The sequence below is a fragment of the Danio rerio genome, chromosome 22 (assembly GCF_049306965.1).
Source record: "Danio rerio strain Tuebingen ecotype United States chromosome 22, GRCz12tu, whole genome shotgun sequence".
In the NCBI taxonomy this organism is placed as follows: Eukaryota; Metazoa; Chordata; class Actinopteri; order Cypriniformes; family Danionidae; genus Danio; species Danio rerio.
In genome coordinates, this window is record NC_133197.1 from 6,355,215 (window position 1) to 6,419,133 (window position 63,919).

A 63,919-nucleotide genomic window follows, 5' to 3' on the forward strand; every position below is an offset into this window, starting at 1 on the left:
AAAACAATTAAAATATGCAAACTTCATCCATAGGAAAAAAAAAATTATAATAAATAATCTGATCCTCATGTAGTTCCAAAAAACATAAAAATTACATGATTTATACATTTATTTAGGTAAGCCTTTATACTATACTGTTAATCCCACTTTTACTTACTTTAATTGAAGTTTTCCAAACAAATTCATTAAGTCTCTGCAAACATGTATGTACGTGCTGTTTAAGATATATTTTTTTTTAAATAACGCATTTTTACTAGTCATTTAGCAAAATACTAATATTCAGTTGAAAGTGCAATTGAAAAGCTGAACTATAGGTTAAACTAGGCAAATTAGACTAATTATAGAAACGTAAACAAAGTTATAAGAATTATTATGACAATTTCTTTGCTCTGTGTGAATATTTTTGCCTTTAAATGCATTTCATCCATATCTTATGCTTAGCTTTTAATGATTTCTGTGGTATTGGTTGACTCCTGATACTCAATGTTAAAACATAAAAGAAACCAAAGAAAACACATGGCTGCAGTGAAATTCAGCTTAACATCAATGCAATGTCCCACTCTCCCCTTAATACTGACCATTCGCATATCAAAACTGAACAGTAAATATATATAAATATATAAAATTATATAATAAATATAAATAGCAACATAAAGCATCAGAGTAGATGGGGCAGTAATGGTTGATCAGTAATTTACCATTTATTATCACAGTAAATATCTGTAATGGGTACATAGAGTAAATTACTGTGATTTATTCTTTGCACTACAGAATTTCATACAAATCCTGCTTCTTTTACAGTAAAATACTGTTTCCTTTCATTACAGCTAAACACTGGCTATTTTACAGTTATTTACTGCATAATCTACAGTAAGGGTTAACAGTGTAGTTTTGCACATTTGCATCAGACACTTTCTTACAATCAGCAAAAAACAAAAAACAAAAAAACATTGTGGGTTTATGAAGTGTGCTTCATACAGGTGGGTAGGCTTAACAAACCACCTAAAGGAAATCTTTTCTCTATAAAACATTTTCCCCTCCTTGTTCTAACACTTAATTCTCTGAGAAAAACAGTTCCTTTGTATAATCATAGCACTTCTTGCATGAGTTGCCTCCTCTTGTTGAATCACTGAATGCCTACTTAACTGTAAGTTACTTTGGACAAAAGCGTCTGCTAAATGACCAAATGTAAATGCTGTATAATATTATATTAGTATCTGCATTTGTGCCATTTAAAAAGCCCAATTTTACTGGAGTAGGCCAAATGCAAATAAACGATTAGCTGGACAACACACAATCCCGCTATATAGAATAAACAAAACACAGAATGCTTTTAAATATTTTGCTTTCCTTTTCAAATCAATACAAAACACACTTTTATAGGTTTGAAAACTGTCATCCTGTGACTTCTATGTGGCAGCAGCAGCAAGTCTCAAGTTAATTTGTTTTTTACATTTTGGGTTTATAAAAGACAACGGCCAGAGATGTCAAGTTTGCCATGACAATTAAATGATATAAAACATATTGGATTCTATTGTAATGATCTAGGCACAAAGTCTGAAGCACAGGGTGCAAAAGCATTAAGAGCATTTCTGTCTGAATCCTCTTTTACTATTTTAAGCATGGAAAAATATGCTCTGTGCCCTGGTGCATGGTCTAACAGGGTTGAGCTTATTCTCTTAATGAGTTATGGGAGCGTATTAACAATAAACCAATAAGAGTCTTATCTTCCATTCCCTTTAAGAGTGAGTTGCGTCACTCCGTGGCACATTTTTTATTTACATGACAGACTTTGTAAGTGTGAAAACTGAATGAGTCACTGGCAAGAAAATAGTTAAACAGCATCTGCAGCGAGAATAAAGAATGAGCCTCCTTCAATTGACCTTTACTTTCACTTTCACTCTTTCACGGAGTAAGGTAACGGTGGAAACTCACTCCGCTGAAGACATCCATTAGCCTATACATAATTAATTTAGTTTGTTAAGCGGAAAGATTTGTTTCAAAACTAATTCTAAATTCAGTTTTCGGTTTCAGTTTCTAATTTCCAGCAAACAAGTAAATGAACAATAATAATGAAGTGTGGTCAAAAAACTGACTTATATCCAAACACACGTCCTATTCCCCATTTGGTCTAAAACCTGACAGGTGGACAAATCCAAGCTAGTTTTTATTCAAACGAATATAAATATGGATATAATAAATAATACCACTAATAATAAAAACATTATACAAAAGCAAGTTGTCATGAATAAACTGGAATAAATGGATTTGTTATATAAACAACGTGGCTTAAAATGGGAAAATTAGGGTTGCGATGGTCTGAAAACAGCAACACATTGCTGCAAACAGGTCTTGTGCCTTATTGGGCTAGGGATAGAGCCTTATATGTGTGAGTGAGTTAGCAGGATCAATCTGTCGCACAAGTGCTACACGTACAATTATGATGTTATGTTATTTAGGCTATGCTGCAATTTAAGTTATTGACTTTAATTTATCTCATGTAATTTATCTCATGGACTAAAGTTGCTAGTCGTAGCAATCTGAGATCAATTCCCTCTAGAAGTCCATCTTATTCTCCTTTCTCTGATCCACATACTATATAAATTTATAAAAAGATAAAAGAGTAATCTGAAAACAAAGTAATGACTATTAAATAGGTTTGCAAGATACTGGAATACCGTACTAATCAATACTGATCATAAAAAAGTCCTTTTCTCGCCAAAATTTCAGTATCAATTGGTATCGAGTTCCAGTATCATAATAATATCGTTAATAGTAACCAGGTGCATAACTTCCACTGGGGACAAGGGGGTCAAGCCACTTTTAAAAATCATTGCCACAGAGAGAGTGTGTGTGTGTGTGTGTGTGTGTGTGTGCTTTGATGTGATCAATAACTCAGTCAAAGTTTTAATAAGCAGCAGTTATTGCAGTTTAAAATATCCTTTCAGACAAAGGAATTCAGCACACACAGTTCATAATTTAAGTTTTTTTGGTTAAATTTTAGGATAGTTTAAAAATAAATTTGTTTAATCGGCCTGTTTTTTTTCCCCATATCAAACATACCTGAACCAAATAATTAGGACCTGAACACCACGTGATAATTACAGGCAGGTGTGTTTGATATGGGTTGCAACTGAAATCTGCAGGAAGGTGGCTCTCCAGCAACAGGGTTGGCCACCCCTCCCATAGTCCATAAAAACAGGTGAATGCACTAAATGGGATTTAAATGAACAAAGTTTTCCGCCATTACTTTCCAAACCAAAGTTACATTCTTGATAGTAATTACTACTCTTGATAGTAATAATAATTCATGGTGTAAGTAGTGGACTATTATAGATTGGTAATCAATTAGAAAGTCTAATGCAAAGTGATGCTGACTTGTAGGATGACATCCAGATTCCTAATCCTATGATTCATCCTCAAGATTTGGAAAGCTTCAAAGGATCTTTGATCTCATCTGGTTCAGGTTCTTCTTCAGTGCAGCCTAAAAGGATACACACACACACACACACACACACACACACACACACACACACACACACACACACACACACACACACACACACACACACACACACACACACACACACACACACACACACACACACACACACACACACACACACACACAATTAAAATCAAAAGAAAATAACTTTTGTATGACTGATAATACATTTAAATTAGAAGAACCCATTTAGGAAATATAAGACAAGAGGAGATTTTAAATACAATTCATGTGCTATTTAGACCTAAATCTGAAGTCATTGTATTTACCTGGGTTTTGTTTTATGAAACAGTGGCTTTTAATTGAATGAACTACAAATAAGAACCTCCGTGAAGTTGGCACCCCATAAAAACAAATAATCCCCAAAACTATGCCATTCGTTTGTGCTACGTTTGTGCTGATTCGTGCCGCAAAAACGAACGTTTGTGCTGGTTTGGGGTCTGAGATATTAAGCATTATTTTTTTTACCGTGTGACGTCACTCTCCACCCCATGTTGCGCAATTGACTTCAAAACAGCACAGGTCGTTTGTGCTCGGTTTGTGCTGGTTTGTGCCGTTAAAACGAACACGGTATCCGTTTTCCTCTTTTAGATATAAGCAAAATATTTCGGGAGCCGTGACGTCACTCTCCACCCCATTTCCTCCAAATCGCACAAAACTGGTATCATTCGTTTGTGCTGGGTTTGTGCCGTTAAAATAAACACTTTATCTATTTTCGTTGTTTAGATATAATCGAAATATTTCGGGAGCCGTGACGTCATTCTCCACCCTATGTTGTCTAAATCACACCAAACTGGTCTCATTCGTTTGTGCTCGGTTTGTGCTGGTTTGTGCCGTTAAAATAAACACTTTATCTACTTGTATTGTTTAGATATTGCCTTGTCAAAACATTTCGGGAGCCGTGACGTCACTCTCCACCCCAGGTTGTCTAAATTGCACAAAACAGGTGTCATTTGTTAGTGCTCCATTTGTGCTGGTTTGTGCCGTTAAAATTTACTCTTTATCTATGTTTATTGATTAGATATTGCCTAATTAAAACATTTCGGGAGCTGCGACGTCACTCAGCGCCAAATTATTTCCTCTAAATTTCACAAAACAGGTGTCATATGTTAGTGCTGGATTTGTGCTGGTTTGTGCCATAACAATTAACACTTTATCTATGTTTATTGATTAGATATTGACTAATTAAAACATTTCGGAAACCGCGACGTCACTCAGCGCCCCATTATTTCCTCTAAATTGCACAAAACAGGTGTCATATGTTAGTGCTGGATTTGTGCTGGTTTGTGCCATAACAATTAACACTTTATCTATGTTTATTGATTAGATATTGCCTAATTAAAACATTTCGGGAGCCGCGACGTCACTCAGCGCCCCATTATTTGCTCTAAAATGCACAAAACAGGTGACATTCTTTAGTGCTGGATTTGTGCTGGTTTATGCCATTAAAATAAACACTTTATCTGTTTGTGTTGTTTAGATATTGCCTAATCAAAACACTTTGGGAGCCGCGACGTAACTCTATATGTGTCATTCAATTAGTTGTGCCGTTAATAAACACTTGTTAATAAACACTTAATAAACACTTAATAAACCGTTAATAAACACTTGTTTTCCTTGTTTGGATTTAACCAAAATATTTGGTCAGATTTGTACTGGTTTGTGCCATGAAAATGAACGAAATGATATTTATATTTGTGCACAAATATGTTACTTTCGTTTGCTCACAAATTGTGCTCGTTTGTGCTGCAAAAATATTATTTGTAAAAAAATTATATCAGATCATTAAGAGGTCTCTCCACACCAGTTGCTACATATTTACTAAAATAGTCTCATATGTGTGCGTTTCATTTGTGCTGGATTGTACCTGAAAGTTTCGTTAGTGTTGCTTCTTTTATTAAAATATTGAATGAAAGATAATGATATCAGCTACCCGCATATTTTAAAATAGGCTATTTAAATTTGTTTGGGCTGATAGAAATTTTGTTTAAGATGCTTTATTTTTTTAGATAGCCTAGGCCAAGGTTATTCTGAGATCTTTTTATTATTAGAAAAAGCATGAAGGATGCTAACATAATTTTAACAGATTTAATCCAAGTAAATAGGCTTGGCCAATATAAAGATAAGTGGCTACAACCCTGCTTTACTTATCTACTTCGTTTTAGTCTCATGAGTAGCCAGCATGCTTAACGATAGGAAAAAATAATTTAAATAAAAATATATGATTTTTATTAATTTTATTTATTCATTTTATAAAAATGTATTAATATACATTTTTTTTACCTGTTTAACCATGCAGCGATTTTCTCTTAAATACTCTTATCATCTGGTCGTCCATATTAGGCTGCTTTCGTCTAGCAGCCTAAACTTTTCTGTTGTGGTATAGGTAGGCCTACCACTGATTAAGTAAAGCAGCTTTAGTGGACTTATTTAGTCAATATTTATTTTATGGGAAAAAATAGATTAGCAAACACATAGGCTATGCGTTTTCTACAGATAAGTTTTGGTTTTCGTGATTGTGTTGTTTGTCATACAGTAAAAGAACAATGTCCAAATGGCAATAAAATAACAATAAATAATTGATTAATTAATTAAAATTAATAATAATAATAACAATAACAACAATCATATAAAATATTTACATTCACTTAATTGGTAAACACTGTGCGTTTTTATCACGGGCTGTAGGATGTTATTTTGACCATTTTGATTTGGTTTAATAAAAGATAAACATGTAATATTTTGTCATATTTTAGTTATCCTTAGGTACTTCTTATTATTGTCATTATTATTAATATTATTATATTTATTTATGTTTAATAACTTGTAGACTCTTTAAACAATGAGGAAATAAGTAAACTTTTTTAATTCAAGGCACAGACAGCTTGTTTAGTAATTTAATGCCGGCTATAGGCTACCACCAGAAGGACGGTTATACGGCGTGTTGTGATGTCGGCCGTCACCGGAGAAAATTAATTAAAACTTTAAAACTTTAATTTTTTGGACTTTTGTTTGAAAGCTTTAGTGGCACTGTAGCTGTCCAAGGTACTGTTGTATAATTTAAATTATAGCCTATAAATGCACCAATAAACAAGATGAATGAATGAATGAATAAATAAAATAAATATAGATTCTTAAATGTTGATATTGTTTTTGCTAAAAAAAAAATAACAAATGTTTAATAAAAATAAAATGAGCAATTTTCAATATTTATACAATTCAGTAAAATATAAGCTGGACATTTTTGGGGACATGTAATTTCTCTGTGATCTTAGCTATATTTTCTAAAATCTCAACCAGGAATTGCTTTAATATGAATATGCTTTACATCCTGATATGCTGTTGTTTCATTTTCATTTTTATTTCACTTAAAAAAATCGGTATTTAATGTTTGAATACTAAAATAAATAACAGCTATTGTTTAAATTGTTATTTTACCAACAAAATGTTTATTTTATATTATTATCAACTTTTGATATAAAACCTGAAAAAAATGAAATAATTTAAGTGCTATATTTTTTATTAGTGAAAGTGCCCGCTTACTTTGCCTGTCAAAAATATATATTTCTGCTCCAAATGCACTATTATTGTTGCACTATCATTGTTTATTTTTCTGTAATGTATGAAATTTTTAATTTTTTTTTGAAAATTTCATAAAGTGTTAACGGCACAACCAGCACAATTGAATGACACCTGTTTTGTGCAATATAGAGTTACTTTTTAGGCAATATCTAAACAATACGAACAGATAAAGTTTTTATTTTAACGGCACAAACCAGCACAAACCGAGCACAAACGAATGAGACCAGTTTGGTGTGATTTAGACAACATGGGGTGGAGAATGACGTCACGGCTCCCGAAATATTTTGATTATATCTAAACAACGAAAATAGATAAAGTGTTTATTTTAACGGCACAAACCAGCACAAACCCAGCACAAACGAATGATACCAGTTTTGTGCGATTTGGAGGAAATGGGGTGGAGAGTGACGTCACGGCTCCCGAAATATTTTGCTTATATCTGAAAGAGGAAAACGGATACCGTGTTCGTTTTAACGGCACAAACCAGCACAAACCGAGCACAAACGACCTGTGCTGTTTTGAAGTCAATTGCGCAACATGGGGTGGAGAGTGACGTCACACGGTAAAAAAAATAATGCTTAATATCTCAGACCCCAAACCAGCACAAACGTTCGTTTTTGCGGCACGAATCAGCACAAACGTAGCACAAACGAATGGCATAGTTTTGGGGATTATTTGTTTTTATGGGGTGCCAACTTCACGGAGGTCAAATACCACCATCGATACTCACCAGAGACAATGAGTTTGAATCTCTTGGAGGTGGTTTTTCCTCCTTTGTTGATCAGTAATTTATAATATCCTGAGTCTGTGGTTCTGAGGTCATTGATGGTCAGAGATCCGGTCTGATCTAGACTCAGTCTGCTTATTAATTGCTCATCGTTTCCTTCATCAAATAAAGTGACTTCTCCAAACAACCACTGGAGGTGATCATCTGTCTCTATCTCAATATCATTGTCTAGAATAACAGATTGTCCCTCCTTCTTCAATGCAATTGCCAGTCCATCTGTCGAATTAAAAGAAGAAAATAAAAATGAATTGTGAAGTCCTCATTGATTACGGGTTTTAGATCTGCCACGTTGTTGTTGTTCACTGAAGTACTTTTACATTTTTCGAATTCATATTTTTACTGCTAAAAACCTCCATCTTATTCCGTAAAATTTCTCAAGTAAAATACTCAAACTGAAAAAAAGGTTATCACTTTATTTTGATGGTCCCTCTAACACATTTTGTAAAATTTAAGTTACATTGCATCTACATTTCAACTAATTCTCATTAGATTATAAGTAGACTGTTAGGGTTGGGGTTAGGGTTAGTGTAAGTTGACATGTACTGTACGATGCAAAGTTTCTTATAGTCAGTTAAATGTCCGTTGAAGAAGCAGTATCAGCAGAAATTAAGCAGACAGTCTACTAATAAAGTGATTGGGATGTAGTTACATGCAACTTTTAGTTGCGAAAATGTGCAATAGGATAATCAAATAAAGTCTTGCCAAAATTTTCTTAACATTATAAGTAATAATAATAAAAATATAATACAATCAAATTGCTAATCAACTGGATGCTATACAATTTAATGCAAAGTTTTTCAAAAGCTTTAAGTTATTTAATATTTCACCATATAATCCCAACACCAATAAATGCTGCACTAAGTTAAAAACATCATTTGCACATCTTTATATCTATATTATGCGTACTATACTATATCAGTTAATACTTACATTTTTGTCTTTTTTTTAACATCCAGCTGAGACCATACTTCCCACCTACAATTAGAGCCACTGTGACCAGCACCGACAAAATTACAGAAACTGATATTTCTCTTTTACAATTTGAGGCGCCCACTGATGCTGCAGTTTTCACATCTTGCTCTGTAGTGAACAGAAGAAAAGAAACAGCATAAAACATCAGCAAATTTGAACGTGAGTATTCTGAGATTCAACGATCACACGTTCATTCATTTTTCTTTAGCTCAGTGCCTTTATTCACCTGGGGTCGATACAGCGAAATGAACCACCAACTGTTCCAGCATATGTTTTACGCAGCGGATGCCCTTACATACTCACTCATACACTACAGCTTATTTTTGTTTCCCCAATTCACCTTTAGCGCATGTCTTTGTGGACACCATTTGGACAGACCTGTGTGCAGGTAAAGTGTGTCCAAAGTCATATTGGAGTGATAGAAACACAACAAGTCTCTTTTTTTATTTCCTGATGTTAAAATAAGACCTAAATACCAGGGATTTTGAGGCCTATCTCAATGTGATCTAGGAGTGCGGTTTTCTCAGTCCACTGATATTGATTGACAGGCGTGTATTAACATAGTAACATGTATAAACCAACCCAAGCTCATTCTGAAAACGTAGCTCCACGGACGTTGCTGGAGATCGCGATTTACATTGTCGGAGGTACGTATGGCTGCATTTCATTTTTTCAAGTGAACACTACAGGGTGGTGTGACGACGCTCCTCTTCACGCCCGCCGGCTGACGGCTCACCTCCGTGTGGAGGGCTTTCCCGCCACAACCAGTTTGTCCGGTTAGCTTGTCGTGAACATCTGTGGAGCGGAGATCCAGAGGGGAAACGACAGCGATGACCGGGTTCGAGTCTGGGAAAGAGCAGTTTCAGAAATCAGGTAAGACAAAAACAGAATCCAAAAAAATAAAGCGATCGAGTTTATAACAGGGTGAGAATGTGGAGAAATCTGAAAACGCAGTCAAAATCAGACAAGGGCTTTTCTTTTTCTAGGCGGCTTTTGTAAATCGTTGCTTGGATTTAATGAAAGAGGAGAAGGACGATGGTGGGTCGGCCTATTGGCCCGCCGCCCAGTCAATCATTTAGTCAGTTGGAGAGATAGTCGCTCAACAGCGGCCTCCGGCGGCTTTACATGAGAGCAGCACGGGCACGAACGGCACTCGGGAGAGGCGTTCGAGATGCGAAAACAGCCCGCACAGCAGCCTTGTAAAATTCGCAGATTCTCAAAAAACAAAAACTGTACAAATACGTACCTCCCGGGATGTATTTCGTGGTCTCCAGAAACATCTACGTTCCCAGAATGAGCCTGGGTTGGTATAAACATGCCCACAATATTTATACTAAAATATTTGATCGAGCTATCTGTGATCAAATTGCACTTAAAGAAGCAGTAACTGCTGCACTTTGTATTTTTATAGCATTATAACTATATATTTTGAGCTACGTAATTCGTTAACTCTGGAATCGACACAGCTGCATAATGTCGGTAAAACCACACTACAAAAGTTCTGGTTTGTGAAATTTAGTTCAGGTTTATTTTGTACAGTAACTTATAATCGCTAACATTATACATCAGCAGAAGAGCAAAAACAGCACAAAATGTGCATGTGTTTGTTTATGTGTGCACACCTATTTTGAGTGGGCAGGGAGAATCAGCTCATTTGCATTTAAAGATACAGTTGTAAAAACAGCTACAATTCTATCTGACCCAACAATGTCAATTTTCAGCAGGTTATAATAAATATTTGGTGGAAAACCATGATCACAACCAACGAAAAAAATTTATTATTCTGGACAACTGCTATTTTTATAAAAAAAAAAAACTAAATGCTGACCACTTGAAATGCTGAATAACTTTTTCACAAATTCACACATAATAAATCCCAAGGACTCTGAATATTTGGTCTCTTGAGACCATTCATATTGAATATACACTGTTACAAAAAAGAGCAGAGTATCAATTTAAGGGCTATTTTTTTGCATTTTACTACTATGCTATATTTTAATTGTTATTGTAAATGCAACTGATAGATATTTTTGACTGCTGCAATTTCTTTCATCAGGAAAAATGAAAGTGTGAAAAATGTTGCCTTGACATGTCTGGTTTTAAAAGGCTTCTTTGTATCTCTGTACAAACTAGTCATGAATCAGTGAACGTTGGGAAGTGGCAGTACAGGTTCTGATAAGACAACATTGTAAAAACATTTGCTGCAGTTTTAGTGTGCAGGTGTTGATGCTATTTACTATGCAGAGGTATGACCTAATTTTAAGTTGCCAGCCACAATGGGGACATCCCTGAAAGATTTTTCTGCATCCTTATTCACACACCCAAACAAGCTAATCAATGTCTTCATGATCATTAGAAAGTTAAGGGCAGGTTTGTTTGAGTTGGATTAGAGAGGCTAAACGTTAAAACTCTTTGGCCCTCCAACACCAACCAGACACATAAAAGGAAACAAAAGGAAAATATAAAAGTTTAAACGCCAGTGGTTGAACTAGGTATTGCACTCCTGGTTCAAAACACACTCAAGTGCAGGTTGCCCAGATTTATGATATCCACAGGAGCCAGCCATTGTGTTCTAAATAAAAGCAACGGCACATGATAGAAAGAATATTCTCCATAATAAAAGGAGTTTTTGTTCTAACTAACACCTGAAATTTATATTTTAGAAATGGCTTTAATTTCACCTCAAAAAAATTATCACCTCAGGTACACCTGATGTGCTTTATTCAGTGTTTAATGCGAATAATGTGGGTTTGAATGCCATTTTACATGTTTGCATATATTTAAGAAACATTCTAAGTGAACATTCTTGTTTATATGAAAAACAATGCTGAACTCTGATATTCTGCTTACAGTCCAGATGAATTTAAATTGTAAATTTAAAATATATTGTAAATATTGTAAATGGAAAATGCAGTGAATCAGAATCATTCAATGATGCTCACCATTGATATTAAATCTGAAGCTCCTATGGATGCTGACTCTGCTGCTGGGGCTGATGATCACTAGTTTATATTCTCCAACGTCTGTGAAAATTATTTTTTAATGGCCTGTTTCTAAACACTCAATTTAATTTTACAGCAAGCAAATTGGCAAAAACAGAATCTACAAAATAGCAAGTCCTATAGCATCATTACAAGACTTGACAGGCCAACATAAATACAGTTAAAGTCAGAATTATTAGCCCCCTTTATTTTTTTTCCCCCCTTTTTTAAATATTTCCCAAATGATGTTTAACAGAGCAAGGACATTTTGACAGTATGTCTGATAATATTTTTCTTCTGGAGAAGAAAGTCTTATTTTTTTTAATTTCGACTAGAATAAAAGCATTTTTACATTTTTTATGAACCATTTTAGGGACAAAATTATTAGCCCCTTTTATTTTCTGAGTCTACAGAACAAACTATTGTTATATAATAACTTGCCTAATTACCCTAACCTGCCTAGTTAACCTAATTAACCTAGTTAAGCCTTTAAATGTCACTTTAAGCTGTATAGAAGTGTCTTGAAAAATATCTAGTCAAATATTATTTGCTGTCATCATGGCAGAGACAAAATAAATCAGTTATTAGACAGTTACAAATCAGTTACAAAACTATTATGCTTAGAAATGTGTTGAAAAAAAATCTGCTCTCCATTAAACAGAAATTGGAGAAAAAAAATAAACAGGGGGCTAATAATTCTGACTCAACTGTACATACATAAATGTGAACTGTTAGTTACTGAGACTTAAATTTCAGTATGTTTATGTACATCAAACTGAAACAGAATATTGAGTAGGAAGCGGGTCTTCATTCCCTCATAGCAAATTAACAGTAAGAGAAGTGTGGCTATAAAGGGTGTTATTTACATTTACATTTAGTCATCTGGAACATAGCATATTAAACTGTGAAAATACTGTAATTTCCTGGATTTGGACTCACAATGAACATCACCCACAAAGGAATTTTCCCTGGTGGGGATCTTGAAGATATCGTGATTATAGATCCCAGCGTCTGTGTTTCTGATGTTTGTGATGGTCAGAGATCCAGTCTGATTGTCCAGCTTCAGCCTGTTTGTGAATCTCTCAGTGCCATTATTACACAGAACATCTGTACAGTTAAAACTGAGATCTCCATTGATCTGAGCGATGAGAATACCATTAAAATACCATCTTATCTTCTCTTGCTTACTTGTTTCAACACCAGTGTGAAGAGTGACTGAATCTCCCTCCATTACTGGTGCTGTCACTTTATCTGTTCCACCATTAGGCATGCCTGCAGAGTTAACAGTTATGAATAAACAGTCAATCATAAATAATCTCTGGAATATTGCAACAGAATTATACAAAGTGTAGCCTGTACTGTAAAGACTTGCTGTAAAATTTACTGTATTACTTGCAATTTTGGCAATTGATATTTTACAAAGCACTTCTAAATTTTATAGTATTACTGACAATTTCTACAGTATTAACTACACTGTAAACGATTTCTTGTTAAATTAACAGTAAGTTACTGGCAACAATTATCCAGTAGCTGCTGTATTTCATAAAACAGTAACATTACTGTAATACTAATTACATTAGTATTAGATTTACTGTAAAATGTAATACATCATTTTACTGTTTTCTTTTTTTACTGTAACACCAATTACAGTAGTGATACACATACTGCAAAACTGAAAACAGTATTTCACTGTACATTTTTACCATGCAGAACTACGGTATTTTAACGTTACTTTCATTATTACTGTATAGTATTTTACAGTTATTAAATGTTATTTTATTGTATTTAATAGTGCTACTTTATATTGGGCAAAACATTTTCAAAAATTGCACAAATATTATTTTAACTGTTCAAGAAATACAAGAAAAATAAAGAAATTGAAACTTTAACTTCACAATAAAAGTTTATTGTGTAAACCCTACTGAAACAGTAGCAATTATTCAATATAACAAAGCGACAGAACACTAATGAACAATTGATCATTAAAACCAGTCAACAATTAATGCATCAAAAAGTATTACAATTTTAAAAACAGGTGAAAATACTGCTACAAGACAGGAAATGATGAAGGTCAAATGATGTTGTGGAAAAGGGACAGTGAAAAAGGGCAGCAGCACTTCTGATGATCCTGCAAAAATGACAAGCAAAATCAATCACTGGAGAAAAAACTAATCATGCCTCAAATTATTTCATTCATTTAGAAACCAAACACCGCACTGCAGTTTTATATATATAAAACACTGTTTTTTATTGTTTTTGTTGGCGAAATAGTTTGTTGTCAATTTACAATTACACTAATGTTAATGGGGAAAAGATCAGTCAAGTCAACACTAGTCAAGTGTCCACACAGATATGTAAAAAAATAAAGTCTCATCTTAACTTAATATCTGACTCTGTATAACTTGAATATCTGATTCCATGACCACACTAGCGCTTCCACGGATTTAAGAGGGGTGAACACAGTTCATTCTGACCTTAAGAGGCTACATATTAAAAATAAATAAATAAATAAAATAATCTAATTTAATGTGAATAATGTTAATCAAGTACTTTTAACATGTGAAAATCCACTTCTAACTTACAGACAAGATTACGTTAGAGAACATGAAAGCCATGGGTGATTTTTCAAAAAAATAATGCTAATGATAAGTTACTGACATTTGGTTCGTATAAAACAAAGTAATCACTAAGCATTCATTTTTGGCAAAATCTGCCGAGAGGTGCAGCGACACGATCAAATGTGTTAAAGTTGAGCAGAGAACTGAAGAGTAGTCAAGCAGTCTACTTCATGAAAAGTTTGTGGTAATATTTTGCGGTCAATTCGTATTACTGTATTTCAATATGCAGTGATGGCATGTCAATGAGACAAATAAATATTATTACACCTCACGAGTGACATTGCTTCAAATTAAATCATCATGACGTTACTGTGCACAGCATCAGTAAAATGTTAAAAATTATTTAAATACCAAATTTTTAAAAACAGAAATCCTGAATGCATGATAATATGAAGATTTATTACTCACTGATGTCGAAGCACTTCCAGGTCGTCAGAGATGTAGACAGGACAGAATATGTGCCATCAAATGAGCTCTTGTGCAGCCTTTGCTGGACATCAAGGTAGTATGTTCACCCACACTGTAAATAAAAAAAAATCTGTTATTTTACATGTTTTTTTTTCCCAGCAGCTAGGGTAATAGAGTCATTTGGTTAAGTCAAGTGGTTTAAAATCATTTTATTTATTAAATACTTGCTTACCCATATATAGATGTAAAAGTAACCAAAATAAATTTTTATTATTATTATTCAAATGTGAGAGATACTAAGCATGTTTGGTCTACAGAGAGAAGTAAACATTTACTTTAAGCATTGATCCTAATGAATCTATTTCTGAACTACATCCAACCTCGCCTCGGAAACAGCATTTTTGAGCATTTAGATCAGGGGTGCTCAACCCTGTTCCTGGAGATCTACCTTTCCACAGAGCTCACCTGCAACCTTGATCAAGAACACCTGTCTTTATTTACCAAGTGCTCCTTCAGATACTATTAAGTTTGTTTAGTTGCGTTTGATCAGGGTTGGAGCTAAACTCTGCAGAAAGGTCGATCTCCAGCAACAGGGTTGAGCACCCCTGTTTAAGACAATGAAAAATAAGACATCTAGATGATATTTTATATTCAATCATTTGTTGTGAAATTTAAATGACTTCTATTCAGTATATACATAAAATAAAATTAGAATAAGAATAAAAAAAATAATACTCTATGCCAAATAAAATACTTCAGATCTAAATAAAGCAGGTGTTTTTACCTAAAGGTTCCTTTTCTACAGTTAGTTTAGTTGCAGATCCCTCCACATCTGTGCTTTATTTGGTTCTTGACTTAAGAGTATCTGGTGTCACATTCCAGGTCCATCACAATCTGAGCTAGAAAGACAATATGGCAAAAGACAAGACACATATAAATAAGTCTCAGAATAAAATATTTAAAAGGATAGTTTACTTTTCTGCCACCATTACTCCATGTGTTTTAAATCCATTTAAATTTCTGTTGAACACTAAAGCAGATATTTTGAAGAATGTTAGAAACCAGAAACTATTGACATCCATATTTGAACCAAATTTCTTTAAAAAAATATGAGTTTGTGTTCAATGGAACAAAAAAAATCTAACTATTTTGAAACAAGTGGAGGATGCCAAAGATGCCATTATTTTCATTTTTGGGTGAACTGTCCCTTCAATTGAAGTGTCATGCATTACTCATAAAAACTGATGTATCGCTTGAGGAAAACTAAATCAAGTACCTCCTGTGAGCAAGCAGAATCATTATGCCATTGTATCCAGCCAACTGAACCAGCCGAGGCTCGAACCAGCGACCTTCTTGCTGTGAGGTGACAGCACTACTTACTGTGCCACTGCGTCGCTACTGGAAGAAGAAAAAGAGGTTGTACATGAAACTCCTCACAACAAATCTGTGAACAACTTGACATTTCAAAATCTAATCAAAATGAGAAAGACATCAACATTACCTTGAATAATCAAGAGAGGAGAGATTGGTAGCATCAGTTTTTCAACATCAATTGCTGTGGCTGCAAGAAAGATAAATATAATAAGGGTAAAATAATACTTAACATTTAATAATCTAAATCTATGGTACAACCATACCAATCTGTATGGGGTTCAAATAAATTTGTATACAAATCATTCCCTACACCTGAACACCAAAAATAAAATGTACAATTAATGACACACTAACGTTATACAATAAGCTCATTAACCAGTGAGAAATAGACAATTAATATGAATTATGTTAATATTAACGTTAGCTTAAAAGACATAAACTGAATTTTATTATCAGCTCAATTTAATAAAACAGTTAGACTTGTTTCATTAGTGAGTTTAGTGAATAACTAACTTACAGTTTACAAATTTAACCATAATGATAACTTAGTCATAATGACCACATGAAGACCAGAGCTCACCTTAACGTTAAACGTTTAACTTTTCATGGTGACTTTGCCTTCATCTCAGTGTTGTGCTGAAATAGAGAATTCATTAATGCAGTTAACCCCAAGTAAAAGTTACGTTTTTTTCAGGTAACGTTACTATGGTCAAAAACTCACTGGCATCGAATAACGTGACATAAGTAACTACAACTAACGTAACTTGGTTAATTATTTAAAATTACACACACACTACACGGAAAAATACACAAAACAATCATTTAACGAACAGAATTTGACTTTTAAAAACTTACCGAGGATGAATTCACTGGAGGAAAAGGCGACAGGTGGATTTCAAATTAGGATAGCCGTTGCTTGCCTGGTGAAGGTCGAATCGAGTCGGCTCGGTTCTATGAATCGGCTCCTTAGAACAGTAAAGAGTCGAATCCGCCTAATACCGATTCCTTTTTGTATATTATTGTAAGACACAACAATGAATCATTACTATTTCGTTATACTGCTCGGTCACACACATTTATACACATATTGCTGAATGTGCTTGTGAACACATGTGATAAAATAATTCCCGAGCAAACGGTTCAATCCAATTCGGTGTCGTTTGAGTTCTGAACCGAACCAGTGCAAACGTGATATTGATAAAATAGAAATATTGTTTTTTTTCTCACTTTACCAGCGAAAATATTACATATATCTGACTTTAACAATAAGAATAAGGTTCGCTTGAAGTGTTTTGAGAATTAATATTTTTTTCTCCCAGAGTTCATTTTACACCAACAAGCAAATATAATGGCGGATGAGAAAAGCCAGATCATATCATAAATATTGCGTTTAATATGTTACGAAATGAAGTTTTAACAGTTTTTCATGCGAGAATGTAGTTCTTCCAAACTCAAATCTGTGGTTTGTTTTTAGATATCATGTCTAATTTTAAGTGTGCTTTGCCGATAGGGGAGATTCTGACCTCCAGGGGTTGACGGCAATAGTATGATCCTGCACAACTGGAGTAGCTGCACTCTCAGGACCGCATTTTTAGGACCCTAGTTTTTTTGCGGAAGCGCCACCTACCGGATTGGATGACATAGTGAAACTGCATTTCTAGGACCCGTTTTCAGGCACTTTTTTCCAGAGGTTAAAGTGTAAAACGCCTGCTTTAAGTAACAATTTTAAAATGAAATAAATGAATTTACACCTAAAATATAAATGAATAAATAGAGTTGAGTGCCTTAAAAGTCTTAAATTCCTTGAAAAATACTGTATATTGATGAACCCCATTACATTGAACTAATTAGCTCAGTATTAGGGAAAATAAATTGAAATCAAATGGGATCTGCATTTGCAGTTACTAATTTAAAACCAGGTTTTAAAGGTTTTAAAGAGTCAAGACACAAGAATGATTCAAGAATGTACATTTATATAAATATCCACACACTCTTTCTGTATTAATGCAATTCAACCACAAAAATGACCCCACTGTTTATTCAGTTGCTGCATTCAATTTTTTATTCCTGTGAATGAGAGAGAAGAAGAGAGTTCAAGTATATGTGTGTGTGTGTGTGTGTGTGTGTGTGTGTGTGTGTGTGTGTGTGTATATATATATATATATATATATATATATATATATATACACATACATACATACACACACACACAAATATATATATATATATATATATATATATATATATATATATATATATATATATATATATATATATATATATATTTACATATATACACACATATATATACATACATACACACAGTAGGGTAAATAAGTATTCAACACGTTTCCAATTGTCTCAGAAAACATATTTCTAAAGGTGCTATTGACCTGAAAACCAAAGAAAAAAAATATATGAATAGAAAACAAATCTAATTACTTTACAAATTGTTATCAACATCTGGTGAAAATTTCACGTCAACAGCACCTTTATAAATATGTTTTCTGAGAAAAATGGAAACGTGTTGAATATTCAATTCAATTTCAATTAATTTCATCTTTATTTCTAAAGCACTTTTACAATGTAGATTGTGTCAAAGCAGCTTAACATTTATTAAATTCAATGTGGTTTAGTTTTCACTGCTGAAAGTCCAAACACTGAAAAGCAAATCCATCGATGCACAGTTCCACAAGTCCTAAACCAAGCAAGCCAATGGCAACAGTGGAGGAACAAAACTTTACCAATTGATGAAAGTGAAGGAATAAACCTTGAGAGAAACCAGGCTCAGTTGGGCACAACCATTTCTCCTGTGGCCACACTTCACGTGCAGAGCTGCAGTCTAGGCGCTGGAGGCTGAAGAACACTGGGCGTCCATCGTGGAGAAGCTGCAGGTGTGAGTAGGTCACCAGCAGGTTTTCAGCCTGGACCACAGGATCAATGCGGGCACTCATCTGTCACTGGGGTCTTTAATTAATCAGTCTCATGCTCTCCACTTCTCCATGACCACCACTGCATCTGCTCATGATACGGTCTGTTTCAGGATTATGGATACACCTAGAAGTCCTCTATGGTGGCATCATCTCTTCACAGGTCACAATCTCTAGAGGCCTCTAGATAAATATCTCCAGGTGGAAATAGGGAACAAGGAAAATAATTAGCGCAGCTGCTGTTCATAGTGTATTTAAACAAAATATATTAAATATCAAGACAAAAATGAAGTGCTATGAGATAAAATAGCAGTTATATAAATAAACATGAAACATGCATTAAGACAATTTAATTCAATTTAATTTAAAATTAAGCCTAAGCAATTTAATCATATTGGCCATCCCTTCTTATTCGCGAGGTAAAACATACCTGATATACATTAAAGATATGAGACTTTATATGGTTAAGGACTGCAGAATAAGCCTAACTTTTAAAACCGTCAAACATCTCATTCATCACTGTAAAACGATGACAAAACATCAGGCTAATAACACTGTGGGGCAACCAGGCAGTCAGCACAATGTTTAATGTGCTATAATGTAATACAACGTTGAGTAATGGTTTTTACATGAATTAAGCAAAATATAGATAAATCTAAAACTCATACATCAACGTGCTTTTACCATCTTAGTTTAATGCATGTGTCACTAAGCACATTAGCCGTTAAGTCAACAAGCCATTAAATCAACAATGTTTCATTAAACCATAGTCACGAACTACGATTGTCGTAGCATTTAATCAAACTAGAAAACGAACTCTAGAAAATTATTAACAGTTATAGCAGCTCTCACTCTGGCTGTGTAAAATTATCCATATTTATTATTATATTTTATTCTTCTTCTGGAAAAAAAATCGTCACGTAACATTTTTGACTGCGGTCAAGCCAGCCGCGGTTCGGAAAAACACAGTCAAGCCAGCCGCCCTTTATATTTCGGTGCGCGCCTATTATTATCATTACGGTAATGTCAGCAGCCACACAGAGAGCACCCATGTCGCCCAGAACAGAGAGATGACAACGAAATAAGTTTATCCCCCTTTCCTCCCACGTATGCTTTATTAAACAGCTTTTTTTTTTTTTTTTAGCTTTTTTTTGACTGTTGTTATTTTAAGAAATTGGTTTCTGGGCTTACCTTTAATTTCCTCAAGTTTATCTTTTTGCTTCAAATGATTTTATAGCAGATCAAACGGACAGAATAAATATACGATTTCTAAATACACAGAATGCGTTTCTACTTCTCCTAGCCAACTACACTAAATTGCAAATAAGGTTGAATGCAATTTTATACAACGTGGCTAACCTCAGAAAGTGTAAACAATCATGAAGTAGTCCAACAAAACATTGTTTGAATTACAAATATATGTTTATTTCATTTAAAGGGGATTTAAAAGGTTATGCTTCTTTCAGTATATGGGATATGGGGCATTATTACACTTTAGATGACTGTAAAGACCTTATTATTTGTTATAAGTAGAATAGAACAACAATAAGATCAGATGCAGGCAGTCAAATACTAAGCATACATCATATGAAGCCTGTTTTACTGCAGCATTTTGGAGAAATGTACCATTAACACACTTTAAAGTGCTATAAAGAAATAAGTAGAAAAAAACAAAGTTTGGTTTTGATACAGGATGTACATGCATACCTCATGTGAAAGACCTCATTTAAGTTAACAGAAGAAAACTATGGACAGGACATCCAATATTATATGCATAACTCATAATAACTTACTGCAGCATTTTGGAGAACTGGGCTATTAATGAGCTATAAAGTCTTTAAAGTGTTATAAATACATTGTTTGGAATAAGTTAAATAAAAGAGTGATCAGGTCTGATACTAGATGTCCCATGCTATATGCATATATACAACATATGAATCCTTTTTACTGCAGCAATTTGGAAAACAAAATTCCTCATTTAAAAGATGTAGAAAAAAAATAGGTCTTATACAGGACATCCCATACTAAACCTTATATAAAGACTTGTTACTGCAGCGTTTTGGAGAAATTGGGCATTAACATTACTCAAAGTGTTATGAAGACCCAATTTCCAATAAGTAGACAAAAAACAATGATCAGTTCCTGTATAGAACATCACATACAATATGCATACTACATATAAACACTTCTTACTCCAGCAATCTGGAGAAGTGGGACATTAACATAATATAAAGTGTTATAAAGACCCCATTTCGATTAAGTAGAAAGAAACAATGGTAGTTCTTATTCAGGACATCCCATACTATATGTGTACTTCACATGAAATCTTTTTTACTGCAGCGTTTTGGAGAAACTGGGTATTAACCTATTATAAAGTGATATAAAAACCCCATTTCTAATAAGAAAAAAAAAACAATGGACAGTTCTTATACATGACATACCGTACTATATATGTACTTCACATGAAGCGTTTTTACTGCAGCATTTTAAATAAACGAGGTATTAACATAATATAAAATACTATAAAGACCACATTTTAAATAGGTAGAAAAAATCTATGGTCAGTTCTTATACAGGACATCCCATACTATATGTGTACTTCACATGAAACCTTTTTACTGCAGTGTTTTGGAGAAATTGTATATAATATATTTCAAAGTGTTCTTAAGACCCCAATTCAAATAAGTAGAAAATAACAATGGTCAGTTCCTATACAGGAAATCCATACTATATCTGTACTTCACATAAAACTTTTTTACTGCAGCATTTTGGAGAAATGGGGTATTAAGATAATATAAAGTGCTATAAAGACCTCATTTCAAATAAGTAGAAAAAACAATGGTCAGTTCTAGTACAGGACATCCCATACTATGTGTGTACATTACATTTAACCTTCTTACTGCACTGTTTTGGATAAATGAGGTATTAACACAACAAAGTGATATAAAAACCCCATTTCAAATAAGTAGAAAAAAACAATTGTCAGTTCTTATACAGGACATCCCATACTATATCTGTACTTCACATGAAACCTATTTACTGCAGCGTTTTGAAGAAAGGGGGTTTTAACATAATATAAAGTGCTATAAAGACCGCATTTCAAATAAGTAGAAAAAAACAATGGTCAGTTCTTATACATGACATACCATACTATATATCTACTTCACATGAAACCTTTTTACTGCAGCATTTTGGAGAAAGGGGGTATTAACATAATATAAAGTGCTATAAAGACCCCTTTTTAAATAAGTAGAAAAAACATTAGTCAGTTCTTATACAGGACATCCCATACTATATGTGCACTTCACATGAAACATTTTTACTGCAGCGTTTTTGGGAAACAGGGTATTAACATATGATAAAGTGCTATAAAGAGCCCATTTCTAATAAGTAGAAAAAAACAATGGTCAGTTCTTACATAGGACATCCCATATTATGAACTTGACAAGAAACTTTCTTACTGCACTGTTTTGGAGAAATGGGGTATTAACATAATATAAAGTACTATAAAGACCCCATTTCCAATAAGTAGAAAGAAACAATGGTCAGTTCGTATTCAGGACATCCCATACTATATGTGTACTTCACATAAAAACTTTTTACTGCACTGTTTTGGAGAAACGGGGTAATAACCTAATATAAAGTGCTATAAAGACAGCATTTCAAATAAGTAGAAAAAAACAATAGTCAGTTCTTATACAGGACATCCCATACTATAAGTGTACTTCACATGAAACCTTTTTTACTGCAGCATTTTGGAGAAAGGGGGTATTTACATAATATAAAGTGCTATAAAGACCCCATTTCAAATAAGTAGAAAAAGACAATGGTCAGTTCTTATACAGGACATCCCATACTATATCTGTACTTCACATGAAACCTATTTACTGCAGCGTTTTGGAGAAAGGGGGTATTAACATATTATAAAGTGCTATAAAGACCGCATTTCAAATAAGTAGAAAAAAACAATGGTCAGTTCTTATACAGGACATCCCATACTATATGTGCACTCCACATGAAACATTTTTACTGCAGCGTTTTTGGGAAACAGGGTATTAACATTTGATAAAGTGCTATAAAGAGCCCATTTCCAATAAGTAGAAAAAAACAATGGTCAGTTCTTATACAGGACATCCCATACTATATCTGTACTTCACATGAAACCTATTTACTGCAGCGTTTTGAAGAAAGGGGGTTTTAACATAATATAAAGTGCTATAAAGACCGCATTTCAAATAAGTAGAAAAAAACAATGGTCAGTTCTTATACAGGACATACCATACTATATGTGTACTTCACATGAAACCTTTTTACTGCACTGTTTTGGAGAAAGGGGGTATTAACATAATATAAAGTGCTTTAAAGACCTCATTTCAAATAAGTAGAAAAAGACAATGGTCAGTTCTTATACATGACATACCATACTATATATCTACTTCACATGAAACCTTTTTACTGCAGCATTTTGGAGAAAGGGGGTATTAACATAATATAAAGTGCTATAAAGACCCCTTTTCAAATAAGTAGAAAAAACATTAGTCAGTTCTTATACAGGACATCCCATACTATATGTGCACTTCACATGAAACATTTTTACTGCAGCGTTTTTGGGAAACAGGGTATTAACATATGATAAAGTGCTATAAAGAGCCCATTTCTAATAAGTAGAAAAAAACAATGGTCAGTTCTTACATATGACATCCCATACTATGTACTTGACAAGAAACTTTCTTACTGCACTGTTTTGGAGAAATGGGGTATTAACATAATATAAAGTACTATAAAGACCCCATTTCCAATAAGTAGAAAGAAACAATGGTCAGTCCCTATTCAGGACATCCCATACTATATGTGTACTTCACATAAAAACTTTTTACTGCACTGTTTTGGAGAAACGGGGTAAAGACCGCATTTCAAATAAGTAGAAAAAAACAATAGTCAGTTCTTATACAGGACATACCATACTATAAGTGTACTTCACATGAAATCTTTTTTACTGCAGCATTTTGGAGAAAGGGGGTATTTACACAATATAAAGTGCTATAAAGACCCCATTTCAAATAAGTAGAAAAAGACAATGGTCAGTTCTTATACAGGACATCCCATACTATATCTGTACTTCACATGAAACCTATTTACTGCAGCGTTTTGGAGAAAGGGGGTATTAACATATTATAAAGTGCTATAAAGACCGCATTTGAAATAAGTAGAAAAAAACAATGGTCAGTTCTTATACAGGACATCCCATACTATATGTGCACTTCACATGAAACATTTTTACTGCAGCGTTTTTGGGAAACAGGGTATTAACATATGATAAAGTGCTATAAAGAGCCCATTTCCAATAAGTAGAAAAAAACAATGGTCAGTTCTTATACAGGACATCCCATACTATATGTGCATTTCACATTAAATCTCTTTTACTGCAGCATTTTGGAGTATTAGGTTACTAATGTAATTCAAAACATTATAAAGACCCCATATCAAATAAGTAGAAAAAAACAATGGTCAGTTCTTGTACAGGACGTCCCATACTATATCTGTACTTGACATGAAACCTTTTTACTGCAGCATTTTGGAGAAAGGGGGTATTTACATAATATAAAGTGGTATAAAGACCCCATTTCAAATAAGTAGAAAAAGACAATGGTCAGTTCTTATACATGACATCCCATACTACATATGTACTTCACATGAAACCTTTTTACTGCAGCATTTTGAAGAAACGGGGTATTAAGGTAATATCAAGTGCTATAAAGACCCCATTTCAAATAAGTAGAAAAAAACAATTGTCAGTTCTTATACATGACATCCCATACTATATGTGCTCTTCACATGAAACCTTTTTACTGCAGCATTTTAAAGAAACAGGGTATTAATATATTATAAAGTGCTATAAGGAGCCCTTTTCTAATAAGTAGAAAAAAACAATGGTCAGTTCTTACACAGGACATCCTATACTATATGTGCACCTCACATGAAATCTTTTTTACTGCAGCATTTTGGAGAAACTGGGTATTAACCTATTATAAAGTGACATAAAAACCCCATTTCTAATATGTAGAAAAAAACAATGGACAGTTCTTATACAGGACATCCCATACTATATGTACACTTCACATGAAATCTTTTTTACTGCAGCGTTTTGGAGAAACGGGGTATTAACATATTATAAAGTGATATAAAATCCCCATTTCTAATAAGTAGAAAAAAAATGGACAGTTCTTATACAGGACATCCCATACTATATCTCTACTTCACATGAAACCTTTTTACTGCAGCGTTTTGGAGTATTAAGTTACTAATGTAATTCAAAACGTTATAAAGACCCCATTTCAAATAAGTAGAAAAAACAATGGTCAGTTCTTATACAGGACATCCCATACTATATGTGTACTTCACATGAAACCTTTTTACTGCAGCATTTTGGAGAAACGGGGTATTAACATCATTCATAGTGCTTTAAAGACCTCAATTTAAATAAGTAGAAAAAAAGACAATGGTCAGTTCTTATACAGGACATCACTTACTATATGTGCATTTCACATGAAACCTTTTTACTGCAGAGTTTCGGAGAAACAGGGTATTAACATATTATAAAGTGCTATAAAGAGCCCATTTCCAATAAGTAGAAAAAAACAATGGTCAGTTCTTAAACAGGACGTCCCACACTATATGTGCACTTCACATGAAACCTTTTTACTGCAGCGTTTTGGAGAAACAGGGTATTAACATATTGTAAAGTGCTATAAAGAGTCCAATTCTAATAAGTAGAAAAAAACAATGGTCAGTTCACATACAGGACATCCAATACTATATGTGCACTTCACATGAAACCTTTTTACTGCAGCGTTTTGGAAAAACAGGGTATTAACATATTAGACAGTGCTATAAAGAGCCCATTTCCAATAAGTAGAAAAAACAATGGTCAGTTCTTATACAGGACATCCCATACTATATGTGTACTTCACATGAAACCTTTGTACTAAAGCGTTTTGGAGAAACAGGGTATTAACATATTATAAAGTATTATAAAGACCACATTTCAAATAAGTAGAAAAAAACAATGGCCAGTTCTTATACAGTACATCCCATGCTATAAATTTACTTCACATGAATCCTTTTTACTGCAGCATTTTAAAGAAATGGGGTATTAACATAATATAAAATAACTTAATATAACGATTTAGTCTCCACTTTCCTTACTAATATGCAACTCCCTCTCTGACTCCTCCACTAATTATAAAAAAACACTAATGTTTTGCTTCTCACACTCTTTACACACCTGAAACTTGCCTACAGCACTTATTCATTGTTGCTCTAACAGTTGTGTAAATTGCTTCCTTGTCCTCATTTGTAAGTCGCTTTGGATAAAAGCGTCTGCTAAATGTAAACGTATAAAGTACTAAAAAGACAGCATTTTAAATAAGTATAAAAAAACAATGGTCAAATCTTATACAGGACATCCTAATCAATGTGTGTACTTCACATGAAAGCTTTTTACTGCAGCATTTTGAAGAAACGGGGTATTAACATAATATAAAGTACTATAAAGACTGCATTTTAAATAAGTAGGAAAAAAACAATGGTCAGTTCTTATACAGGACATCCCATACTATATATGTACTTCACATGAAACCTTTTTACTGCAGCATTTTAAAGAAATGGGCTATTGATATAATATAAAGTACTATAAAGACCGCATTTTAAATAAGTAGAAAAAAACCATTGTCAGTTGTTATACAGGACATCCCATACTATATGTGTACTTCACATGAAAACTTCTTACTGCACTGTTTTGGAGAAGCGGGGTATTAACATAATAATATAAAGTGATATAAAAACCCCATTTCAAATAAGTAGAAAAAACAATGGTCAGTTCTTATACAGGACATCCTATACTTTTTGTACTTGACATGAATCCTTTTTACTGCAGCATTTTGGAGAAACGGGGTATTAACATAATTTAAAGTACTATAAAGACTGCATTTCAAATAAGTAGAAAAAAACAATGGTTAGTTCTTATACAGGACATCCCATACTATATGTGTACTTCACATTAAACATTCTTACAGCACTGCTTTGGAGAAATGATGTATTAACATAATATAAAGTGGTATAAAAACCCCATTTCAAATAAGTAGAAAAAAACAATGGTCAGTTCATATATAGGACATCCCATACTATGTGTGTACTTCACATGAAACCTTTTTATTGCAGCATTTTGAAGAAATGGGGGTATTAACCTATTATAAAGTGCTACAAAGACCGCATGTCAAATAAGTGGAAAAAACATTGGTCAGTTCTTATATAGGACATCCCATACTTTATGCGTACTTCACATGGAACATTCTTACTGCAGCATTTTCGAGAAATGGGATATTAACATATTACAAAGTGCTATAAAGACCCAATTTCTAATAAGTAGAAGAAAACAATTGCCAGTTTTTATACAGGGCATCCTATACTATACACATACTTCATGTGAAGACTTCTCACCACATAATTTTGAAGAAATTGGGAAATAACAAAATTCAAGTGTTTTAAAGACCCCATTTTTTAGAGGTAGAATACAAAAATAGTCAGTTTTTTGTAGAGGACATCTCATAAAATTTGCATACATCATATGAAGCCTTCTTACTACTACATTTTAGAGGAATGGGGCACTAACATAATATGAAGTACTATAAAGACCTCATTACTAATAAGTAGAAAAAACAATAGTCTGTTGTCATACAGGATGTCCTATACTTTATGCATACTTCATGTGAAAACTTATTACTGCACCATTTTCAAGAAATTGGGTATTAAACTTATAAATTGCTTTAAAGACCCCTTTTCTAAAAAATAGAAAAAAATAACAATGCTCAGCTCTTCCTATTGCTGAATACTCGTAGAGGACATCCCATACTGTATGCATACCTAATATGAAACCTTCTTACGGCCACTTTTTGGAGAATTGGGGCATTAACATAATATAAAGTGCTTTATGTTTTTGTACAGGACGTCCCTCACTGTATGCATAATTAACATGAAACCATCCTACTGCGGCATTTTTGGTGAAATAGGTATCAACTTAAAGTACTATAAAGACCTAATTTCTAATAAGTAGAAAAAAACAACGGTCAGTTCTTGTACAGGACATCCCATACTACATGTATTTATCAGATGAAGACTTGTTACTGCAGTGTTTTGGAGAATTTGGGCATAAACATTATATAAAGTGATTTAAATACCCAATATCTAATAAGTAGAAGAAAACAATGGGCAGTTCACGTTCATGACATTCCATAATATATGCATACTTTACATGAAACCTTGTCACTGCAGCATTTTGGAGAAATGGAGGAATAATAACATTCAAAGTGTCATAAAGACCCAATTTCTAATAAGTAGAAGAAAACAATGGTCTGTTCTTAAAAAGGATGTCCCATACTAAAGGCGTACCTCATATGAAGACTTCTTACGGCAGCGTTTTAGAGAAAAGGGACATAATTACCTTTTAGATGGCTATCAAGACCCCATTTCTAAAAAGTAAAAAAAAAAAAAAAAAAAAAACGGTCAGTTCTTCAATGGACAATTCAGTGGTCAGTTAGGTTGATGGCATCATCCCAACTGTCTCAAGCTATTATTGTACCATTACAACAAAATGATATTATTGGGGATGATGAGTGGTGCTGCTCCAAATGTAGGGTACAAAGACAAAGACAAAGACAAACCAAATATGTTTGGTTAATTTCATAGAGATAGTTTACCTAAAAGTGAAAATGAACGCACTATGCACTGGCAATCAAATGGTTACAAACATTTATTAGTTCCTTCTTTTGGTTGAACACAAAAGATATTTAGAATGAACTTGAAAACTGGTAACCATTGACTTCCATTTTAGAAAAAAAAAACAATTACTATGGAGGTCAATAAATATAGTTCCTCAGCAGGAAGGGAACTGCAATTTTGTGTATCCCTGACACATTTGGAGTTGTGGAAAACTGTGATGTGCTGTCTATCCTTGACACATTCGTCCTGTATCAAAACTGACCATTATTTTATTCTACTCATTCGAAAGTAATAACGCCCCATTAATCCAGATCACTGCAGTAACAAGTCTTCCTATGAGGTATGCATATAGTATGTGATGTCCTGTAAAAGAAATGACTGTTCTTTTTTCTACTTATTAGAAATGAGGTGTTTGTAGCAATCTAAAAGGTAACAATGTCCCAATTCTTCAAAACGATGCAGTAACAAGTCTTCGTCTGAGATATGCATATAGCATTGCATGTCCTGTACGACTGATCAATGTTTTCTTCTACTTAGTAGAAATTGGGTCATTATAGAACTTGCTGCAGTAAGAAGTCTTCATATGTACAAGAACTGATGATTTTATGTACTTCTTAGAAATTGGGTGTTTATATCCATCTGAAAAGTAATAATGTCCCAATTCTCCAAAAAACTGAAGTAACAAGTGTTCATGTGAAGTACGCTTATAATATAGGATGTCCTGCATAAGAGCTGACCATTGTTTTCTTCTACTTACAAGAAATTGGGTCTTTGAAACACTTTAAATTATGTTAAACCTCATTTCTCAAAAACCCTGCAGTAATAAGGTTTTTATGTGAAGTACACATTTACTATGGGAAGTCCTGTACAATAACTAATCATTGTTTTTTTTATACTTTTTGGAAATGGGGTCTTTATAACATTTTGAATTATAATAATACCCAATTGTTCAGTAAAAAGGTTCCATGTGAAGTGCAGATATAGTATGGGATGTCATGTATAAGAACTGACATTGTTTTTTTTTTTTCAACTTATTTGAATTGGGGTCTTTATAACACTTTATAATATGTTAATACCTAATTTTTCCAAAACACTGGAGTAAAAAGGTTTCAGGTCAAGTACACACATAGTATGGGATGTCCTGAATAAGAACTGACCACTGTTTTTTTTTCTAATTATTTGAAATGCGGTCTTAATAGCACTTTATAATATGTTAATACCCAATTTCTCCAAAACGCTGCAGTAAAAAGGTTTCATGTCAAGTGCAGAAAGTATAGGATGTCCTGTATAAGAACTGACCATTGTTTTTTCTACTTATTTGAAATGGGGTTTTTATATTACTTTATATTATTATGTTAATACCCCATTTCTCCAAAACAGTGCAGTAAAAAGGTTTCATGTGAAGTACACACATAGTATGGGATGTTCTGTATAAGAACTGATCATTGTTTTTTTCTACTTATTAAAAATGGGTTTTTTATAGAACTTTATATGTTAAAACCCTGTTTCTCCAAATGATGCAGTAAAAAGGCTTTTTGTGAAGTGCACATATAGTATGGGATGTCCTGTATAAGAACTGACCATTATTTTTTTCTACTTATTTGAAATGTGGTCTTTATAGCACTTTATATTAGGTTATTACCCCGTTTCCCCAAAACAGTGCAGTAAAAAGGTTTCATGTGAAGTACACATATAGTAAGGGATGTCCTGTATTTGTCACACCTGTTGCAGTGCCCTAGTCTGGACACTTGAGGGCACTAGTTTGTTTTGTAGTTTCACTTCATTTCCCATAATCCTTTGTATTACTGATTGTGTTATGTTACAGCTGTTTTGTGTTTGTTAATTTAGTCCTGTCTTTATAAACCCTCTTGTCCTCTGTTTTAGTTGCCTTAGGATTTTGTTAGTTCCTCACATCTGGTATGTTTGTCTGGTTATCTAGGTTTTTTTTGTATTTCAATTATTCTTGGATTCCTGTTTGTGTTCGTTTTTGTTAGCACTTGTTAGCACTCCTACCCTGTCCTTGTATTTACCCGTTTTTGGATTTTTGCCAGTTACTTCGTCTGATCATCTAGTTTTTTGTATCTTGCTTCTAGTTCTGTGCAAGATTTGGAAATCTGTCTTTTTGGATACCTTAGTCTTTTTGTTAATAAATTGCTGCACTTGGATTTCTGCATTGTGATCATTCCCCATTTCGTGACAGTATTAGATCTGACCATTGTTTTTTTTTCTACTTTTTTTAAAATGCAGTCTTTATAGTACTTTAAATTATATTAATACCCCATCTCTGAAAAATGCTGCAGTAAAAAGGTTTCATGTAAAGTACACATAGTATGGGATGTCATATGTCAGAATTGACCATTCGTTTTTCTACTTATTTAAAATGGGGTCCTTATAGTACTTTATACTATGTTAATACCCTGTTTCTTTCAAATGCTGCTGTAAAAAGGTTTCAAGTGAAGTACATAAATAGCATGGGATGTCCTGTATAAGAACTGACCATTGTTTTTTTCTACTTATTTAAAATGCGGTCTTTATAGTATTTTATATTATGTTAATACCCCGTCTCTTTTAAATGCTGCAGTAAAAAGGTTTCATGTGAAGTACATATATAGTATGGGATGTCCTGTATAAGAACTGACTATTGTTTTTTCTACTTATTAGAAATGGGGTCTTTATAGCACTTTATATTATGTTATTACCCCATGTCTGAAAAATGCTGCAGTAAAAAGGTTTCATGTGAAGTACACATAGAGTATGGGATGTCCTTTATAAGAACTGACCATTGTTTTTTTCTACTTATTAGAAATAGGCTCCTTATAACACTTTAAATCATATTAATATACAATTTCTCCAAAACAGTGCAGTAAGAAGGTTTAATGTGAAGTACACCTATAGTATGAAATGTCCTGTATAAGAACTGACCATTGTTTTTTTCTACTTATTTAAAATAAACTCTTTATAGTACTTTATATTATGTTAATACCCCGTTTCTTTAAAATGCCGCAGTAAAAAGCTTTTATGTGAAGTACACACATAGATTAGGATGTCCTGTATAAGATCTGACCATTGTTTTTTCTACTTATTTGAAAGGGGGTATTTAAAGTACTTTTTCTATGTAATACCCTGTTTCTCCAATATGCTGCAGTAAAAAGGTTTCATGTGAAGTACACATATAGTATGGGATGTCCTGTATAACAACTGACAATTGTTTTTTTCTACTTATTTGAAATGGGGTTTTTATATCACTTTATATTATGATGTTAATACCCCGCTTCTCCAAAACAGTGCAGTAAGAAGTTTTCATGTGAGGTACACATATAGTATGGGATGTCCTGTATAACAACTGACAATTGTTTTTTCCTTCTTATTTAAAATGCGGTCTTTATAGTACTTTATATTATGTTAATATCCTTTTTCTTTAAAATGCTGCAGTAAAAAGGTTTCATGTGAAGTACACATATAGTATGGGATGTCCTGTATAAGAACTGACCATTGTTTTTTTCTACTTATTTGAAATGGGGTCTTTATAATGTTTTGAATTACATTAGTAACTTAATACTCCAAAACGCTGCAGTAAAAAGGTTTCATGTGAAGTACAGATATAGTATGGGATGTCCTGTATAAGAAGTGTCCATTGTTTTTTTCTACTTATTAGAAATGGGGATTTTATATCACTTTATAATATGTTAATACCCCGTTTCTCCAAAACGCTAGAGTAAAAAAGATTTCATTTGAAGTGTACATATAGTATGGGATGTCCTGTATAAGAACTGTCTATTGTTTTTTTCTACTTATTAGAAATGGGGTTTTTATGTCACTTTATAATAGGTTAATACCCAGTTTCTCCAAAACGCCACAGTAAAAAAGATTTCATGTGAAGATCACATATAGTATAGTATTTCCTGTATAAGAACTGACCATTTTTTTTTCTACTTATTTGAAATGGACTCTTTATAGCACTTTACAATATGTTAATACCCTGTTTCTCCAAAACGCTGCAGTAAAAAGGTTTCATGTGAAGTGCACATATAGTATGGGACGTCCTGTTTAAGAACTGACCATTGTTTTTTTCTACTTATTGCAAACGGGCGCTTTATAGCACTTTATAATATGTCAATACCCAGTTTCTCCAAAACGCTGCAGTAAAAAGATTTCATGTGAAATGCACATATAGTATAGGATGTCCTGTATAAGAACTGACCATTGTTTTTTTCTACTTATTAAAAATGGGATCCTTATAGCACTTTATAATATATTAATACCCTGTTTCTCCAAAACGCTGCAGTAAAAAGGTTTCATGTGAAGTGCACATAGTATGGGACGTCCTGTTTAAGAACTGACCATTGTTTTTTTCTACTTATTGGAAATGGGCTCTTTATAGCACTATAAAATATGTTAATACCCAGTTTCTTTAAAATGCTGCAGTAAAAAGGTTTCATGTGAAGAGCACATATAGTATGGGATGTCCTGTATAAGAACTGACCATTGTGTTTTTCTACTTATTTGAAATGGGGTCTTTATAGCACTTGATATTAGCTTAATACCCCGTTTCTTCAAAATGCTGCAGTAAAAAGGTTTCATGTGAAGTACATATGTAGTATGGGATGTCGTGTATAAGAACTGACCTTTGTCTTTTTCTACTTATTTGAAATGGGGTCTTTATAGCACTTTATTTTATGTTAATACCCCCTTTCTCTAAAATGCTGCAGTAAAAAGATTTCATGTGAAGTGCACATATAGTATGGGATGTCCTGTATAAGAACTGACCATTGTTTTTTTCTACTTATTTGAAATGTGGTCTTTATAGCACTTTATATTATGTTAATACCCCCTTTCTCCAAAATGCTGCAGTAAAAAGGTTTCATGTGAAGTACACATATAGTATGGTATGTCCTGTATAAGAACTGACCATTGTTTTTTTCTACTTATTTGAAATGCGGTCTTTATAGCACTTTATATTATGTTAATACCCCCTTTCTCCAAAACGCTGCAGTAAATAGGTTTCATGTGAAGTACAGATATAGTATGGGATGTCCTGTATAAGAACTGACCATTGTCTTTTTCTACTTATTTAAATTGGGGTCTTTATAGAACTTTATATTATGTTAATACCCCCTTTCTCCAAAATGCTGCAGTAATAAGGTTTCATGTGAAGTCCACACATAGTATGGGATGTCCTGTGTAAGAACTGACCATTGTTTTTTTCTACTTATTTAAAATGTGGTCTTTATAGTATTTTATATTATGTTAATACCCCGTCTCTTTAAAATGCTGCAGTAAAAAGGTTTCATGTGAAGTACATATATAGTATGGGATGTCCTGTATAAGAACTGACCATTGTTTTTTTTCTACTTATTTAAAATGCGGTCTTTAAAGTATTTTATATTATGTTAATACCCCGTCTCTTTAAAATGCTGCAGTAAAAAGATTTCATGTGAAGTACATATATAGTATGGGATGTCTTGTATAAGAACTGACCATTGTTTTTTTCTACTTATTTGAAATGGGGTCTTTATAGCACTTTATTTTATGTTAATACCCCATTTCTCTAAAATGCTGCAGTAAAAAGATTTCATGTGAAGTACATATATAATATGGGTGGTCCTGTATAAGAACTGACCATTATTTTTTTCTACTTATTTAAAATGCGGTCTTTATAGTATTTTATATTATGTTAATACCCTGTCTCTTTAAAATGCTGCAGTAAAAAGGTTTCATGTGAAGTACATATATAGTATGGGATGTCCTGTATAAGAACTGACCATTGTTTTTTTCTACTTATTTAAATTGGGGTCTTTATAACACTTTGAAATATAATAATATACAAATTCTCCAAAACACTACAGTAATAAGGTTTCATGTGAAGTTCACACATAGTATGGGATGCCCTGTATAAGAACTGACCATTGTTTTTTTTCTACTTATTTGAAATGCGGTCTTTATAGCACGTTATATTATGTTAATACCCCCTTTCTCCAAAACGCTGCAGTAAATAGGTTTCATGTGAAGTACAGATATAGTATGGGATGTCCTGTATAAGAACTGACCATTGTCTTTTTCTACTTATTTGAAATGGGGTCTTTATAGCACTTTATATTATGTTAATACCCCCTTTCTCCAAAATGCTGCAGTAATAAGGTTTCATGTGAAGTCCACACATAGTATGGGATGTCCTGTGTAAGAACTGACCATTGTTTTTTTCTACTTATTTAAAATGTGGTCTTTATAGTATTTTTTATTATGTTAATACCCCGTCTCTTTAAAATGCTGCAGTAAAAAGGTTTCATGTGAAGTACATATATAGTATGGGATGTCCTGTATAAGAACTGACCATTGTTTTTTTCTACTTATTTGAAATGGGGTCTTTATAGCACTTTATTTTATGTTAATACCCCATTTCTCTAAAATGCTGCAGTAAAAAGATTTCATGTGAAGTACATATATAGTATGGGATGTCCTGTATAAGAACTGACCATTGTTTTTTTCTACTTATTTAAAATGTGGTCTTTATAGTATTTTATATTATGTTAATACCCCGTCTCTTTAAAATGCTGCAGTAAAAAGGTTTCATGTGAAGTACATATATAGTATGGGATGTCCTGTATAAGAACTGACCATTGTTTTTTTCTACTTATTTAAAATGGGGTCTTTATAGCACTTTGAAATATAATATTATACAATTTCTCCAAAACACTGCAGTAATAAGGTTTCATGTGAAGTTCACACATAGTATGGGATGTCCTATATAAGAACTGACCATTGTTATTTTCTACTTATCAGAAATAGGGTCCTTATAACACTTTAAATCATATTAATACCCCATTTCTCCAAAACAGTGCAGTAAGAAGGTTTAATGTGAAGTACACACATAGTATGAAATGTCCTGTATAAGAACTGACCATTGTTTTTTTCTACTTATTTAAAATAAACTCTTTACAGTACTTTATATTATGTTAATACCCCGTTTTTTTAAAATGCTGCAGTAAAAAGCTTTTATGTGAAGTACACACATAGATTAGCATGTCCTGTATAAGATCTGACCATTGTTTTTTTCTACTTATTTGAAATGCGGTCTTTATAGCACGTTATATTATGTTAATACCCCCTTTCTCCAAAACGCTGCAGTAAATAGGTTTCATGTGAAGTACAGATATAGTATGGGATGTCCTGTATAAGAACTGACCATTGTCTTTTTCTACTTATTTGAAATGGGGTCTTTATAGCACTTTATATTATGTTAATACCCCCTTTCTCCAAAATGCTGCAGTAATAAGGTTTCATGTGAAGTCCACACATAGTATGGGATGTCCTGTGTAAGAACTGACCATTGTTTTTTTCTACTTATTTAAAATGTGGTCTTTATAGTATTTTTTATTATGTTAATACCCCGTCTCTTTAAAATGCTGCAGTAAAAAGGTTTCATGTGAAGTACATATATAGTATGGGATGTCCTGTATAAGAACTGACCATTGTTTTTTTTCTACTTATTTAAAATGCGGTCTTTAAAGTATTTTATATTATGTTAATACCCCGTCTCTTTAAAATGCTGCAGTAAAAAGATTTCATGTGAAGTACATATATAGTATGGGATGTCCTGTATAAGAACTGACCATTGTTTTTTTCTACTTATTTGAAATGGGGTCTTTATAGCACTTTATTTTATGTTAATACCCCATTTCTCTAAAATGCTGCAGTAAAAAGATTTCATGTGAAGTACATATATAGTATGGGATGTCCTGTATAAGAACTGACCATTGTTTTTTTCTACTTATTTAAAATGTGGTCTTTATAGTATTTTATATTATGTTAATACCCCGTCTCTTTAAAATGCTGCAGTAAAAAGGTTTCATGTGAAGTACATATATAGTATGGGATGTCCTGTATAAGAACTGACCATTGTTTTTTTCTACTTATTTAAAATGGGGTCTTTATAGCACTTTATTTTATGTTAATACCCCATTTCTCTAAAATGCTGCAGTAAATAGGTTTCATGTGAAGTGGAGATATAGTATGGGATGTCGTGTATAATAACTGACCATTGTTTTTTTCTACTTATTTAAATAGGGGTCTTTATAACACTTTGAAATATAATATTATACAATTTCTCCAAAACACTGCAGTAATAAGGTTTCATGTGAAGTCCACACATAGTATGGGATGTCCTGTGTAAGAACTGACCATTGTTTTTTTCTACTTATTTAAAATGCGGTCTTTATAGTATTTTATATTATGTTAATACCCCGTCTCTTTAAAATGCTGCAGTAAAAAGGTTTCATGTGAAGTACATATATAGTATGGGATGTCCTGTGTAAGAACTGACCATTGTTTTTTCCTACTTATTTGAAATGTAGTCTTTATAGCACTTTTTATTAGGTTATTACCCCGTTTCTCCAAAACAGTGCAGTAAAAAGATTTCATATGAAGTACACATATAGCATGGGATGTTCTGTACAGGAACTGATCATTGTTTTTGTCTACTTATTGGAAATTGGGTCTTTATAACACTGAGTAATGTTAATACCCAATTTCTCCAAAACACTGCAGTAACAAGTCTTTATTTAAAGTTTAGAATGTGATGTCCTGTATCAGACCTGACTATTGTTTTTTTTCTACATATTTTAAATGAGCATTTTTTGTCCAAATTGCTGAAGTAAAAAGTATTCAGATGTAGTATATATGCATATAGCATGGGACATCCAGTATCAAACCAGATCAGTCTTTTATTTAACTTATGTCAAACAATGTATTTATGCACTTTAAAGACTTTATAGCTCAATAATAGCACATTTCTCCAAAATGCTGCAGTAAGTTATTATGAGGTATGCATATAATATTGGATGTCCTGTCCATTGTTTTCTTCTGCTCACATGAATGAGGTCTTTTACATGAGGTATGCATGTACATCCTGTATCAGAACCAAACTTTGTAGTTTTTCTACTTATTTCTTTATAGCACTTTAAAGTGTGTTAATGGTACATTTCTCCAAAATGCTGCAGTAAAACAGGCTTCATATGATGTATGCTTAGTATTTGACTGCCTGCATCTGATCTTATTGTTGTTCTATTCTACTTATAACAAATAATAAGGTCTTTACAGTCATCTAAAGTGTAATAATGCCCCATATCCCATATACTGAAAGAAGCATAACCTTTTAAATCCCCTTTAAATGAAATAAACATATATTTGTAATTCAAACAATGTTTTGTTGGATTACTTTATGATTGTTTTCACTTTCTGAGGTTAGCCACGTTGTATAAAATTGCATTTAACCTTATTTGCAATGTACTGTAGTTGGCTAGGAGAAGTAGAAACGCATTCTGTGTATTTAGAAATCGTATATTTATTCTGTCCGTTTGATCTGCTATAAAATCATTTGAAGCAAAAAGATAAACTTGAGGAAATTAAAGGTAAGCCCAGAAACCAATTTCTTAAAATAACAACAGTCAAACAAAGCTAATAAATTGTTTAATAAAGCATACGTGGGAGGAAAGGGGGATAAACTTATATTTCGTTGTTATCTCTCTTTTCTGGGCGAAATGGGTGCTCTCTGGAGCGCTCTCTGTGTGGCTGCTGACATTACCGTAATGATAATAATAGGCGCGCGCCGAAATATAAAGCGCGGCTGGCTTGACTGTGTTTTTCCGAACCGCGGCTGGCTTGACCGCAGTCATTTTTGTCCCAGTCCCCTGACCCTTGAAAGTGGGGTAAATCATGCAGGCTAATCTGGCATTTCTGCTTAAACTCACAGTATAAAACAGTAGCATTACAAAATAAACACATACTTTAACAGTTTAAAATAAAACTTAATAGAAAGTCGGTACTTACACTTTCCGTGTCGTGCCGGCCATTAGCGCATCCATGATCCAATCCGACAGTTGACGCTGTCACAAAAAACTAGGGTCCTAAAGATGCGGTCCTAAAAATGCGGTCCTGAGAGTGCAGCCACTCCAGTTGTGCAGGATTACCCTTCTCGTTGACGGCGCTCCATCACTCATGTATCCGGCAAACCTCATGCTTTACTCGGCCTGGACATTATTGAGACATGCCCCTGTCTTCGATGACTAGATAATAAATGTGTTATGATATAAAGTTTTAACCGTTTTTCATGCGAGAATGTAGTTGTTTTAAACTCAAGTCTGTGGTTTATTTATTAAGATAGTGCGTATTTTAAAATATTGTTTTGAAAATGCGGAGATATCTACGGTGGCCCATATGGGTGCCCAATATTCTTGAATCCGTCTAAAGCAGGTTGGTCAAGCTGACTTTGAAATCATTTTGTGTGTTTAACAGTCTTTGGTTACGTGAATCAATTATTTTTGTTCCAATTTACGTTTTGGTTTAGCACAAAGTTATGTTTATTAAATAGTATTTAATATTTCCATGTTACCTTATAAAATGAAGGAGCAGTGCACCCAAAAATGGAAAACCAGGGGACAGTTTTGAATAGTCTGAAGAAACTGGTTAGGTTATTTACTTCACAAAATAATTTGTCTAAAAATAAATAAACATAATAATCATAATATATATAGTGTGTGTGTAGTTGTTCTTGGTCATTTGCTGTACTGTATTTAGATGCACAGTAACTGATTTTTCCCCAAAATTCATTATAAAATCTACAGTAACATACTGTTTACCATGTTCACAGTATAGAAAAGTTGAAAATACATTATTATACTGTGAAAACAACAATATATACAGTAACACACTGTACACAGCTTATACAGTAAAAAACTGTTGAGAAATGCAGTATAATACTGTGAAAACAACAGAAATCGTTTACAGTGTAGCAAAATGTATATGTGCATTGTAAATTAGCAATTACAACATCTATCTATCTATCTATCTATCTATCTATCTATCTATCTATCTATCTATCTATCTATCTATCTATCTATCTATCATCTTTTCCACTTTAAGTCTTACCGGTACGACGTTACCATTAATACTAATACTTAAAGCTAGCTTTACATAAAGAAAGACTGAAGGACTTCCCGCTTCATGTGCCTTTGGAGAACAAACTGAAACCTACACAGCGCAGGGCTGAATATGTGTCCTGGTGACTATTTAATTATTACACTTTCTTGCTGACAAGAGGATGTGAAATAAATGAATAAATAACCTTACCTTGCTTCAAAAGAGAAATCACTGCAAATAAAAGAGGAAACCCATTTTTCGCCATGACTCTTCAGCGAAACCAGTTAGCTCATGTGCAAGAAGTCTTTCTGTTACTGATTTATTTATTAATTTCCTCATAGGACGAGTTTAACCTGTTGCCTGTTGTGGGTGTGTGTTGGTGTGTGTGACATACAGTGCTTGGGCAATGTGATATTTGTTGTTTTAGTTAACGTGTAGCCACTTTGTTATCAATCCAGGTCTTTAAGAATTGAAGAATGTTTTAGGAAAACAAAACACTGTCGCACATTTTCGCCGCAATTGGATGTCTGTTCGCATTGCTTTACGATGAAAACAAACCTCATTGATTTTGCTTGTTTGAACTGCAAACCAAATCTTTCACACAGCTGAATGAACCTCTGACAAGTTTGTGTGTGCAGTGCGGAGAAGTTTTAAACTTCAGTATTTCCTGCTGATGTGCGGTAAAAAGACGTGGTGTAGCATGGTGTGTGTGACCCCCTTAAAGCCACAATGGATGTTCTGTTTCCACCACTCAGTGCATGCAGTAGACCAATCACAACAGACTGGGTCATTGGACCAATAGCTGCAGATTAGTGCCATGCAAAAGAGGGGTTTAAAATAAACAAATAAATCAATAAAATCGCTGAATAAATCATAAGGAATTAGTTGGGACAATAACGCATATTAAAGAACAATGAAAATAGTTTTTGACCCAAATGAAAAAAACTTTTTATAACATAACAGGGGCACATTAAAACATTATTTATGCATTATTTTACATAACATTCTTTTTTTTTACTTTACATTTCTTACTATTTTCCCCTCGCATATGCAAATTTATATCTGATGATTCAGATACATAGATATATACACTAGATATCACAAACGGACCCCGAGTATGCGTTAATACTGCTGCCACATTTGTACAGTGCTCCCAGGACAAATGTCATTCAACCGCAATGATCAAGACTGAAGTCAATTAGAAGATGCTGGTGTTAGATTCGGATTTCTGCCTTCCAATCCGTCCCAGCATGGATCCTTTTCTCATTATTTTATTAATATAATTATTTGAATGAGTATTTAACTTTGATGAATGAATAAGTGAACACACTGCTGTAAGAATGGTCATTGTCCTTGCTTCTCTCTTTGTCTATTTTAACTTTATTGCCAGGAGCCTCACGAAACTAGGTAATAGGTCATGGAGATCTCTCTCTCTCTCTCTTGAGTGGAAGCTGTGTTGAATCTGTTGACTGGGAACAACTGTTTCTATTGTTCTGTCTAGATATTATACTGTCTAAAGTGATTTGACTATTTTAATGGTTAACTCTTTTTAAAGGCATTTCCTTTTTATGACAGATAGACTTTGTGTGTAGTGAGAATATAACAGCAGGAATTTTAAATAAACCAGAACTAGTTTTGAACTAGTTTGATAAGACAGCTCACATTACAAGAAACAACCTTGAGTAATAACTAGGGCCAGACGGAACTTGCGGACGTTTTTTGCTGTTTTTGCGCAGAATTTTGGTAAAAATCTGCAGATTTATGCGGAATGGTTCTGGGAGTATCATAACTAAAACTTCAACATATTAAATGAAAAATAATACCGTATTTATAATGTACTGTATAATGTAACGTATTTACCGTATAATAATGTATTTAATTTTTACAATGGAAATCCAATTAGATCCACTATATTTGGTAAACAAAGAAAGTCTCTCATATAATATCTCTACTAAAAGACAGAAAATATTACTGTACAAACTATATTGTTAATAAATCAAATGAACATTTTCATATTAGTTAATAATATTACTGAAGTTACTTTAAAAACTGAATAAATATGCATTTAGTCACATTTACACAAGTAAATAAACAGAATTAATGATGGGCTAAAAATCTGCAGAAATCTGCTGAATTCTGCTCGCGCAGATTCCGTGAGGAGCTAGTTATAACAGTTTGTCTCTTGGGTGTGTGTATATGTATCCGATATTTAAGCCTTACAGGTCGGAGATCAGCTTGGAATATTCTAGGGTCGTCCTTACCCTAAAACACCATGTCGCCATCCATATCTGGATTCAGACACAATTCCTTATCAATGTACATATTTAGAATTGTCTATCTTTGCTTAACCGATTGGAACCGTCTCTCTGAATCACACCCTTTCTGATCTTGTGTATGTGTATGAGTAATTTCTGTATTGTAAATCAGATCGGCCCAGGCCCGGATTGGCTAATTGGGAGGACCGGAAGAATTCCCGTTGGGCCGGTCCGTTTTTTGGCCGCGAGGGCCGGTGTCCCTAGCTCCAGAATCTGCTGCTTTCAGCAGCAGTCACACTTTTTAAATTAATTTATTTGTTTACTTGACCACAGTCTTCTTATTCATTATTTTAATATAGTCAGTGGTGAACTGAGGTGGGCCGGTCTGAGGCTTGAAACTCCAGGGCTGAAAAGGAGTCCCACTCCGGCCCTAGATCGGCCAGCGATCTTCATTAAATTTTTTATTTTTTTTTGCGTCTACGACTCTAAGTCTTCTCTTCATCACACACAACAGACTTTTTATTTAACTGTAAATCTAGACCCATATATATATATATATATATATATATATATATATATATATATATATATATATATATATATATATATATATATATATATATATATATATATATATATATATATATATCTGTGTGTGTGTGTGTATCTCTGGCTCTGGATGGCCAGTTCTTGACTGCACCTTGGTCCCACATTCATTTCAAAGAAGCACTACCCTATACCAAAATGGTGGCTGTATTGATGCATTCCTTCCAAAAGACAACAACATTCATTCATTCATTTTCTTGTCGTCTTAGTCCCTTTATTAATCCGGGGTTGCCACAGCGGAATGAACCGCCAACTTATCCAGCAACCCATCTCTGGGATACATTCCCACACACACAAACACACACACACACACTGCGGACAAGTTAGCCTACCCAATTCACCTGTACGCATGTCTTTGGACTGTGGGGGAAACCGGAGCACCCGGAGGAAACCCACGTGAACGCAGGGAGAACATGCAAACTCCACACAGAAACGCCAACAGAGCTGAAGCTCGAACCAGCGACCTTCTTGCTGTGAACGTGCTACCCACTGCGCCACTGCGTCGCCACTAGACAACAACAGCGTAGGCGATATATAATAGAAACATCTATGATTCAGATTGAACTATTTGAATGAAAGCCTAGAAGATTTACTGAGCAAAGATTTTCCTAATCAGTATTGTAAAGTTTATTCCAGGAATTTTGAGAATACAGAATTTTGATTTTATATTTTAATATTCTTTCTGCATTTTTATTTTAGAATATATCATACAATACTGATTTCTGTAACCATAATGCGTGAGCATCCAGAATGTTTACAAACCAGTAATTTTCCTTACCTATTGCATTTTTTATTCACTTGTGTACTGTCAACTTTCTCAGTAGCAGTAATGTTTTTTTTATCACATAAGTATTTAGAAAGACCGAACCTCGCCCTCTCACTGACAAGTAAAAAAAAAAAAAAAAAAAAAAAAAAAAACACACACTCCAAACCACTACTGTCGAGAAAAAGTGGTTATAAACAAAACAGATTGTTATCAAAAGATCTGCGGTCAGTATAGATATGTGATGAATTCAGTTTCAAATGTTTTGATTCAGTATTTGATTACAGATGTGAAACATTTTTAGAAAGGAAATCAGACTGTGAGGTTCATAAAAGCGAGACAGGAAGAAACTCTTAACCTAAAGCTTAACACAAATGCACCGTATCCACAGCACTCATACGCAGAACTGACCTAACCAGATCGCTTTAGCTAACATACCACAGGATGTTTCAGTATGACTCAATTGCTGCTAAAGTTGATCGTTAGTAAAACTGGTCATGTGAGCTGGCACATAGTTTTGACTTTTTGTTTGTTTGTTTTACCGAAAAGCGATTTCTTATAACCCTTATAACATATATCATAACTATATTATATATTATAACAATATCCATACTTTTTATGCATTTAACATTTAAAAGACTATCAATCTTAAATTAACAAAAAGCAAATATGTCTTATTGCAGAAGCAGGTTTTTTTAAATTATATTAACTTATTAAGAAAACATTGTAAGAAATGCTCCTTACACAGAATATACGCATTTATACACAAAAAAAATCTGGGCTCCATGAAATCAATTTATGTTGGGACAACATGAAGGAATGTAAGTGGATTGAACATAAAACAATTAAGTTGTCACAAAAAATAATTGTGTTGTTTCAGCTCATTTTAAACTAGTAGTTTTGAAACAGCATTTTTTTTTGAGTGTATGAAAATGTACCCACCATCAGTGTGTGCGTGTGTGTGTGTGTGTGTGTCTTGTGTGTACAAAGTGGGTCACACTCTGCCACAATATTCATACAGCTGGAGTGTTTAGTTCCATTAGATCACTGAAGAAAATGCTGTACATATTTTCTTTGTTCTGTCTGTCCTGGTGGCATCTCATTGGTAAGTCATGAAGCATGTTAATAGCTTAATATCGCTGTGCTGTTCATTAAGTTACCAACTGATGAAATTATATTATTATTACCACTTTATTGCAAGATGTTCAGATTTGGGCTTATGATGTCTATTTAAATGAAGAGGGTCTTGCAGCCATGGAAATTCTTATTATTTCATGTTTTTATAGGAAATAATCATTTGAGACCTCACTTATCATAGCACACGTGCTGCTGATGATGTGACAATAAAAGTGATTGGATTTGATTTGTTGCAATAATTATTTTTCAGTTCTAACAATACAAACAATGTCAGAGTCTGTACAACCACAAGACCCTCAGTGTGTTTTTTTTTTTGTCATCCAGGTGTTTTTGCTGAATCAGTATCCGTTATGGAGGGAGATTCCATCAATCTACACACCGATATTAATGAAATGAAAATAAATGATGACTTGCTGTGGAAATTTGGATCTGAAAACTTTCTCATAGCTAAAATTAGCATGGAGAAACAAATCTTCTCCACTTATGATGTTCTTGATGGGAGATTCAAAGGCAGACTGCAGCTGGATCATAAAACTGGATCTCTGACCATCACAGACATCAGATCTGAACATGCTGGAGATTATCAAGTGCATATTAGTGGAGCAAAACGATCATCAAAAACAGTCAGAGTGTCTGTCTATGGTGAGTAAAGATCATCCATCCTTCGATTATCTTTATTTCATTATGTAATCAGTAGTTTAATTATCCAACATAGGCTCAATCTTAAAAAGCACTCCTATATACATTTCTGGAGATTGAGAAATATGTAGCCAGAAGTATGTATGGCTGCATTTTATCTTTAAAACGTACGCTACGGGGTGGTATGACGCTGTTCCTTTTTGCGCTAGCAGCTGACCACTTACTTCGGTATCGACAGTTTTCCTGCTGTTACCAGTTTGTCCAGTGGCTTGCCACATACGTCAGTGGACTTGAGATGCAGAGAGGACGGGCTTTGATGCTTTGTTCAAACTAGAAGCGGTATGCACGGATAAATCGTGCTATTCGTGTATAAATAGACACGTGAGCATTTTGAGGTTACTCGCTTCATTCTCACGTCTAATCCACTTTATTAGCGCGGCAAATTCACTGAGCAAAGACGCGGATTCGCGTGATGGCCAGGGCTTCTGTCTGCCCAGTAACTCTAGCTTCATTGCTAAATGGCTAACATAGATTTTATTGAGAAAATAGTTGTGTCTATGTGCTTTATGAAGGCTGAAAAACAGCGTTGATTCGCTTGGAGCCGTGTTTGAGTCCACTAGATCCTTTCAGAGGTGCATCCAGCTCCTCATAAACTCCTTCAGAAACTTAACCTTCACGAGTTCACACTTGCATTCGTTTAAATATAAAGCATATTTGGCGTGCTGTCCGGGGGGAGGGCTCTGAGCCCGAGGAGACACCCCAACTCGAGTTACTCCCCTTATAAGCGAACAAAGAGGAGTTGGGATTTGAGCGAAGTATCTAGCCCGGCCTCAGAACGCTCCCCCCGGGAATGCAATGCAAGAGGTGAGGTGACGGGGTAGTGGAGGGATGCTAAAGTCGTGAGATGCTGCAGGTAAGACAGCTTTGGTATATATAGGGGTTGTTCAAGAACTGATTTGATGATGGGATAATTGTCAATGACGTATTCGATACTGAAACTTCTGCGCATGCTCCTCCCGAAATTTGTTTACAAAACATCACTAGATGATGGGTTTTTTTAGCAGTGCTTCTGACTAAACCGAGCCCAATTTGATGAAGTGTTGTCTGGTGTCGGCAGGAGAATTTTCCCTTTGGACACCAATAACAGGCACTACGTCATAATCATGCCCATAGAAGAGCAAGCTCAAGATTGGTTAACAAGGTGCAAATGTCAGCTGAAGTTCAGATTCTCTAACTTGAGCGATTAGCGTGATACTCACACTCAAACCACTATATTTGTGCAAACTGCGTCATTTGCACGATGTCTATTCACATCATTGCATTAACTTAACATGTAAATCACTCACACTTTATACTTCTTCCGCATCTGGTGTGAACGCAGCATGAGTCTGGCGAAGAATGGTTCCAGAAAGTGGGTAAGACAAAAACAGAAGCCAAAAAATATAATAAAATAAATGAGTAACTAACAGGGTGAGAATGAGGTAAAAATCAGGTGAGGGCTTTTCTTTTTCCAGATTGCTTTTCAAAACGCTGTCGGTTGTGTTTAGACAAGTGGGTGGGTGGGGGTATCGTCGTATTTAAAAGACTGAAACTTGAAATTTCATTCATTCATTGATTTTCTTGTCAGCTTGGTCCCCTCATTAATCCGGGGTCGCCACAGCGGAATGAACCGCTAACCCATCCAGCAAGCTTCCACACAGCGGATACCCTTACATCCACACACACACTCACACACACACTCATACACTACAATTTAGCCTACCCAATTCGCCTGTACCGCATGTCTTTGGACTGTGGGGGAAACCGGAGCACCCGGAGGAAACCCACGCGAAGGCAGGGAGAACATGCAAACTCCACACAGAAACGCCAACTGAGCCGAGGTTCGAACCAGCGACCTTCTTGCTGAGAGGCGACAGCACTACCTACTGCGCCACTGCGTCGCCTACTTGTAATTTTGGCTATTCAAGTGTGAAATTAATGTAAACACAAGACAAAAAGTATTTAAATTCAAAATATAATTGTTTATTAGAATTTTTGTCTAACTTGTAACACAGATTTGTTCATGTAAACAACAAACCCACAATAAACCATCAAGATCCTGGCTTGACAGCCATATTTATTACAGAAATTAAAACACAGGCATGTTAAAGCCATTTGAATTTTAAAACAAGCAATGCCAATAAAGAAAAATTTGATTTCCAAGTTGGATTCTAAGTGGACTGCAAAAAAATGCCAAAATACAGGCATTACAGATATGGAAAATAATAATAATAATAATAATAATAATAATAATAATAATAATAATAAAAAACTTGAATACAAACAGTTGCACTCATTGTAAAGTTTGAGTGCAACTGTGCGTTGAGAACATTAGTTATATAGTTATAGTAGAAACAATTTTGCTCAGTCCTCCTTTACATTCATCCAGTTGCTAAGACTAGGAGTATCCCGCAAATGCACAGAGACTCCTGGATGCCCGCAAATGAATGATAATCTCCCGGAAATTGCGCGTCTCCCGCCCAGTCCTTAAACATCCCTTTCCACCACATCCTTCCTAGCACCTCAGGTATGTCGCCTGCAACTCACCCCCACTGCTCTTCAGGTACGTCTCACGCACACACGGCCCAACTCAGATACGTCGCTCACTCCACCCCTGACACCCCTCAACGGGCCTGACACAGACACAATCACAGACAGACACACACAATGCGCTGGAGCGACTCCCATCAGATACAACACACATGATCGCGTTCATTAATTTTCCTTAAACTAATCGATCTAAAGTATGGCTGTATTTCACAAGGATTCTGACACAACAACGCGAAGCATACGCTTTTGTTACGTTTAATGAGGAAACACGCTATTTGGAGGGCTCATGCTGAAAGGCAGAGTAATGCCCTGTCTTTGACAGCTCACGACTTCACCAGAGACTTTCTGAATACATTTACATAAGACACCAATACTCAGATTTTAATATGATTAAGATAATACTCTTATTAAGAGCCTAGTGTGTAAGCAGCGATTTGATTACCTTAAAGGCAAGTTAAAAATGAAACGAAAGAGCCTGCTGATGCGACTAATTGTTTTATACTGAAACTTGCCTTCAAAAAGTGCTTCCTTGATCTTATCCATATTTCTTGCATGTTAAACACATGTCCTCCAAACCAGGAAGTAAAAAAAAAACCTGCAACTGCGTAAATTTTTTTTAACATGTTAATTATTTCAAATTAATTGCATGCGTTAACGCGTTAATTTTGATAGCACTAATATATATATATATATATATATATATATATATATATATATATATATATATATATATATATATATATATATATAAAGATACATATAACTATTAACAATATCTAACATCTCCAAATTTCTCTTTATATTCCAGCTTATCTGCCTGCTCCTGTCCTCATCTTCAACTCTTCTCAGTGTTCTTCATCAGTGCAGTATTGTTCAGTGTTGTGTTCAGTGGTGAATGTGAGCGCTGTGAGTCTCTCCTGGTACAAAGGAAACAGTGTATTGTCCAGCATCAGTGTGTCTGATCTCAGCATCAGTCTCTCTCTACCTCTGGAGGTGGAATATCAGGATAACAACACCTACAGCTGTGTGATCAACAACACCATCAGCAACCAGACCACACATCTGGACATCAACACACTCTGCCAGACATCATGTTCAGGTACAGCAGCTGAATTGATATCTACTGAACTGACTGGTTTGATTCAATTCAACTTTATTTCTACAGCATTTTTTTACAATGTAGATTGTGACAAAACAGTTTAACACAGATGAAGTTCTAGTAAACTGAAACTGCTTCAGTGCAGTTTTTACAGATGAAGTTCAGTTTAATGCATGATGTAACAGCTGAAAGTTGAAACACTGAAGAGAAACTCCACTGATGCACAGCTCTGCTAGTCCCAAACCAGTGGCAAGGAACAAACTTCCCCAATTGACGAAAGTGAAGGAAAAAAACTCTAAAGAGAAACCAAGCCAAGTTGGGTACAACCAGTTCTCCTCTGGCCAAATTTCTTCTGCAGAGCTGCAGTCTAGACCCAATTAAGCATGTAGAATCAGCATCGGCTAACAAGAGCTCTCTGATTAGTTTTTAAGCAACGATTTAGAGAACAGTTGTTGTGTAGTGAAGTGCCTTAGCAAATAAGCAATTCAAGCCAAGAAACACAAACAGGCCGGCTGTGATTTTGCTACAATTCTCCAATATTTGCAATGGTTTAAACTATTAGATTATCAGTCATATTTGCAGGAGTAAATCCATCCATTTTGAGTGACAAATTACTGTAATAGTGATACTGAATGGGCAGCACAGTGGCTCAGTTGTTAGCACTGTCACCTCACAGCAAAAAGATTGCTGATTCAAGTCCCAGCTGAGTCAGTTGGCAATGGCATTTCAGTGTGGAGTTTGCATGTTCTCCCCGTGTTGGTGTGGGTTTCCTCCTGGTGCTCCAGTTTCCCCCACAGTCCAAAGACACGCGATACAAGTGAATTGATGAACTTAATTGGCTGTAGTGTATGAGTTTGTGTGAACGCGAGAGTGTATTTGTGTTTCCCAGCACTGGGTTACAGCTGGAAGGGCATCTGCTGTGTAAAACATATGCCAGAATAATTGGCGACCACTGATAAATAATGGACTAAGCTGAATGAATGATACTGCATGCCGCTTGCACATACCCATTGGAAGTGCCAGTTTTGCGGTTCTGAAAGAAAAAACAGACACCGCCCCCCTTTGGAGTGGAAAGATGGTCAAGATGAAACCAGATGTAAGCTGCTACCTGGCGACCGACAACAGAGTTGGGTTTCAATGGATCTAGTTGTTTGCCGTTGACTTGGTGTGTACAAGCCACATTTCAAGAGTTATGCATTTGTGTTGTTTCTGAATGCTAACACAAAGAGATTTGGCTTTAGTCAAGTTTTAAACTAGATTGGTGGATTTAGCTTTTTTTATTCTTCATAATTTGACTGCTAAGCCAGAGGTGCTAAATCCTGTTCTTGCAGATACCTTCTTGCAGATTTTAGCAGCAACCTTGATCAAACACACTTGTTTTTACATTTCAAGTGCTGCTTCAGATCCTACTTAGTTGGTTTAGTTGTGTTTGATAAAGGTTGGAGCTGAACTGCTCTGCAGATATGTAAATTACCAGGAAAAGGATGTATCAGCCCTGCTTTAAGGGAATAGTAAACCAGAAAAAAAATTGTCATAATTTATTTACCCTTTAGTTCCAAGATTGCTTTAGCTTCTTTCCTCCGTTGAGCACAAAAGATGATATTTTTAAGGAAGCTGGAAACCTGTAAATATCGAACAAATACAATGGAGGTCATCGGTTATAAGCTTCCAGCTTTCATTAAATATATTTTCTTATGCGTTCAAAAGAAACCCAAAAGTTTAGAGCCACTTGAGAGAGTAAACAGTGAGTAAATATTCTTTTATTGGGTGAACTATTTCTTTACGTATTACATAAAGTCCTATATGTTTTACATGGTTTTGAGGATTGTGCAAATAACAGCAACACCAGCTGTTGTAATCTAGCCCAAAATGAAAGTTCAATAAACTGATTTTTTTGTTTTACTTTTCATATAAAGCAGCAAAATGCTATCAGTGACTTTATCCCTCTCTATAGTTACAGATTCAGTTTCTCTATTAGTGCTGGTTTCTGCTGGATCTCTGCTGATAGTTGCCGCAGGCCTGATCGTCTGTATTTACAGGAAATGCAGAAAAACGGCTCAAGAAGGCAAGTGTTAAAATACATTAAATATAAAATATTTTTAAATATACTTTGTAAATGCAAGTTGTCAGTAACAAGGCAATTCCTCCAGGAATGCAAAGGTTCTTGAAATAATAAAGAAAAATAATAATACATTTTTTTTTTACAAGATTGAGGTGTATTTTCAAAACAAAACATAAAATTGAAGCAAATAATGCAATGCGATTGGCAAAAGCCTTTACAAAATGTAATTTTAATATAAAAATAATTTAAAAAAAGTAATATAAAAAGTCTTTGCCAAATCCTGGAGGAACTGATCGGAGTTAAATCAAATAAGAACGTTCTTAATAGTAGTTATTTTTAACCTTTGTGCTGAGTTCTGCTCATTTTGACCATGAAAAGACTTCTTTACTCCTCCAAAAAAGGCTTTTCAATGTTATTTCATTAGACTAAAACTCCCACCAAAAGCCATTTCATTTGTCAACGCAAGTTGTAATTGATAAAGATTAAAAACAAATCATGTATTAATACTCCAGTACTTCCTTACAACCTTTTTTGTTGTTTTCTGATCATTTCAACACTCATTTTATGCGATATTTTTCCACCTTGCTACTCTTGTGATGTCCCAAAAAAATCTCAAATACTGGTTTTCATTTTTTTTAGCAACTACTTTTGTGAATTGGCACTGGTTTTGTATATCTTCTGATTCGGCATATGTATTAAACATTGGCATTCATTCATTTTTTTTTCGGCTCAGTCCCTTTATTAATCTGGGGTCGCCACAAAGGAATGAAGCAACCACTTATCCAGCATACGTTTTATGCAGCGGATGCCCTTCCAGCTGCAACCCATCACTGGGAAACACACACTCGTTCACACACATACACTAGGGATAATTTAGCTTACCCAATTCTTTGTCTTTGCACTCTGGGGCAAACCGGAGCACCCGGAGGAAACCCACGCCAACACGAGGAGAACATGCAAACTCCACACAGAAACGCCCACTGACCCAATCAAGGCTCGAACCAGCAACTTTCTTGCGATGAAGCGACAGCACTACCTACTGCGTCATCGCATCACCAATGCTTAGACGGTATCTCCAAAATTTAGGTGCATACACTCACATTTTTGAAGCCCACAAACTATCAATTTCATAAAGAAATGCAAAACCTTTGCCAAGAATTGTTGAAGATTGAATCTGAAACCTGGTGATATTACATTTTTATAATAATGTTTGACTAGACACACCAAATTAGGCTTAGCACAAGAGTAAAAGGAAAGACATTGAGTTTTGCGGCATGCAGCCGTTTATTGCACTGTAAACAGTTTTTTTTTTTTTTCCACAGTATTAAGCTGCTTTTCCCAGCAGTTTTTTTTTCAAACTGTGCAGTTTACAGTATGCTACTGTAGGTTTACAGTGCATACTGGTAATTTATCAGCTACTGTGCATTTAAATACAATAAAGCAACATAATTTTAAAATGAATCAGCATCATGAATATAGTCTTAAAAAAAAAAAAAAAAAAAACTTTTAGTGCTTTATTGACATTTAAATTCACATCTCCAAGTATGGCAGAGGTTCAGTTATAATTACTTTCATTAAACATGCTTCTGGGTTTGAATTATAATTCATATTAGCATTTTGTTTTTAAAGTGTTCATTTCTGTCATTAAAACAGTCGGGACCGAAGAAGACGAGATCACGTACATTGAGCCGACAATCTACCAAAGAAAAGTAAAGAATTTGGTAAGATCATTACTATTATATGCTGGTTGGTTTTGTGTATGATCGATCATGAAACTGACAAATATTTGATGTGTGAAGTCAACATTCAACAAGAAACTATAGCTCATATGAGGTATTTCCTGCTAAACTTGCTTTCATTTTAAAAGCGAGCAATGGATTTGATCACTTATGTAAACATCAACTAATCACTTTAAGAACAATTTATTGTTAAATAAAGCAAACTGATCACTTTTTAAAATGTGGTATTTCTATAACTAATGCTCCCAATGTAAAAAAAAAAAACAATTAATTGTTCTATTAAAGAACTATAATGTCTAGTAAAACCATTTTAGTCCAAAAACAAATCTTATATTTAAATTTTTAAAATATTCTTCATACAAAAAAAAAAAAAAAAAAAAAAAAAAGATTATTTGAGAGGGGTCTGGATGCAGACTTGGTACAGTTGAAATCTAAGCTGCAAGCAATGCTTTTGAATAGGCTCACCTAACCCTACGCTTCACAGTGACATCACTAGCTCTATTGAGTGCATTGCAGGGTTCAACACTAAGGATTTTTTCTACTGGCCCGATTGGTACAATGGTTCAGATTTTTACTTGCACTGCCAAAAAAAAAAGCGAGTGGCTACTTCTTAGCCACATATTTTAAATAATGTGTCAAAACCAAACATAACTGAAATAACTTTTTATTCAGCAAATTGTTTCTTTTAATACAACTTACAACTTAAATAATGAGGTCTGCATTCCCGCAACTGTACCTCGGGAGCCGCAGGACCCGTCCAGATTTCTTGCGGCGCTGGAATAAATTTCCGAATAAATCGCGGGAGCGGCTGGTAACTGGGGTAATTTAAACGGGAGTGGGCGGTCTAACAATATCGCTCCCGACTCGTTTTGGTTTTGTCCTGGTTAGCGGGAATGGGCACGGCGGTTATAAAACGGGACGGGTCGTGCAGCAGGACAACAAATGCTGAATAAAGCAGGAGCGGTCAGGTTTGGACTAAAACCTGGCGGGAGCGGGATTAAAAATTTAATCCCGCGCAGATCTCTATTAAAATCTATAACAAAAAGTTGGCTATAATTACGCATTACAGGCTTAAATTATAGAGAGAAAGATCAGATGAACCGGGACTGCAGTCAGATCATGAAGCAGATCAATGTTTATTTTTCTTTTGAGGTGTGCAGAAATGAACAAAATAATAGGCCTAATACAAAATATTATAAGATTCCAATATGGAAAAATTATCAGATGGTAATTTCAGTCAATTTTCCTAACAGATAAACAGCACTGTAATATTTCAGCATGCTTTCACTTTCATATTCGACATGAAACACATATTAGCTAGGAATGACATCTCGCCGTACTCATCATTCTCTCTTCATATAACTGTGTATGGCTATTACACCCATTATACACTGTGATCTGGCCTGGTTAGTTAGATCGTTTTGCTTTATCCCTACAATTGATCCACTCCAACGCTCATTTTAATCGAGCTGAAACTACCCTATTCAGGCAATCTCGGACCAATTGATTTGGCGCAGATTCTCATGACTGCAGGATTCACGTATGCCAAATAAACTGCGCTAACTGGGCAAACGCGACAGGTTCCGAAAAAAAGTCTAAGTGTGAAAGCACCCTAATGCTGCGTTCACACCAGACATGGAAGAAGTGTCAAGCACGAGTGTATAACATGTTAAGCCAATGCAAAGATGCGAATATTGATTCTGCAGCGTTATACGGGCAAACAAGGTGGCACGAATGATGCGTTTTGCGCTATTACTGGAGCAGACATTTGCACAGCGTTAACCAATCAGAAGTTTTCTCTTGTGGGGGCGTGATTATGATGTAATGCCTGTTGTTGCTATCCCTGGCGATAATCCTCCTGCCGACACCGGACAACAGTTCATCAAACTGGGCTCGGCTCAGTCTAAAGCACCGCTGAAAGGTTCCATCATCCAGGTTCAGTTTCTGGAGGAGCTGATGAACTTTACAGAGCTGGGTGCACCTCAGAATGGATCTAGTGGACTCTTAATGAATCAACACTGTTTTTCAGACTTCCTAAAGCAAATAAACACAGCTATTGTCTCAATAAAAACCATGTTAGCCATTATAGCAACAAAGCTAGAGTCACCGGGCAGACAGAAGCCCTGGCCTTGGCATGAATCCGCATCTACTGTGAAGTGAATTTGACTCGCGAATGTAGCTAATTTGATGCACAAATGAAATGAGTAAATTCAAAAGATTCATGCGTCTATTTATGCATGAACAGCGCGATTTATCCATGCGTTCCGCTTCTGGTGTGAACACAGCATAAGACAGTATTTGCATGCAACTGACAAACAGTAGCAACCAAATACAATTTAAGTGACAAGGCAGCACTGGCCGGATCGGGATAGTAACAATCCTTATTGTCGAGCCCTGCGTTATGTCTGACATTGCTCAAGACTCATCCAGATACTATTGTCTTTTTTTAAGAGTTGTTTATTAAATGTGTGGTCATGGAAACAACAACAATGGTTCTTCAATTGCATACAAAGCAAAAACCTACAAGCCTTTTAAGAGTTGATGTTTGACCTTTTTTTTCAAATTGTCGACAAAATATGTCTATAAAAATAAAAGTCTATATTTTCTTTACTTGAGTGTTTTTTTTCCCATCAGACCAAACCAATTTAAAATAAACTGTGCTGGAATATAATTTAAACTTAAAGAACCTTGTTCACCTGCAGAAAAACAGCTATGCAACCAATGTAACATATACAGGCAACTGGTTTTTATATCTCCTTTACGTTAACTGTTTTTTCAACTTTTTTTTTTTTACAGACATGTGCCGAGGACACTGTGGAGTATGCTCCGATTGCCACAAGAAGATAATCAAATTTTAAAATTCCTCATTCACTGCACACTTACAAACGTTTTAAGCTGCATATTCGGTAATGAACATGTTCATGTTTCATAAGTGATGTTTGCAGCTCTGCACCACGAGCAACTGAGTGGGATTAGGTGTGATTTTCTTTCCCATCAACATGAAAGTGATCTGCAGGTAGACAAACAGGTTTTTTTTTTTTGTTTGGGCTGATGATTGTCTGCGGTTGACACTTGACACATTCATTGACGTCATATGGTTGAAGGACTTTTTTATTTTTCCATTTTGTTTGCATGAATCTCTCGCCTACAAGTTTCTATGAAATAAAACTGAAACTAACAGGGATTTTATTTAAAAAGTTGTTTATTTGTATTGTGCACTCCATAATCTCTCAACACATAGCAGGAAATACTAATATTTATTTAATCTCCAACGTTTACTGTTCCATTCAGCGCATTTGTGTCAGAGGGTAATGTGGTGTATATTCTTAGCAATCAAGTAGGCTAGCTGACATGTGATATAACCACACGCAATGCATATATAGCGTATATTTTAAAGCATGTATATGTACTACTGTAAGCAATAAACTAATAATTTAGATGGATAAAGAGTGGATATACAACTATACAGTTACTTTCTAAAATGAAGATAAGGAGGTTGACTAGTGCATCCAAAAAGCAGAAAAATAGCCATCAATATACAGAAAGACAATTACTTGATTTGCTGGTGCTAAAATATCATGTTTAACAAAAAGATTTCAAGTGTTCAAAATATCTCTTAGTTATAGCGCAGGCCATTGCCCCACATAAGGCTTTCTATACTATCAGTAGACTAACATAAGCGCCTCTTAAAAACAAGAACGAAAGAAACATTCAGTTCCTAAAACATTACCCTGACACACAGTGACGTCAAGCAACATGAGAGGTGTTATTCCCACACTGGAACAGGTGTTCAGATGTTTGTTACTCATGAATTAGAAATAAAGTCATTGTGTTCATGCATAAACATCCAATTGTTGTCTTTTTTACTTGATAAAGAAAATGCAGCTTACAATATATAAACAAGTGGAAACATGGCTTAGTAAAACTAGAATACCCAGTGTACATCCGCCATCTGTTCACCTGTACTTAAAAACAACCTTGAGGGTTGTTATATGAGCAAACTTAACTACAAACCGCCATCTAGTGGTTGACATTTACATTTGGAGTTAAGCTGCTATTAATTATTTAACTGCTATTAAATTACATTATTAATTAATGATCTCATACAATGTATTAAGTTAAATTAAATAGTCAGGGCCCTAGTTAGGTTCAGGTGGCTTACAAGACCAAACGGATTATTATTATCATGTATGAACTTTTATTATAACTCAAATATTCAATTTCTGACTGTGGAAAGTTGAATGTGCTGGCCAGTTTGTTAATTGCCTGTAGGTAGGGCCAGAGGGAATCTGCAGACATTTTTTGCTATTTCTGCGAAGAACTTTGCTAAAAGTCTGCGAATTTCTGCGGAATTATTTTTGGAGTATCATAACTGAAACCTTAATATATGAAATAAAAAATAATATATTTTTAACTGTTATTTAACGTTTAAAATGCAAATCCAAATAGGGTCACTTTATTTGGTACTTAAAGCTAGTTTGTCATATAACATACACACACACACACATATATATATATATATATATATATATATATATATATATATATATATATATATATATATATATATATATATATATAAATAAATATATATATATATATATATATATATATATATATATATATATATATATATATATATATATATATATAAATATATATAGACACACACACACACACACACACACACACACAAGTTAATAATATTACTGAAATTAATTAAAAAACTGAATATAGAATTACACACATTTACTCAAGTAAATAAACAGATAAAACAAATTTACAAATTTAACAGATTTGTTAAAAAAATGCAATGACAGATGATAATAAATTTGCATTTTACAAATGTTTGTCTTATTCTAACTGTTTATTATATATAAAGCTGTAATTTATAACTTTAAACGCACATTTGTAAATGAATACCTAAAATAGGAAGCAATTTGACAATCAATGGTAGAAAATACTTTGGTACAGAAAAAAAGTGGTTATAACCATCCAACAAAATAATCCAGCAAAAAAAAAGAAGTTCATAAAATATCACTACAATGCAATATATAAATGTACAGCATATACTGTCAACAAAACAACATTCTACAGTACAGTATAACGAATTGTTTTTACATGAGTAAACAAAACAAATGATTGAAACCAAACTAAATGTGTGTATATATAATGTATTGTCACCAGTGCAAAGTTCTCTGTAACAATGTGGAACAGCGTGACAACCCTATATAGCATCTTTAGTTCAGGAAAAAGGTAGAAAAGAGACCGCACAAACAATATTACTCTTTTTTTTTACATTTATCTTTGTGAACACAAAACACATTTAAATTGATAGTAACTATACTAGAGGAAATCATATTGAAATCAATATTTTTGCAATGATTACACATACATTATTCACAGACTAAAAAAAAAACAGAATCATTAACAGCATTATCATGATGGACTCATTCTGTAGCAAACTTTATCGTATGTGACTTTTCGTTGAAAAATTTCCTTTGTCCATGTCCACATTGTTTGATACCTCTCACGTGACGGCAGGTAAACTCTCAGCCAATCACAATGCTCATGTGTGTGTTTAGGGGCGGTGCGACTGGAGGAGAACGTGATTTAACCCTTTCTGCATGTCTAATATTATAATAAGTTAATATTGACAGATTTAGGTTAATTAAATTATTGGTGGGGACATTTCAATGGTGAATATTGGTGGGGACATGTCCTCTCTCAGACCATGCTTAATCTAACTTACACGCCTGTATACATCTTAGGCTACATAAAATAACCCAGATAGCAGGCAGTAATCGGCCCGAGCTCGGCTGCCCTCCGGCGCCTCCGGCTCCGACTCGGCATCGGCGAGTGTTATCCGGGCCGAGTGCGGCCCGCAGCTCGCTCGCGCACATGCGGTTGTGATGCGGCTGTAAAGCACTGGCCCGATTCCGGTCAACCATATGGCAACCGATTAAGGCTGATGGCAACCGATTAAGTTCTTATTTTATCTAGTAATCTGTTAGCTCCACGTTTAATGATAATTTGAGAAAATATTCATGGTACGATAGCAAAAAAAAAAAAAAAAAAGAATATTTAGTGTGGATGGTCGCAATGTTTAGACGCAAACAAAACAATATTATGTATAAATAGATTATACATGTCATCTACAGAAAAACTATGTAAAATTCGCTTATTTTTGAGATAGCACGCTCCTGTGCTGACTGTTTTTGTTTTAAAGCAGAAGTTGGTTTCATAATAAACACATGCGTGACTAAACTCATGATCAACACTCCAATCCAGACGGTGGCGGTAATGCTCCAAAAAGCTGGTTGTCAACCACCATGGCACGAAGATCACAAGAAGAAAAAGTTTGGTTTTTTTAAAGACTTCACGTGGATGCCGGTCAGAAAGGTAAGCTTTTTACTGCTTGTGTACTGTATAATTAGCGAATTTAGAGCTTAAAACATTTCCACGGTGTTTGGTTGTAACAGCGTTTAGTAATTTAAAACAGTTTGATACGAAATGTAACTTGCTTTAAGAAACACGAGTGGAGCCAATGTATGCTAACGCTAACAGTTACAAACACGCCTGAAAGTTCATTTTCCTTTAACACAATGTTAGATTGTAACGTGTGTAGTAACTGAAAACTATTTTAATTATTTTAAAGAAACATGAAACGAATTTGTGTGTATGCTAACTTTGCGTTAAAGAAAGTTTCTGTAGACGAATCCATTAACTAACTTGGCAAAACGTGTTTTTATCCTGATTTAACATTATAAAGTACCGTGGAAGTTGAAAAAATCATTGTACAGGCGTATGCTTATCCAACAGTATTAATTCTGTGATTGTGTAAATAAAAACTAATCGTTTTGGATTAATAAAATATTATTGTTTATCTTGTTTATGCAGTTAGTCACGAAAAGTGATCGAAACTCTACTGTTTACTATTCTCTTTAAATTATCCAAGAGAAATATATTACTATGCACTTTAATTCATATGTGTTAGCCTATGTGAATCAATTATATCTTTTGTTCAAGCTGTAATGGTCAGTTAATGTAAAACTGAACGTCTTAAAGCAGATTTTGATGTTTTTTTTTTGTTTGTTTTTTATGTTATTGACAGTGATAAATTCTGATTTAAATGAATGGGTAACAATATTTGTTGGTTAAGTCTTATTGGTCTTGTTTAACAAAGGTTAGTGAGATCATTTTGCAGTACATCACGACCAAAGAAGTCAATGGCACACTCTTTTGAACGTGAATAGGCATGTTATAGTTGTGTGCTAAAAGTTCATTATAAGCTGTAAACTGCTGATACATTTTCAACATAGATTGAGCTTTTCAGACATTACATTACTAATTGCTTCACAAACAGCTGAAATGGTTTATTGTTATTGGCTATCATCATCAACCATTTTTCACAATGGTTGGTTAATCTTCATGGGTACAGAATAATGCATGTGCTTGGCCATCTTACAAATCTATGTCTCAGATTCATAAGGCTGTCACTCTGCATGAATCTCCGAATAAATCTTGTGCAACCTTCTGTGTACTGATTATTTACACTATAGGTATTATATGCATTAATTAACTTTGATAGTATTTCAGGATTTGAACTTTTCTTTACGGGAGGTTAACAACAATGTGATGTTTTATTATAGATGCATATGAGGAAGCTCGACTAAAACATCCACATGCAACTGTGATTTCTGACTGGTAGACAGATGAGGACGATGATTGCCTGTCATACATCTCAAGACAGAACAGGTTTGTTTGCAATTATTTTAAACACATACTGTCAACATTGTCATTGATCTATTACAACCTGTGAGTTTTGCCCTGGCACTATACTAAAGTGATGTTTTGTTTTGTAAATGTATTTGATCAAGGGACAGTATAGACGCATCTATACCGTGATGAAGAAAAATTACTTGAAACAAAGAGGCTGGATAAAAGGCAGGTATGAAGATTTCAGAAATCAATGCAGCACCACAAGTACCATCACCATCAATGACTATGGCAGAAATCTTAAGACCACCATGAAGATGCACAGATACTGTACATTCCAGTACACCAGGCGTGTCCAAACTACGGCCCGCGGCGAGGCTTTTTATAAATATCAATAGAATCTGGCCCGCTATACAAAAATGAACGTAATTCAATAAATAACCACCGGGTGTCGCTATTACATGCATTCAATTAAGCAGCAGTTCTTGTTATGATCTATCTATCTATCTATCTATCTATCTATCTATCTATCTATCTGTCTGTCTGTCTGTCTGTCTGTCTGTCTGTCTGTCTGTCTGTCTGTCTGTCTGTCTGTCTGTCTGTCTGTCTGTCTGTCTGTCTGTCTGTCTGTCTGTCTGTCTGTCTGTCTGTCTGTCTACACACAGTTGAAGTCTGAATTATTAGCCCCTCGTTGATTTATTTCTTCTTTTTTAAATATTTCCCAAATGATGTTGGAAAAAGACTTATGATTTATTTCGGCTAGAATAAAAAGCGGTTTAAATTTTTTTATGAACCATTTTAAGGTCAAAATTATTAGCCCCTTAAGTCTTCAGAACAAACCATTGTTATAAAATAACTTGCCTAATTACCTTGACTAGTTAACTTGATTAACCTAGTTAAGCCTTTAAATGTCACTTTAAGCTGTATAGAAGTGTCTTAAAAATATCTAGTCAAATATTATTTACTGTCATCATGGCAAAGATAAAATAAATCAGTTATTAGAAATGAGTTACTAAAAGTAATATGTTTAGAAATGTGTGGAAAAAAATGTTTAACTCTCCGTTAAACAGAAATTGGGGAAAAAATAAACGGTGGCTAATAATTTAGGGGGCCCATCTGGCCCTCGGCCCAAAAAGTTTGGACACTCCTGCAGTACACCTATGAACATTTACAGTCTTTGTTCTAGTGCAGTTTGAGATCAAGACATAACTTATTGCATCTCGTGATGTCTTTGTAAGAATTGAAGATATCACTAAATTTGTTAAGGTTTAATGCAGCTAGAAAGTAAAGATCAACTAGAGAATATCAGCAGTGTCTAATCCACTGTTGTATTTACAGAAGTTGTATGAGAATAAGCTACAGGTTGATTTATACTAATCTGTTATTTTTCTTTTTTTAGCACGACTGACTGAAGTTTTAAAATCATGCAACGTCATAAAGCAGCAGCTGGGCCTGATTCTCACAAAACCAAAACAGACGTGATGAAATTCCAGATGTAAACACATTTGACCTTCCTTTGGCCAATTTGATTTGGAAAAGCTTGAAAATCAACTAAAGGAGCAGCCCGAACAAATGAAGAAACTGGTAAGTTCAAGCTCTTGCTAATTTCAAAGTGTTTTAAGTTTATTTGTTTTTTTTTTATTGTTTTTTTTGCTTCGTAGGTAGCCTACTTTTTTCCTAATTTTTTCTTTTTTTTTTACATTAGTACTTGTTCACTACTAATTATCTGTTTATCTTTTAATCACAGATGGAGTGAGGACAAATGTCCATACCACGCCACTGATAAAGAAGTGGAAAAATGCATTACAAGGTAGCTACAACTTGCCCCTGACAGGGATGGAGGAAGAAAGAAGAGAAAGCTAATGTGTCTAATGTCTATATCACTATTTTGTTTTATTTTTTAAACAACATTTTAAGTGTATTAGGATGTTCCCTGATACTTGAACAATTTGTTTCTTTCATTTGCATTTATATATATATATATATGTGTGTGTGTGTGTGTGTATATATGTATGGTATGTATGTATGTATGTGTGTGCGCCAAATTCTGAAGAAACATCTTGATACATTTTTAATAAACGTAATACAAATAAAATTATAAATATAAACTTGCACAAGACGTGTATATATATGAAATGTATAATCATCTCACTCATGTCTTGCTGTTTGTGCAATTGATTTTGTTCAAGTTTATTTAAAAATAAGTTTGACTTTATACTTCTGCAATTATTTATATATATATATATATATATATATATATATATATATATATATATATATATATATATATATATATATTTGTTTGTTTGTTTGTTTGTTTGTTTATTATTATTATTATTTATTATAATTGTTTTATTAAAAAATGTTTCAAGATGTTTCTTCAGAATTCTGCAGTACTTTTTACAAGTTTGACTTGGATATTTTACGGATTGTCATTGGTATTTTTAAGATGTTTCTTGCTATATCTTAAATTGGTTTCTATATTTAGGTTTATATAAAATTTAGCTGTTTGTACAAATTTTTAATTTAAGTCTATTGGGAAAACAGGGTTGTTTTAAAAACATCTGTGTTTGTGTGTAATTTTTAGATTTTTTGTTTAAATCTTTCTGTGTGTCTTTAATGTGTTGTTTTATTGTTGTTTTTATATTGATATTCTTGTGCACTACAAAATTATTTATAAAATTTTAGTACTATTTTTTTTCTTGCAATTAATAAACGTTTAACATTTATTTATTTTGTCATTTGTCTGATTATTTTCGTTACAGAATGTGTATGCAGTTTGCACTTTATTCAAAGGTTAAACACAGTGCTTACACTTTGTGTTTACATTATAGCCTGTGTTTGCTGTTGTATAAATTCAAATGGTTGTAATACCATATATTAAGTACCAATGTAATACCAAAAGGTTTTATAAGGTGTATAAATACGGAGTCGCGCCAGCTCCGGGCCGCAGCGCACATTACCCTCGCGCCGATTCCGGCGCGGATGCGCAGCGTCGGCTCGCTTACGGCCGCCGCATCTGGCCCGCTTGATTCGGGCCGGAATCGGGCAGTGAGTCCACAGGCATCCGGCCCGAGTCCGGCAGCCGAAGTTGGGCCGAGGGGTAAGTCTTCGGCAGGCGACAATCTAGCCGGAACTGGCCCGAGTGTATTTTGCTATCTGGGAAAAAATATAAGTATAACCGAAGGCCTAAAATCGTACCGAGGAAAAATAAAGTGATCTCACCTTGAAGGTCTTGATGGCTTTAGACTCAGGATGCTAATTTTGAGAGACTAACATCAAAATTGGTTAACATAATCTCTGGCAGTTCCTCGAGGTTTCCTCTGACTTGTTAGCATATGGGTTTCTGTGTGTTTACTGGTTGGTGTCTCTTCAACGCGAACACAAAAACGTTAGTTTTGGGTGTGTCCTCGTTTGTATCCGCTCTTTACTACTGGTCCAGCGTGTTTGAGGAAACATGCAA

The 63,919-nt window shown here is 34.3% G+C and overlaps 2 protein-coding genes and 1 long non-coding RNA gene across 6 annotated transcripts; 2 read left to right on the plus strand and 1 right to left on the minus strand.

Annotated features, from left to right (window-relative positions):
- Positions 1-679: 679 nt before the first annotated feature.
- si:dkey-19a16.4 lies at positions 680-40,576 on the minus strand. 3 transcript variants are annotated; one of them, XM_073936568.1, is made up of 7 exons: positions 40,059-40,576; positions 13,016-13,099; positions 12,767-12,934; positions 11,789-11,869; positions 8,805-8,954; positions 7,818-8,090; positions 680-3,484 (listed from the first exon to the last, which is right to left on the minus strand). In XM_073936568.1, exons 1-7 carry the CDS (start codon positions 40,111-40,113, stop codon positions 3,420-3,422), a joined length of 876 nt encoding a protein of 291 aa, XP_073792669.1. In that variant the 5' UTR covers positions 40,114-40,576; the 3' UTR covers positions 680-3,419. The 3 variants fall into 3 exon arrangements, with proteins under 3 accessions (XP_073792669.1, NP_001129024.1, XP_073792670.1); NM_001135552.1 differs by having other exon boundaries at positions 12,767-13,099; positions 40,059-40,132; XM_073936569.1 differs by lacking the exons at positions 11,789-11,869; positions 12,767-12,934 and having other exon boundaries at positions 40,059-40,231.
- Positions 40,577-44,392: 3,816 nt separating this feature from the next.
- Positions 44,393-56,586, plus strand: LOC141380149 (CD48 antigen-like). Its single transcript, XM_073937135.1, has 6 exons — positions 44,393-44,577; positions 44,934-45,251; positions 48,646-48,936; positions 50,891-51,001; positions 52,652-52,719; positions 55,534-56,586. Exons 1-6 carry the CDS (start codon positions 44,529-44,531, stop codon positions 55,582-55,584), a joined length of 888 nt encoding a protein of 295 aa, XP_073793236.1. The 5' UTR covers positions 44,393-44,528; the 3' UTR covers positions 55,585-56,586.
- A 2,497-nt stretch (positions 56,587-59,083) lies between these two features.
- Positions 59,084-62,340, plus strand: LOC137488897 (uncharacterized). Of its 2 annotated transcripts, XR_011008174.2 has the most exons (5): positions 59,084-59,139; positions 60,390-60,495; positions 60,618-60,688; positions 61,856-62,040; positions 62,204-62,340. It is a non-coding gene; the product is annotated as an uncharacterized lncRNA (long non-coding RNA). The 2 variants fall into 2 exon arrangements; XR_012397684.1 differs by lacking the exon at positions 62,204-62,340 and having other exon boundaries at positions 60,618-60,684; positions 61,856-61,986.
- Positions 62,341-63,919: the final 1,579 nt, after the last annotated feature.

What these genes read in the sequence shown, in the direction of transcription:
- si:dkey-19a16.4 (NM_001135552.1), bottom strand. Translation starts at nt 40,113, where the DNA reads ATGGCGAAAAATGGGTTTCCTCTTTTATTTGCAGTGATTTCTCTTTTG. An exon ending in CTTTGTGGGTGATGTTCATT is followed by an intron (nt 11,870 to 12,766) that starts GTGAGTCCAAAT and finishes TAATTTTCACAG; the next exon opens with ACGTTGGAGAATATAAACTA. An exon ending in CTTCAGATTTAATATCAATG is followed by an intron (nt 8,955 to 11,788) that starts GTGAGCATCATT and finishes TGTTCACTACAG; the next exon opens with AGCAAGATGTGAAAACTGCA.
- LOC141380149 (XM_073937135.1), top strand. Translation starts at nt 44,529, where the DNA reads ATGCTGTACATATTTTCTTTGTTCTGTCTGTCCTGGTGGCATCTCATT. An exon ending in GTCCTGGTGGCATCTCATTG is followed by an intron (nt 44,578 to 44,933) that starts GTAAGTCATGAA and finishes TTTGTCATCCAG; the next exon opens with GTGTTTTTGCTGAATCAGTA. An exon ending in CTGCCAGACATCATGTTCAG is followed by an intron (nt 48,937 to 50,890) that starts GTACAGCAGCTG and finishes CCCTCTCTATAG; the next exon opens with TTACAGATTCAGTTTCTCTA.